Raw genomic sequence first — 72,089 nt, 5'->3', positions numbered from 1 at the left:
ACTCGTTGCATCTACTTCTCAATTCCTAACCGGTACACCTCATCTTCATCTTCATCCTCATCTCTATCTTCACTTTCTTTGTTATTGTCTTCTTCTCCGAGATCTGGTGCGTAACTCCGAGTTTTGCAAATCAGCTTGAAGGCATCAGAGACATTTCAGTACGGTTGAATGCCCCAATCTGACCGTTATTTTCTTTCTATAGTGGAACCCCCATGTTGCTCGAAAACAGTGTAGCGATGGGGAGGGAAGAAGATCAAAAAGGAAAGCATGAAGAAAGTTGTGAAATACATTGTCGCAATATCTCATTTATCTTCCTTCATGTTAAGTCATTCCTTGTCTTCGTGGGACTAGACTTGGTCTATTTTACTGGAATTCAGGACAACTATTATTGGGAATGCATTAAACTTGGATTTGGATTTTCAAGGTGCAAACGTGGAGAATAAAAGCAAGAACAACTCGATATTCATGACCATGTATATGAAAAAGATCTTGTTGAGAGCGGTAAGCCGTACTTAATAATCTCTATGCCTCAAAGGGAATTAGTCCTTAGTTATCAGCACAGGAATATCTTTGGTGTACATTTAAAAAAATGAAAATGTTATTCATTAAACCACATGTAAGTATGTAATGACGAATGGGATTCACCGATCAAATATTGTAAAATATGGTATTTAATCTCTTTTCCCGATTAGAAACTTGTAAAATACCACTTCTAGTTCCAAAAGTAAGCCATTTTTTTTAGTCTGTCTTTCTTAAATGCTAGTCACCTTTTATGATTGTTGGGGAGGGAAAAAAAACGTCAACTTTATGATGTTAATTTCTTTTTTTCTTCCAAATATTTTTGCTTATCACTAAATACTTATTTCAGAAATTAATAAGCAAAGAAAGAGAAGCGTTCATTATTAAGGGCAAAGTTGAATTAAAAAAAAAACAATTTGGAACATATTTAATAAAAAAAAGCTAATTTTAGCTAACTTTATTAATGCATACGAGGTGAATAAAATTTAAGCATGAAAGCGTAGCCAAACTCGGTCCAAATTCCCAGTGGCCACAGAAGTGAGCGTATGCTATGCAGATTTCAGAATAAATGAATGTAACATGACCATATAATTTAAAAATCTCGTACACAATTATATTCTTTTGCCAAGTCAAAGTAACATAGACAAGTGGCAATTTCTAGGGAGCTCGAAGCAGATTTTAGCCGGCAAAAGAAAACTACTCTGATGTTTGTGAGTGTTAAGGCTACTTAATTTGTCGAATACATAACTGATTCCGCCAAAAGAAATATAAAAAATCCATGCTTTCCCCCTTCATTAAACAAGAGGGCAAGTAGTATTTCCATTGCCGGACCTCCACTAGTACAAACTGCCAAATGTTTTTAAACGATGCATTGTTCTTTTCTCAAACTTTGTTTTTTTACTTCTAGTCACTAGACTCTTTCATTTCATTGATCAACACACTCTGTCTAATTCAGCATTACATTTTTACATGTCTTTTAGAATTAAAAAAATCCTCCATATGCCAATGGGATATTGGCAACCTTGATAGGGAACATACAATAGAAGATTAGGAAAATACTAAGCTGAGTGAATTGGTTTGCCTTTTCTTACGTGGAATTTATTATCTATTTCTACAAAAGCAGATCATATAAATCACGTCTGCCACCTGAAGCCAGGTCAAATGCATAGCTATTGGATTTGAGAAGGACCTATATATTCATGATAGCATAAGCTAACATCAACGAATCTTTCCCTTTTAGACACATTCATGAGAAGGACATCAAACATCAATCAATCAGGGGAAGAAAGGAATGGCCTCTTTCTCAGTGGAGGATTTCATAGGAAATGGAGTTTTGAAGGAGTTGCTTCCAAAGTTACTGGAAGAAGGCTGGGATGACGTGCCAACAATGAAGATGATGAACGCAGAGGATATGAATGAGATGCACATGACACAACAGCAAAAGGTCAGTTTCCCTTGTCAAATTTCATCATCATCCTCCACAGAAACCTAAATATAACTAACAAAGATTTTATCACAGTGAAGTTTACAATTAGCTTCTTAGAAGTACTTTCATATAAACTGAGACAAAACCTTGTTTATATACTTACGTACAGGATGCACTTGGATTGAGGTCATACCTACATGATCGTGGGCTGATGCAATATGCGGAGAAGATGGAGACATCCGGAAAATATCTTCTTGAACTCGTTAACTTAAGCTCCATGGATCTTTCAGCCCAGTTTGACATGAAACGAGGCCATATTGCCCGTTTTGTTGACAGAACTAGATGTGATGATTCTTTTAAACTGCGTGCAATTCCTACCAGGAAAAGAGCCAGCATACTTTACAGAGATGATAGTATCACCAAGAGTCAAGCATCTTACAACTCCAGTAGCATGAAAAGATATTATCTAAGGAGTAATACACCTTCTGATAAATCACTTGAGCAATCACTGGCTGAACTAAAGATTAAAGATGGACACGTCTTTAAAGGGATTGTGGCTGCAGGGCCAGCTGAGCCTAGAGTATGTGGCTGTGTGCAAGCTCCTGTTGTCACTGACCAAGTAGCTCCATATGCGGCTATTGGAAATATATCAGTGCAGAGACTAACTCCAGAGTATAAGATTGGAATGGAACCATTAGTGAAAACAAAAACACCTCCAATGAAGGCTTCAGAACTGTGGCGAGATAAACCAGCTGTCATCCTCTGTCTCCGACGACCAGGGTAAATTTGACAACTATAGCAGTAGACTAAAACATGAATGATCCACTCTTACAATTCAATTACGGTATATATAATAGTGGTCAAAATCGTATGTTTCATCATTCAAAATTTAACAATTAGTCACAAGTTACAAAGTCAATAATATGAATCGATTACTAACCAATCTTGAATTCATGAGATGGAAGATAATGAGGTAAAATCACACAATTTTATTGTTAAGAAATGCAAGAAAATAAGTAGCTCTTGAGGCACGTTTTATTGTCATTGTCTTGTATATATCTTGATTCTAATCTATTCAGTTAGATTTACTGTCTTAAGTATTTTATGCATATTAGAAAGACATACAAGCCATATCTCACATATTAAGCAATTTTTTACTTGTCATTGATTTTGATGATTTGATATGTTTTGCATTTTAGGATTTGGATATATGCTTTTTGATAGGCAATACATATATAATCATTTAAAGGCTACGACAACGATGATGACAACAACAATAAAAAAGAGGTTACCTGATTGGTTTAGTTGTCATCAATTTTCTCAAATCAAACCTCTCGGTTCTACAAATCTTCCATCCGAAATAATTCATTTAAGAGATCAATTTTGGTTGAACTAGATTAGACTGGTGCGATTCAATCAATTCGAATAGGTTTTGAACACTTCGTAGGTTTCTGTCTATTGACAAAAGTGAATTATGTTGCTAATTATGCTCCTCAAACTTGAAAACAGGTGCATCATGTGTAGAGCTGAGGCACACCAGCTCTTTTCAAGAAAACCAATATTTGATGCCCTTGGGGTTAAACTATTTGCAGTTCTCCACGAGCACATAGAGTCAGAGGTATCAGCAGACTTCAAACATTTGTTGCTGGAATAAAATCTTCTTTACTTGACTTATTAATTGTTGTGGAGCAGGTAAAGGATTTCTGGCCCCGATACTGGGGTGGTATAGTACTTTTGGATCGAGGTAGGGATTTCTTTAAAGCTCTTGGTGGGGGAAAACTGCTCAAGGACAAGTTCATATCAGGATTTTTATTGAATCCCCGAGCACTGGCCAATTACAAGCGTGCAAAGGCCATAGGAATCGACAATAACTTCAAAGGGGAAGGCGAGATAAAGGGCGGACTCTTTATAGTAGGGAGTGGAAAAACAGGCATTGCGTACCAGTTTATAGAGAGGAACTTTGGTGACTGGGCACCTCTAGCTGAAGTCATTGAGATTTGTAATCAGTTGCACTTGCAGGTAATAGTTATTGGTTTCCTCTTGTACCATGTCACTGTTGCCCCTCTTCTAAGATTCTCTTGTACTAAATCTTCTGAACCTGATGCAGAAACAACGAGGTCAAATGGAATCCATGCAACCTTGAAAGGATTACAATTACAAAATTTACAATATGTTGCACGTGCATTCACTCCTTGTACTTCCTCTTCAGCAGAAGCAAATTCAACTTTTTTTTTTTTTGCATATACGAAATAATAATAGCATATGCAGTATATATTGAACAGATATAAAAACCTCTCTGCATTTTTTGGTGGTTAGTTTTATTGCTGCTTTCATGTCACTTGTTGGTTGTATACTTTGATTCTATTTAACGATTTTGTCCCATTTTCAGTCACTAAAAAATATTTTTAAAAAAAAAAAGAGAGAGAGGGACAAAAGAAAATCTGTGTAGTATTCAGTGAAACAATTATATCCGAATGAGAATAGAAACGTAGGGTAGAATAGCCAAAGAAGAGTAAATGCAAACAACAAAGAGAAAAAAGAAATAAAAGAGTTTTCTGGCAATTGAGAGTTTAGAATCTCTACCAGGTCCAGAATAAACTTCTCCTCAGATCCCCTTTCATTTTTCTCTTTGTATTCTTTTTGCTCTTTCTGCTATACACCCTAGAAGGCAATGACCCAATGGGTATGGACCCTGGACCCATCCTATTCCCTGCCAAGGGCCCTGATATTTCAATCAGCTATATGCCCTGTACTGGAAAGTAAGTATTTACTTATGTGATGAAAATATTAACACAGATTTTGCAAGGATAATCATGAACTGCTCAAAGAATCAGCTGAAGTTTATCTAACAATTTATTAAATGCACGATTTTTCTATTAAAGACGATGCCTTTGAGAGTTGAGTTGGACAATTGCACTCACATTAAATTTTCACTTATGCTTATCAGAAGCTATACACGACACTTATAAAGGCTCTAAAATACTTCATCTTCAAGTTCTTAATTTTCAGCTCAATCCCTATGCTTGGAAAACGGATAAATGTGCATGAATGGCATAAAAAGAATCAGTTTATTGGGAAAATATTGCACAATCATAATGTTCCAGCATGATAAGATTTCAGTAACAATGACTTGTTCTGTCTCCAACTAAGCAAAGCTCTCAGAAAACAGTTTATCTTTTTTTTTTTTTTTTAGAAAAAAAAAATCATAAAGAAATCTTTCAGGGTTAAAATTAAAGAAAAAAGTCATATTTCGTCCCCCGCCCCGGGGAACGGAAAGGGTTACAACCTATAAGTTAAAAGACAATAAATTATACAGAGAAATAGGATAAATTAAAATTTTGAACTTACTAAATTTTGTTGATTGAAGAAATTGATGTCAGACTAAACTGTGAAGGATACCTCATGAGTTATAACCAGATCGCCAGAGAAACTTTGCCAGCCATATGATACCTAAACATCTTAGCCCCCCTTACTGTTAGCACACCTAAACAAGTATTATTACGCCCTACGTTATGAACCATGATAGGCACCCGAGTATTTTGTATCACTGTCCATGCCAAGTACGGTGACAACTAAATTATATTTCTATAAATAGGTGAGAACTCTACAGATTCAGGAAACATGGTATTTACTGGTTCATTTATCTTTTGTCTTACCAATGTTACCTATATTTGCGATATTGTTTCAAGTTTTCTTCTAGTTTGATCAAGAAACAGCACAATTATCAAGTCTCAGTTTAACCATGCGTGTGCTTACATGCTGAGCTCACAAACACGAGAGAAAAATGTGACTTACCACAACATAAATAAATAAATAAATATGAATTGACCAAGTTACTCTTCTCAAGTATGTGTCGCTTGGCTTTTATGGTTAGATTATCAGAAACTGAGCGGCTGCTACAATACATGCTTCCGATAACTTCTGAAAAGGTCATACATTCTGCATTTGCTGAGTCTCCTCCTTCTCAAATCAAGATGGCTAAAAGCTCTAGATCAATAGCAGGAAACCTAGCTGTAATTTGGTGCTTTAAAAGACACAGAAATGATAATTTCATTCATATCTTGAAAGTTAACCTCATAGGCCAATTCACAATGACTCCTGCAGTTTTCTTTGCTTTTCAAAATAAACTTTTTTCAACGTTGGTTAAATAGATGTAGGAATCGGGCCTGTCACCAGAAATCTCCACATGAGCAGGTTCCGTCTTTAAACAAGTGGAACCGAGCAGCATCCCTCACAAGAATTTCCCGCTGGGTGATCTTAGATATATACTTGGTGGCATTGTGGCAATCCCCACAAACCCTCAGATTTTTTACCACACGTATGGGAAGATTAGGAGGAATAAATATCAACCCAAAGGCAATTGCAAGCTTTTCACTGTGGTGATTAAGCATCTTAATTTTCTCTGAATCCTCAACATCATGAAGAACAGAGTTCATATCAGGCACATATCCCTCCTTCAGCATTTTGTAATTCAGTTTTTCAAGCTCAGAATATATCTGATTTGAAAATGGATTTGACCAGTCATCAGCAGAGAAAATGTGCACTCTGTTCTTATATTTGATCCAGCTACATCCTTGTTCCTTTCTCAGTCCCTTGTCCCTCATTCCTTTTCTCAGTTTGGCAACTTCTGCCCATTTTCCTTTTGCAGCGTAGATGCTTGAAAGCAAGATGTAGCTAGCAGTATTATGTGGCTCCAACTCCAGAAGTGATTCAGCCGCCCATTTTCCAATTTCCATGTTCCCATAGAATCTGCAAGAGCTCAATAAGGTTGCCCAACCAATTGCATCAGGACTGAAAGGCATCTGGTTTACAAAAGTTTGAGCTTCCTCTAACTTCCCAGCTCGACTGTAAAGGTCAATCATGCAACTATAATGATCATGAATTGGGACAATCCTGTATTCTTTAATCATTGATTGGAATATTTGTTTACCTTTCTCTACTAATCCTGCTCTACTGCAAGCCGAAAGAACCCCAATAAAAGTAACTCCATCAGGTTTCAAACCATGGGCTAACATGCTTTCAAATAACCTGATTGTTTCATTGGCTTTACCAAATTTGGCATATCCAGAAACCAGGGCAGTCCATGAGACTGCATCCCTGACACTCATTTCATTAAAAAGCCTATGGGAGTCTTCAACGCTTCCACACTTTCCATATAATGTAACAAGAGCGTTGGAAACAGTAATAAAGGAAAGTAGACCAGTAACCAGAGCTCTGCCATGAAATTGGGCACCCTCTTCTATGCTTGCAAGGTTGGCACACGAACTAATTACACTTCCAAGAGTGAAATCGTCTGGCTTGACTCCATCTTTTTGCATATCACAGAAGACTTTAACGGCTTCTTCACTGTAACCATTTTGTCCATAACCCACCAACATTGCAGTCCAGGACACAACATTCTTAAAGGCCATCTTCTTGAAAACTGTTTCTGCTGATCTTATGCTATTACACTTGCAATACATATCAACAAGAGCACTACCTACAAATATATTATCCTTATAGTCAGTTCTAATTATATATGCATGAACTTGCTTGCCTTCTTGCAAGGCGAGAAGACCTCCACAAGCGGTCAATACACTTCCAAATGTGTATTGATCCATACCTAAATTTTCCAATCTCATCTCTCTGAATAAATCAATTGCTTCTTTATTCAAACCATTTTGGGCGAAGCCTGTGATCATTGTCGTCCAAGAAATAGAATCTTTTTCCCGCATATCATAAAATAAATGCCATGAATCTCCAATCATACCATATCGTAGCAGCCCTGTTAGCATAGTATTAAACATAACCACATTCTTCTCAGGCATCTCCTCAAAAGCCTGCCTTGCATCAGAAATGAAGCCTGTTTTTGAATACATATCCACCAAAGGGCTTCCAACAAAAACATAGGACTGAAAACCAAACTTCACAATATGCCCATGAATCTGACGTCCCAAATTAACACACCCATGGCTCGATGCAAGTATAAGCATTGTAGAGAAGGTAATGCGAGTTAAATTATTGGATCCTTCCTTTAACATTAAATTATAAGCCTTCACTGAATTAACAATGGAAATGCCAGCATAACCAGAAATAAGCGAATTCCATGACACAACATCTCGGATTGGCATTCTATTGAAAACAGCTACCATCTCAGCAATTTTACCTGATTTGGAAAAAGTCGAAAGGATAGAATTCCATGAGAAGAGATTTGGCTCAGGCATTTGATCAAACACTCGCTGCGCGTAGACGTTGTTGCCGAGCTTACCATAGGTACTAATGAGATTGTTTAACAGAAAGGTTTCCGGGGTTCTCAATGTTCTGATTATGTAGCAATGGAGCTTCTTTGCCTGGATGTGGTTCCGGACTTCGCAACAATGTTTCAGCAATGCGCAGTAGTAGTTAGAAGAAGACGATGACATATTTCTTTTGAACAATCCTGTTGCGAAATGAAGTCTGATATAAACTATCCAAGCGCGATAAACCAAACCACCTCTAATCCCAAAACATCATTTTTATTTTAACTTCAAAGTGACCGTGGACGCGTCTGATATTCTACTTAGCTGCACCGCCATGAAGAAGACCAGTCAGTTCATGTGTAGACACGGACACTTCGTCAGTCCAGTTCTTGAGCGCCAGAATAGACTTTAAAATTTTCTCCTAACAGTATCTTTACGCCGCCAGAGTCCACATATAAAAGCAAGTGAGCAGCTTCCGTCAAGGATAATCAGAATAAGCTCGCCGAGCACCTTACGCCGACCTCCATCGCCGACCGGAACCCGTCGAACTGCATCGCAGCACCGAACTCGCCTACATAAGACGGGGAAGATGATCACCATGAAATGAACGGCCACGATCGCGCCAGTTATACTAAAACAATGCCGTTTTGTCAAATCCATCCCTCGCTCGTTAAAACGACGCCGTTTCCTCTCTGGGCAATCTATTTCAGTGTATCCCTCCGCTTAGCGCATTGACGCCGTTTTGCAGAAAAACAGAGCTCTGCTATTGTGTGCACTGGGTATAAATTACTCCAAAAAGCGCGGGAGAGCATTTTCGATCAAGAAGTCTGCTATTGTAAGAAGAATGTTAAATTGCTTCTGGGGACATTTTTTGTAAGAGGTCTGCAATTCCTTTTTCCCTTCTTTTTTTATATATGTCTCATCCTGAAATGCTTCCGGGAATAATTATCCATTTTGGAAATTGAATCAATTACAATTTATACCAAACCACATTCGGCTATAAGATATTCCCTCGTTGATTACTAACTAATGGTAATTATACAGGCAGTAGTATGGTTGCAGGTATCTCTTAAAAAAAAAAAAAAAAAGTGTGGTTGCAAGTGACATCCAGGACCGTTCAAGCATTTTTAAAGAATGAGAAATCAGTGGGTATGGAAGAATGGAAGCTTACCTCTGTTCTTCAGATGACGATGCCGACCCGGCCGACGGTGGGCAACGGCAAAGAGGACCACGATTGGCGACGGTGATGAAGACTTGGAACAGCAATGGAGGAACAGAGATTCCGCGTCCCCTTCGTTCTTGGCGCGCAGTCGCGCACTAGATCATAGAAGGTGGGCCCAAAGCATTTTTTCATGCAAGCTTATATTTTAGTTTAATTTTTAATGAAATTGTATCTTCATTGAATGGGCCTCCAAAAGAATGTTTTCGGCCCAAATAAATGATCGCGTGTGTTAAATGGATCCTCTGATTCGGATCCCTGGAGCAATGAGTCACCTACACCCTGATAAGTGATAAGTAGCGGCGGCGATTCTGTGTTAAGAGGTGAAGAGAAAGTTCCCTTCTATAAATTCTATCGAGGAAGCTTTCGTATCTTCAAGCTCAAAAGATGCTGAAGTAACCTCAAAATTTTGTCTTCCCATAAATACTTATTAATATTATGTGCAATGATTTTCTTGCTGAAGGCTGTTAAACAAGTATTGCTGTTACTGTTACTGTTACTGTTACTGTTAGTGTTTTAGAATCGTTTGATGCTGTGTGCAGAAATTGTTTCTTCTTTCTTTCTTTCTTTTCTTCAGAGTTCTGCGAACACTTCGATGTAGAATCTGACTGGGCGACTTAATACGCTTGATTCCTTCTTTGTTCCGAGTTCTAACTAACTTAAATTGCGTGTTTGAAATGCTGTTCTTCTGCTTGGAGATTGCTTAACATGATAAAATTAGTTGAATACGCACTGGCATGGAGGTTTGGGGTCCCATTTGAAAGGTTGTTCTGTGATTTTTCGTTTTTATTGTTTCTTTTGTAGCTGAGAACTCTATATTCTGTAAGAAAGAGAATAATCTCATAGAGAAAGATGGTTTTTTCTTCTTCTCGGGATTCACTTGTGAGTTTATCTTATGATTTGGTTTCAGCACAAAGCCAAGCAAAATGATGAGGATTTTTATGTCTGAATGTGATGTGGAATACTTGATCCATTAGCCTTCAAAGTTCTCTGATTGCTTTGCTGCTGTTGCTGCTACCATTTGCTGATCTAACGACTAATTGCTGTGTTTTCACACGGCTTTTATGTGTGCGTGTGCGTGTGTGTGTGTGTGTGTGTGACAAGCAATCTGCTGGGAAATTAGGGCTAGGTTTCTCTCTATACAAGAGATGATCACTAATGAAAAGGGACAAAACCTTGCATACGCCAGATAGTCAACTTGTTCTCACTATTTGATCACTGATGAAAAGGTAATGGAAGGGACAAAAGGAGCTCTTAAGTTTTCAATATTTCCTTAAGATGATATGGTTGTTATAAATTTTGGATTTCCCCAAAAAAATTTTCAAATTTTTGTATTATGTATGCTTTTGATTTATTATACGCTTGTGCATATCAGCTCGTTTGGCATTTTTTTCCTCATTGATAAATGGATGAGGTCATGTAGGATCTCATATGTTAGTCTATCAAGTGAGGGCTATTGGGCATGGGTTCTGTTCTTGGATTCCTTCTATATCTCACATGGAAGAAGCTAATTATGTGCAAGCACCAAATTTTCATAATCTGATAAGCTTTAATCTGTTAGATTATACGAGCATGGTGCAACAAAAATATATAATGGCTGCCATGGTTCCTTTATGCTTTATGTGTCTGGTTGAAATGACTGATAAAGTAGAACCAGGGCTGGACATGCAGAATTATGGTTTGGTTTTGTGTTGTGTCTTTCTGTATTTTGCATTAAAGGGTCAGACACTAATAATCTGTAATTACAAGTGAGATTGAACTTGCGATGAGCTCCTACTCACAAAAAAGTTTCATGCGATTAGGCTGTGAGGCAATTAGCTATTTTATGTCTTTCAATCTGCATTTAACTGCATTGGATTAGGATCTTAAAATTTTTGAATTGCGGCCAATAATCTTGTGGCCTGGGCAGGAAAGCTTTTTTATAAATGAAAAGTTGCAAGTTTGATAGTATGTTAGTGCCTGTTCTTTAATAAATCAAAAAATATTCATCAATTGTGATCATATTGTTATCTATTTGTCTATATATGTATACATGTCATATGATATGAAAACTTCTAACAAGCTATGTAGTTAGGAGCTTTGAATAAAGCAGCATATTTTTCTACATGCAATGTTTTGAATGATTTTTGGCTACAATATTGGAACTCATTAGTTCCCCACAAATTGGTTTCCTGGTAAATTGGAGGATGCTGAAGAGTTCCAGCGATGGGGGTTCTGAAGAAAATTTTCATGCCTTTTGGCCCCCGCGGGGGGGGGATCCAAGAAAGACAATTCATGTCTTCTAGGAATAAATAATCAAGCAGAGCTAGATCTTTGATATCAATGTGCTAGAACTTGCAAATCGTGGCTGTAGGGAAGCAAGCTACTTTAATTCGAGTTCCTGAGTTAGCTTATGATGCTATTAGCCCAGTTTAGTGAAAATTGATTTTAGAATAATCTAGATGTATTTTTTTATGAAAAATTTAATTGAACTTTTCTCAAGAAATCATCTTTGCTGTGTCTGAAATGACCAGAACATCTGCAAAATTTGCAAAATGTTTATTTTGGTCACATGAGACCAAATTGGCATTATTATATCAAATGAAAAAAGCTAAATTATCCTTTTTAAATATTATTTTTAAAGTATCACAGTCCTATTGGTTGGCCGGTTGATGGAGCTCTGGCAATTACCGGAGCTCCGACGACCGGCAGACAATTGGTCACTGGAACTCTGTCGGTGGGAAAAAAAATTTTTTGAAAATTTTTACAATTTTAGTATAATGGTTAACAACTTTTGTGACGTTATTAATAATTTCAGTATAATAGTTAATAGATTTCCTGAAAAATTCAACAAGTTCTAATGGCCGAAAATAAATTTTTCGAAAAGTCTTACAACTTCAGTATAACAGTTAACAACTTTTGTAATACTATTAACAATTTTAGTATAACGGTTAACAATAGATTTTTGGAAAAATTCAATAATTGAATGTCGGAGTTTTGACGGTCGGAAACAATTTTGTTGAAAATTTTTACAATTTCAGTATAATGGTTAACAACTTTTGTAACACTATTAACAACTTTAGTATAGTAGTTAATAACAGGTTTTTTGAGAAATTCAACAAGTTTTGGTGTCCGGAAATAATTTTTTAAAAATTTTTACAATTTCAATATAACAATTAAAAACTTTTGTAACGTTATTAACAATTTCAGTATAGTGGTTGACAATAGGTTTTTGGAGAAATTTAACAATTGGTCGCCGTAGCTGTGACGGTCGGAAATAATGTTTTTGAAAATTTTTACAACTTCAATATAATGATTAATAACTTTTGTAATGCTATTAAGAACTTCAGTATAGCGATGAACAAAAGATTTTTACGAAAATTCAACAATTGGTCGCCAGAGCTATGGCAACTGGAAACAATTTTTATTTGAAAATTTTTATAATTTCAGTATAACGGTTAACAATTTTTATAATGTTATAAACAATTTCAGTATAGTAGTTAATAATAAATTTTTCAAAAAATCTCAAAAAGTAACATTTTTACAACTTCAATAATGTCGTTAACAAGTCCTGTAACTCTATTAACAATTTTAGTATAGCATTTAACAATAAATTTTCTTAAAAATTCGAAAAAATGGCATTTTTATAAGGGGAAATTGCAAAAAAAGACCTTGGAATTGTAAAAACGCAGATAGGGACCCTTGACAACTTCACTTTGGGTTTTGACAAGAATAATATGCCCTGAAGTTGTCAAAACCCAAAGTGAAGTTGTCAAGGGTCCCTATCTGCGTTTTTGCAATTCCAAGGTCTTTTTTTGCAATTTTCCCTTTTTATAACTTTAACAACTACTTTTTTTGAAAATTGATACAATTTCAGTATAATGATTAACAACTTTTATATATCTATTAACAACTTTGATATAACAGTTAACAACAAGTTTTTGAGTTTGTTAATGATATTACTGAAGTTGTAAAAATGTTATTTTTTGAATATTCCGAAAGACCTGTTGTTAACCGCTATACTGAAGTTGTTAATAACGTTACAAAAGTTATTAACCGTTATACTGAAGTTGTAAAAATTTTCAAAAAAATTATTTCCGGACACCGGAGCTTGTTGAATTTCCCAAAAAACCTGTTGTTAACTGTTATATTAAAGTTGTTAATAGTGTTACAAAAATTGTTAACCGTTATAGTGAAGCTGTAAAATTTTTTAAGAAAATTGTTTCTGATTGCCTGAGTTCCAGCATCCAATTATTGAATTTTCCCAAAAACCTGTTGTTAACCGCTATACTGAAGTTGTTAATAGCGTTACAAAAGTTGTTAATTGTTATACTGAAGTTGTAAAAATTTTCAAAAAATTTATTTCCAACCGCCGGAACTTGTTGAATTTTTCAGAAAACCTGTTGTTAACTGTTATACTGAAATTGTTAATAGCGTCACAAAAGTTGTTAACCGTTATACTGAAGTTACAAAAATTTTCAAAAAAAAAATTTTCGACCGACGGAGCTTCGGTGACCAATTGTCGACCGGTTGCCAGAGCTCCGATGACTGGCCGACCAGTGGGGTTGTGATACTTTAAAAACAATATTTAAAAGGAAGGGCAATTTGGTCTTTTCATTTGATATAATAATGTCAATTTGGTTTCATGTGACCAAAATGACATTTTTCAAATTTAGCGGATGTTCTGGTCATTATGAAGTTAAGATATCATTTTTCTCTCTTTTCCCTTTTATAAAATTAGCCTAGTCTAACAATGATAATTTTAGTTTAGTCTACGTAATGAAAACCCTAAAACTACTTTTTTTTCCCCAACTTTGAAAACTACTTATGGTAACAATAAAAATAAAACGAGAATGAGAACAACAATTAACTCTGATAATAAAAAATGCCAAAGTACTGATAAAGGCAAATATCCTAGAATTATAATTAACTCATACTTATTTCTTATTCCATATCGCATCAAGTATAGTTTTAGTTATTTATCTTTGAAACTCTTAAAACTGTTGACAAAAAAGAAAATAATAATAAGTTATTGAATTCTAATAAAATATTTTTAAATGTTAATATATTAAGTTCAGTTTTTTAAAATAATTATGTTACTAAAAAGAATGCAAGACAATTATAATTAGTATAAAAAGTTATCATTTAAGATTAATAATTTTAGAAATAAAAAATTATAAATAATTTTTTTAAATATTAAGAGACCAAACTGAATTTGACAAAAGATATAATGTAAAGGTGTACCAAGCATCCTAAACTATTTTTTCAAGTGTTTTTAGTGTGCTAAACTAATTTTAGTGCATTTAGTATCATAAACTAATTAAAATAATGTACCCATATTTTAGGCTGATAGAAATATTATATTTGATCATTAACTCCATGACTTGACTCAAAGTTGATATCAAATGTCCTACATGACAGACACAGAGGTAGCTGATGAATATCTTCTCTGCTGAGTGCCGTCGACACGGCGACTTTCGCTGAGCTTGAAGCCACCAATATGCTCTCCACACACCTCCGTGAGTTCTGCTCCTCTGCCCACATTCTCTGTTCGATAGAGTCGGCATGAACCTCTGGAAAGCACAATCAAAATGGCAACTTCGCTATGTATCAAGATCCCAAAACTTCACAAATTGTGGATCAGGCCAAATTGGCAAAGGTAACTTGTTCAAAAACTACTCTCGGAATCAGTTCCTCAATGTTGAGTCAAAACAATTTCTGGTGTTACAACCAAGGCTACACTGATCGCAAAGACAACTTCCGTAGCTACGCCTCACAAAGTGAGCAGTGGAACAAGACTTCCACACCTACAGAATTGAAGTCATCGACGGAGCCAATGAGTTCAAGCAGTACACTGATTCAGTCAATGAGTTACACCTCCGATTCACCTTACACTTCGATACCACTAATGTGAGGACCCAATCGTCCTCCAGTTATTCGGAGGAGTCAAACTTTGGGAACTAAACCTTCACCAACTATGCCAAGAATGGAAACAGAGCTTTCAACGAGTTCAACAACTACTAGGCACATTCTAACATCATCGAGTCTAACTTCACAAATTATGACAAGACTGAGAATGGCAGGACTGATAAATTCAACAACTACAGAAATAATATGAACACCCCAAATAATAACTTAAAAAACTACGGAGATGGTGGTGAAGGACCCACCGAAAGCTTTATTAACTATAGAAATGGCTCCAATGTTGGCACAGATGGCTTCATATCCTATGCTAAGAACTCTAACGGCGAAATAGTTGATTTCATGCCATTTGCCACCTGGACACGTCAGCTTGGAGTGCCGCTCATGGCGCTTTCCTGGCTATGGATTCGGGTCTCGTCGGATTGAATTGAATTTTGGGTAACACTAATGCACGTCAGCTGGTCTGTCATGTGGGATATTTGATGTTAACTTTGAGCTAAGTCATGGAATCAACAATTAAGCATAACATTTCTGTTGGTCTAAGATACGGGTACACCATTTTAATGAGTTCAGGACATTAGATGCATCAAAAATTATTTTAGGACATTAAATGCATCTAAAAAAATAATTCAGGATGTTGGGCGTACTTTAACCCAAATAAATATTTATTTCTTGTATTTAAACTACTGTTACTTTCTTTAATCTTTTTTTCTTTTTACATATGAAAATGTTTATCTAAAAGTAATAAATATAAGGAAAAATCACAAAATAAGACCATTGAAATAAAAAAATTGTATATAGAGACCCGTCCACAAAAATTATTATTAAAACCTATATTATTACTGTCAAAACCTATACTAATATTGTTATGGGTCCTTTTTTTTTTTTTGGGACCAGTATGGGTCCTTATTTATAATTGTTTTTATTTCAGTGTTCTTTTTTTATGATTTTTCATAAATATAAATATATTAAATTATTTACCAGTGTTAATGTTCACATCTCCGCGAGAGTGAAGACTTCAAACGCAAACTCCGTGAATTAAAACATTAGTGAGATTTTTTTTTATGTGCTTATTTTGTATTTTATAAAATTATTTTAAAATTATCATTTACCTTTTCGCGTTCCCCCTTTACGCGTAGCTGGGACCCACTTAGGTTTTTCTTTTCCATCTCCCTTTCGGCCCGGGTTTCCCAGAAGTTCTTGTGTAAAAAGCATTTCTTTCTCTAAACTTCCAAGAAGGATCGTTGATGTTGCCATGAAGTACTCACTGCCCCGTCAAGCGCTTCGACTACCATGCCTGTATATATAAGACAGAGTTCCGTTGCGAAGATCCCCAACCACACAAGTTACAAACACTACCATCGTCTGCATCAATCTCTTGATCCTCCAAAACCCCATCCATCCTCTGTTTCTCTTTCTCTGTTCAATGATTCACCAAGAACGCGTCTTCTACGTCACCCCTTTCGGCAAAATCGCCCGTATCACGGTGTTGGAGTGCGTCATCGGACTCTGCCTCACGGTGATGCTCGGCCTGATTCAACTTCCTTACGAGTACATCGGAGAATACCCTGTTCCGACCATCGTCTTCAGGGGCCGTACCACACCTTTCATGCCTTTGTCCTTCTCGTCTGCGCCGCCTTTATGACTGCCACTAGGGCCATTAACGCCCCACCCAACACTGATGGCAAAATCGAGAGCTTCTGTCTCGTCTTCTCCGTCGCCTCCATCTCCTCTGCTATTCTCGTTGTCTTGTGGGCTCTGCTCTGCTCTGCTCTCTCGTTTCTTACTTACTAAAAAATATTTGATTTCATGCGTAAACTATTTTAATTATTTATATATCCTGAGTTATTTACATTACATTAACTCATTTCTAAATGTTGCTTGGGACCTTATAATCCTTCCTTCTGTATTCCTAGGTTAAAATAAAAATAAGAGTTAGTGTAAATTTTCCAAAATTTTTTTTTTAAAGTTCAGTGTTATCTCAAAAGTAATAAAATGAAGTAATATTGTCTTTGATCATTAAAAATGTTAACGACATGTTAATATTTTAATAATTAACATTAATTAGTTTTTTAACAAGGCGGAGTAACATTGTTAAGTTTGAAATTTCAATATGACATTTAACTTGAAAAAATTTGGGGGTAACATTGGTATTGAACAAAAATTTTAAGAAAAATGGCACCTTTACCCGTAAAATTAAGGAAAATCGCAAAAAAAAAAAAGAAGCCAAATTTGAAAAATTAGACATACGGTTTCCTAAAAATAAACAGAGTTTATCTTTGGCAAGTTGTGCAAAAAATTTAGAAAAGACTGACCCACGCAAACTTATATATATTTATACGTGTTGGCAAATATATATGTATATTTGGGTAAAGTATACATTTTGTTTTTAAATTTATGTAAAATTTCAGTTTGTTCTTTTAATTTTAAAAGTATAGTTTTAGTCTTTTAACTCTAAAATTATTAGTCTTAAATAAAAGTTTTTGTAACAATCATGTTGTTTTGAAAATTAAACTTAATATGTTAGCATTTAGTAATACTGCCTCTGGTCCTATTTTTATGAACTCGTTTATATACTAAAAGCGAGATCTTATAATTACAATCAGATGAATAATTTATCAGCATTTAAGAGATTAATATCATTTTTTTTGTTAAATTTTAAGACTAGACAACTATAAATTTACTTTTTAAGATTAGAAGACTAAAATGAAACTTTTGTGTAAAATTAAAAGACTAAAAGTATATTTTGACTTATATAAAAATATATGCGTATGTATTATTAACAAAACGTATTCAAGTTTAACTCTTTATAACTCAGCTCTTATTTATAACTTCCTCCTGCATCTACGCCCAGAGATCATTCTCTTCTTCCCCATGGAGAAATTCCTTCGTCAACAACCAGTCAGAAAAAATATCTCAGTGGAATTTTGCAGAGTGAAAAGAGTGATCGGTGGTGTGTCGCATATTTGGACTCTGAGAAGTAGAGGCATGCAAAAACCTGATAGTTTAGTCCAGTCCAGTCCAATTCAAGATAGTTTGGTCCAATCCAATCCAATCCAATCCAAATAAGTTATATAATAAAATCAGACCAGACAGTTGAGCTAGGCTCCAAACCAAGTGATCAAACCAGTCTCCAAGTGAATTTTTTTATTATTAATAATTTGTAATTTAAATGTTACTTCTAATTGTTTTTAATGTTCTTAGAGATCACTATGTATTTATGATTAAGTTTTAATATTTTAAGATGAGTTTTAAATGATTATAGATATTTTTTTATTGTTTTAGTTGAATTTATCACATTGGAAACATACTTCCCATAAAGAAAATTTTCTTAAAAAAAAATGAAAAATTGGGGTTCTAGACTGCTTGGACAGTCCACCAAGCTGATGAACCAAGTCCATTCAACCGATTTCGAGTTACGATTAACCTAGATTAATACTAATTTAGTACTAATATAAACTTAAACTTAACCTGCCAAAAATCATACCAAACTTAGGTGAGGTTCTAGTCCAATCCAATCTGTTCATCGCACGGTCCTATGAGAAAGTGGGTTGGATGCGCATGTGCCCACCCTTGAAGCGCAAACATTCACAAGCAGCCATTGGGGATTAGAAAGAGTGAGTTGTGGGAATTGAGGGGAGTGGAGAGAATATTGGATGAGGACCTGGAAGGGGCGTGTTTAAGAGCAGCGTTCTTATATACGTGTGCGGGAGAGCAAGGTGTGCTGCGCGAGGGAGAAACAGATTCATTGTTCCTTTGATTTGACTTCAACATTGAAATTAGGAGTTTATTGCTTCTATAGAGTGCTCAGAATGAAATTCATGCTTCCTGCTCTGTTTCTTTGTATTGTGATGCCAAAGACGCCAGCAAGCTCGTGGGTGGGGTGCTTTGCAACTTTTTTTCTCCTTTTTTTTTAATCACTGCTGTTTTTAATATAAGAACCAATTTCACTTTTAAATATTCACTTTTTTTAGAATAATCTTGTAGTGGTTATACATTTAAAGATTCCATAAATAGTAGTTATAACTAATACACATGATTAGCAAAAGTATTTTAGGAAGACAACACCTATTTATTACAAAAAACTAGTTAATAAACTTTTTTAATTTATTCAAATTAGTCAGCTAGCTCTTAATAATTAACGACAAGTGGTAATACTTAAATTTTAGAAGGAAAAAAATCTAGGTGAAGTCAAGTTGGACAGGTGTTTTGCCCAAATAGAATTAAATTATAAATAATCAAGATAATAATATAAAAAATGAAAATGATAAAGAACTAACTTATAAGCGGAGTTACAAGTTCAGGGACTGAATCTCGTTGAGTCATAAATGATGAATGAAGTGAATTATAAGTAAGTAAAAGATTAATTTTTTCTGTTAATAGTATGATATGGGTGACAACTAATAATGTGAAACCATGGGTTATTACACATTATTTAATTAACAGTGACAAGTACACTTTCCATTGAGGCATTCCTTGGAACAAAATGGGGAAGAACACAGGAATTTACCGCAGTCATCAATAATAACACAATCTTGTTATTGAAGAATCTGCTGATTGGGAAGAAGATGACAATAACAAACTCCCTCTTTGCAACTTCCATGTCCTTTCCCACACTTAAATTCACAGTCTGCTTCGCTTTGGCACGTTATTCCATTGGCACTTTTCAATGACGCAACTGCGTGATATAATAGACGTTACACAAATTTAATTTTCATGTAAAACTACCATATAATGATAACAGTCTCTCTTGTACAACATTATACGAGAAGCATTCAAAAATATTTCAAAAAGAAAATATTATGAGTTCTGCATCAGAAAGTTTTACAAGTGAAACGTGATTTATAAGTTTAAGGGCTCTTCTACACTCAAGGCGTAATCTTTTGGGATCTCTCTTTGAATCTGTGCTCACTGCAAAAGTGCTTTAGAGTCACTTGTGTATGAGCATCATATTAGGCTACGGACATATTTTATTTATAGAATTAATAGTGATTAGTTCTAGTGAAAAATATTGGAAAATTTTCCAAAAGAAATCTCTTTAAAAAAAATTCTAAATCAGTTTATTTGCTATATTTTAATAACAATTGATTACACTTAAAAAGAAAATAATAACATGTTTTTGTAATAATTTCTAATTAGGATTTAAAAATTTAAAAGATATTTTTTTGGGGATTTTCCTGAAAAATATTTGATGTCTCTTAAAATAAGTTTAACGATATCTGAATTGAAAAAAGAAGTATAGTGTTATGCTAGGAAACTTTAAGTTGCTTTTGAGGCTATTGTAAAATACAGACTAGTTGATGGCATTGAATAATATCATACCTCTTCCGTTCTTAATGTAAAAGCTTTCTTGATTTTTGGTTCTAAATATAAGATCTCAGTTCACTATGTCTCTCATATTAATCTTTTTTTTAAAAAAAGTAATTCTTGTAATAATAATACTTCTAACCAATACACTTGATTAGCAAGAATATTTTAAGAAAGACAATACCAATTTATTACAAATAACTAACTTAATTAATTTCTTAATCTACTCAAATTAACAAATTAGTTTTTATATTAAAGACTAAAAATAGTATAGTTTTAAAAATAAATAAACAAAGGAGAGTACTGAAAAGTAGATTTCTTACATCCAACTGTGACAACGAAGATGAGTACCACTGAGGAGCCTTTCGCCATTGCGATTACAGTTCATCAAAGAATTGATTTTTTTGTTCTAAATATAAGATCTCAGTTCACTATGTCTCTCATATTAATCTTTTTTTTTTAAAAGTAATTCTTGTAATAATAATACTTCTAACCAATACACTTGATTAGCAAGAATATTTTAAGAAAGACAATACCAATTTATTACAAATAACTAACTTAATTAATTTTCTTAATCTACTCAAATTAACAAATTAGTTTTTATATTAAAGACTAAAAATAGTATAGTTTTAAAAATAAATAAACAAAGGAGAGTACTGAAAAGTAGATTTCTTACATCCAACTGTGACAACGAAGATGAGTACCACTGAGGAGCCTTTCGCCATTGCGATTACAGTTCATCAAAGAAATCTCTTGTGTCTGTGTACTTTTTTATTTTGGGAGATGTCTGAGCCAAAATATCCAGCTTACAATTGCTGAGGGAAGCCTTTGGATGGAACAAAATCTCGTGCAATTAATATATATCCAAATTTACCCACATAATCTGAAATTAGGATATCAATTTTCACAAATAATGATACTACATTCAGTCTTTAATATAAGACTCAGTAAATTAATTTGGAAATATTAAGGGATTACTAAATTACTTAATTATAACATATATTATATAATTTTTCTAAAACATCATGCATGTCATTAGATTTTATTTCAATTTATAAGTGAAGCAAATTATTTTTAAAAAATCAATAAATGTAAATATTTTAAAGTAATTTAGTAATATTCTTAATCTTTCCAAATTAATTAACTAGATTTCATATAAAGAACCAGAGGCACCCTATAACAAGCTAATTCCAAAGTTTCCAAGGGAAAAAAAGGCACATTTTTCCTTATCTGGTTTTATATAAGAGTTTATTTTTAAGTCTTCTAATTTAATTTTATCCTAATTTGTCCCTAGGCTGATAACTTTGATTATTTTCAATTGTAAATTTTATTTTATATCTAAAATTTGATTGGCTTCAGATCTTTAAAAATAAAACTTATGACAACGGTTATGGCTTATTTATATATTTCCATAAAGAAGCCTTTTAACAAAAGTTTACGTAAATTAATTGGATTTGCCAAAAAAAAATTTGTATATTTCCACTTTTATTGCTTACGTTTTTCATTATTAAACTCTCAATAAATAGTATTTCTCCCGTTATAAATGTGAGACCTATTTTGTATTATAATTATACTCACTGTTGTCAAATTCATGAATTGACTCTTCGAGTTTAATGTTTTTATGTTTTCAGCTAACAAAACCGTATCGACTCGCTCTTAAACTCGTGATAAGTGTAAACTCAATTAAACTTACGAGTTCATTTATTGAGTTTACTGTTTTTACGTTTTTAGCTTGCAAAATCGTATCAACTCGCTTTCAAACTCGTACTAAAATTTTGAATTTTATTATGTCTAATGGCTTTATATATGAGTTTTATAGAGAAATTTTTTTGTTAAATGTGATAAATTATGACCATTGATAGATATAATTTCAATTATTTAAATTTAAAATATATTTAAATAAAATTGTTTTTATTTTTTATATATTAATTATTTGATTATATATTTTTAATACTAGTTTATTAATAAAAACAAGGGTTAATTAATCTGCAAGTCCTTATAGTTTCAATCAATTTTGAATCAGGTCCCTATAATTTTTTTTCTTTTTATCAAGTCCTTATACTTTCACTAGTTTTTAATTAGGTCCTTGTATTTATTTTTCTTTTTATCAAGTCCTTATAATTTCACTAAATTTTTAATCAGGTCCATATAGTTTTAATTTTTATTTATTAATTAAATAGATTAATACTGAAATATAAAATATTGATAATGAAGTTAAATTAACAAGTATATAATAAAAAGGGATAATTAATCTGTAAATCTTTATAGTTTCAACCAATTTTGAATTAGGTCTTTATAGTTTTTTTTTATCAGATCATTATACTTTCACATGTTTTTAATTAGGTCCTTGTATTTATTTTTCTTTTTATCAAGTTCCTATAAGTTCATCTTATTTTTAATTAAATCCTTGAACTTTTTATTTTATAAATTCTAATAATACTATTCTATTAACATAAAATAGTATATATTATTTAATATTAGTTTATAAACTATAATATTCTAAAAATAATGAATTATTATAATAATTTTATTTTTTGCCAGCAACAAAATATTAATTGTTCTAAAAAAATTTCCTGAATTAATTAATTATATTAATTATTTTTTATTATATAATTTTAATTTAATTTCATTATCAATATTTTATATTTCAGTATTAATCTATTTAATTAAGTTTATATTTAATTAATAAATAAAAATTAAAACTATATAGACCTGATTAAAAATTTAGTAAAATTATAAGGACTTGATAAAAAGAAAAATAAATGCAATGACCTAATTAAAAACTGGTAAAAGTATAAGGACTTGGTAAAAAGAAAAAAAATTATAGGAACCTGATTCAAAATTGGTTGAAACTATAAGGACTTACAGATTAATTAACCCTAAAAACAAACTCTTACAAGTTTACGATCTGAGTTTATATCATTATCACAAGTTTGTTTAAACTCGTGAGTTTGACAATCTTGACTATACTATAGAATAGGTCTTACATTTAAAACTAAAAGAGTAATATGATATGATATATCATATATATTTGTGTTATTAAGAAACAAATTTCGTTTTACACCTATGTTTTGAATTTGGAAAATCTTTCAACTGTTACTAAATATTGAAGGAACAACACATGACCAATAATAGGGAGAGTTATAATAAAGTCTCACAAAAGGAAAAGTATTACAAAACAATTTTTAAAAATTATTAATTTTTTATTTTGAAACTTATAATTATAAATTGCTTATATTATTATTGGAACTTTTTAATAACTATATTTTTTTTACTTGATTGTAATTCTTTCGTAATAATATTGAAATTTTTTAATTTATTGTTTTTAATTGATTGTACTAATATATGCAGCAACATCCACTTTCGCAACACACTCACCCGTATACAAATGAACCAATTCAAAGGCTTGTCAGATTGTGATGACATATTTACTTTCTAAGCACCATTTCAATCGTTTAAATCTAAAATTTTCAAATGACGATTTTCAAGTAGAAAAATATCTTTTAAAAAATTATTTTTATTTTAGATTCTGCACTCGTTATTAAAAAAAAAGCCTTTTTAAATTTCACTAAAACATTTTTTTGAAAAACAGAAGCATAAAAGATTTAAATTTGGACCGTCTATGATGGCCCAAAGTTGGAGGTTGATGGAGGCGTAAATAGAGGACCTGAGAACGTCCTAGGTATTGGGCAGGGTCCTTCAGAATATTTGGTGCTCATCATGCTCATCACCTAATGAGTAATATGAACGGTCTAGATCTAATCTAGACGGTCTAGATTTAATATTATTAAATAATTATTTTAAAATAGAAAAAAATTATATTTTTAAAGAATAATAGTTAAGAGATTATCTTTATTTTTTATGCTATACATATTAAAATAATTATTTTTGAAAAATAAAAAATAAAAATAAATCTGGACTATCTAGATTTGATGAGCATTGGGTGCTAATCAAAACTGATAAGCACCCAATGTAAATCCCTTAAGGAAAAGATTTTGCAATCCCCTTTGTAGATGTTGAAGAACTTCATTGCAAATATATTGATAATTCCAAATCAAGATAAACATGTTGTTTATATATATATATATATATATATCATCCTTAATATAGGAGCTAATTTAATATTTAAATTTAATTTTAAATATAAAATCCTAATTTATTTTGTCTTTCATATTTATATTAAACTCTCCTTGCTGGGTTTGCATACAACATGCAAATGATTAAAAAGCCTATTTTAGAAAAATCAATACTTTTTTTTTTTTTGAAAAATCCATAAAAACAGTTTGAAAGTACGAAATTCCAATTCAGACCGCCAACATAAAAAATATTAAAACTAATCATATGCCATTATGATAAATTTACGAGAATTTTGAAGCAGATATATAGTCAAGAGCATTATTCTTTATTTTTCATAAATTTATGAGAATTTTCTGATATTTTGAGCATAATTTTCATAATTACTCTCTTGACCCGATACTTTTTAAATTTATGCTTTTACCCCAATTGGAACCATGTATACATACACATGTGTGTGTATTATGTATGGTTTACTCACGTGACAACTGGTAACTAATAACACAATAAACATATTCCAATGAAACCAATTTTCATGTTTAAGAGTATAATTCATATAGATGTAATTTTACCCACCATCCTAAAAGTTAAGATTAACGTTAATTCATTTAGAAGATATCTCAAATTTTCTTAGTTACTTTTTCATTTTAGGACCATCTAATTACTCGTTTCAATATTAATACATTTATTATTACACGACTCTCCAATCATTCTCTCTATCATCCATCTTTTATCTTCCACAGTCCTACCAATTTTAATAAACTTTAATTTTCATCAACTACGATTCGGTTAATTCTTTTACACAAAGAAATGGAGAGAGTATATGGGAAGCGTATGCGTATATACAGAGATAGGGAGGGGATTAGTGAGCATGTGGTATAAGACATTAATATAATTATGATAACCATATTTATTAATACCATAATAATGGGTTAACAAGTGAATATTAACAGTGACAAGTGCACTTTCCATGAAGGCAATTTTTGGAGCAAGATGGGGAAGAACACAGCATCTGGGCGCAGTGAAGTTGATGAAGACAGCTCTGTTGTTGAGAACGAAGCTTATGGATGATACAGCGACATTGACCGTCAACGCAAGCTGATCTTCCCCAATCACACTCAACCACAATGCAGTCATCGTCATTCCTGCACTTACCATCTGCACTTGACATTGATACCACTGCACACGCACACAAATATAGATGAAAAGATCATATTAATTGAAACAAATTAAACTAAAGAAGTGCATGCAAGAGCAGCCAACATATGGTAGTCTAATTGATAAAAGTTTGACTCATAACTCACAAAATTGTGAGTTTAGATCTTGCTACTGATATGAGAATTTAAAGCATGGTGAAAGTCTATCCAGCACTTTAAGATATTTTTTTATGAGTGTCTAGTGTCCTAAAGTACTTTGTAGTGCGTCCAATAGTTTGAAGTATTTTTTTAAGGTGTATCCAACATTCTAAAATATTTGTTAGTGCAATTTTAATTACACTTAGTAATTTAAGATGTTAGATATACCAAAAAATAACTCAGAGTGTTAGACGCACTTAAAAAAAAAAAAATTTTGGAGTGCTGGATATACTAAAGAATATTTCTACCTATTTTTTGAACTAGGAAGCATGTTCTAGTCTTGATAAGTTCCCGAAACTGAATACATCTAAAATTTTGTTTACCCAAAAAAAAAGGAAAGAAAAAAAATGAATGAACTAATGAATGAAAGATGTAATGATAAGTGCAGAATCCATACACGCAACTGCTACAGTGAACATGAGAACCATTGAAAGCAGTTTAAAGAAGCCCTTCTCCATTGTGACTTTGTGAGAGAGATTGTGGGTTTTTCTTTTGTTTTCTTTTTATTTTTTTGAGATGTCATCACATGGGAAGATAGTTCTTATATATAGGAAATGTTTTTTCTTTTTTGGTTGTTTATATACATAGGAAATGTTAAGTGTTAGGTCGTGAGCATATTTTAGAAAGAAAGAAATCCCACATTCCTCAAAAGTTTCCTTAAATCCAATAAATTCAAAGTCCAATTACACAAATGACTCATAATGTGTAAAATTTTTTTTTTGACATTTATGTCACTTCCTTAACATTGCGTTCATGCATCTAGAGTTTTGTGCTTTACTAATCAGTATAGAGGGCCAAATTAAACAACCAAGACTGGAAATTAATTATTGGATCTTTGTGGACATTTAATGGCAGTTCTTCTAAATATATGCTTTAATTTATATAAATTACAAATAACCAAATTGTGTCGATAAAAAAATTAGTTAAAAACAATAAATATATAGAAAATGTATTTCTTTTAAGTTTTAAATACTCCTTTGTTTATAGGGAGGATGAGTAAGAGAAAATGAGGGGACAAAAATATGAAAGATAATGAGTGATAAAAAAAATATGAAAAAAAGTAGTTAATTGGCGTCAAAAAATAGAAAATAAAAATGAATTAATTTTTGTGGACATTTAATGTGAGTTATATATAGGATGGAAGCCGGGAGGGAGTAGATAAGAATTTGATTTTTTCTTTGAAACATGGTAATTGCTACTTTTCCAATCATAAAAAGTATAAGGAAATTTTTTTATTTTCTATTTTTCAAGAGTTTGTTTTCTTTTTTCATTTAATTTTATTCTACTTTTATCTCATAACACTGATTTCTTTCCAATTGCGTAATTTCATTTTATCAAATTTGGATTGAATTTTTTTATTGGTCAATGCTGATATTGGAGGATATTTTGTCAAAATTAAAAATTTCAAAAAGATTATAAAATGGAAAATCATTCGTAGAAGCATATCTTTACTTGGTCAAAACTGATCGGATTTCAGTGTGAACGTTGGTTTACATTAATGCATCTTAATCCATAAAAGAATTACATTACAAGAACGTTATCTCATTTAAGTCCAAATGTCCAATAATCAATCATTAAAGTATTTATTAAATAAATTTATCATTATAATAATATCTATACAATATTTTATATGAAAAAAAAATTTATGTTAAAAGTGATATCATTTTGGTGCCAACAATAGCAAGTTTTAACATAACAATTTGTCGAGTGGTCGAACAGCAATCCAATTGGTTTCCCACTTCATTTTTAGTTTTTGACTTAATTAGAGCAGTTAAAACGGGCCAATCTATTGGATTGACCTATTTAAGTCATTTTAAGTAAAGGGCCAGCCTTATATCTTTTAGAAAATTCAAAAAGAAATTGGACCTAAAGAACTTAGAAATAAAAAAGCTAGTCCCTTAGAGCGGAGAACTAGACCTTTTAAGTTCACCTTTTTTTTTTTGTAATTATTATCAAGATATTTATACAGTCATAGATAGCCTTATATGAACAAGTTTGAACTAAAAAATTATTTAGAAGAACTAATAATTAAGCCAGATAATTGAAAAGAATTATGCATCTTGAACTTATGAAGAACAATTAAAATCAATTTTCAATTCTTTCAAGGAAAGCAATGATATTGTTAGCATTTCAATCATTACTGCAGCTAGAGAATCTTTCTTTACCATCAGTTCAAATGCCTTAACAAAGTCGATTAATTCTCTTATTTTAACAAATGTTTGGCTCTCATTTGTACTCATAACAGTTGCATAGTTTTACTTTAGAGATTACTGAAGAAGAACATGCTTGTGGTGAAGGACAATCAAACATTGTTGATTTTGATGATAGTGTTGAAGATGAAAATGAAGATAATAATCATGTTTTTCTTTTGGGAATCAAAACTGTACATAAATTAACCAGAAATAAAAAAAATACACAAGAAAACTTAGAAAGATACCATCTGATATCATTAACCAAAACTCTAAATTTCGAAGACGGAGGAAGATTGCCCCTTAGTAGAAATGCCACACCCTTTGCAACAAAAAAGTCAATGGATATGCATAAGGGTCGACAATCCAAGTTTGCACATTCATAAACTAAAGCCTTTTACAGATTTCTTGTAGCACGACCTGTGTGCTATTCTTCTTCTTAGGCACCACAACCAATCTACGGAGATCAAAGTCTATTGAAAATGCAGTTCAATCAATATGTGCTTAAATTTCCTATCAAATTCCATTCTTGACTCAATCGCACCTTCAATATCCAAGCAAACAAATCATATGAAGTTGACCAAACCTGAGGACCTCCTGCCTTAAAGTTTCTCTTTGTCATATTGTCTTGAATCATGTCACATTGACAGACTAACCCACGGACATAATCTAAAACTTCTTGAGGCATAGCTGATTTATGTTTATGTAATTTTAGATTCTGAAAAAACCAAATACTATAAAGAAGAAGATAGGTCAATACTTGTACTTGTACAGGGGGCATCAGTGGTAACTTGAATGAACCATGTGGGTAGATCCGTCAGTTCTTGTTGAGAGGAACGCAAACTGAGTGGAGAGCCAAACCAAACAGCACGAGCCCAGGAACAGTTGAAAAACAAATGTACCATCATCTCATCTTCTTCACAAAAAGTACATCCCTTATCCACATGCATATTTCTTGCCATTAACAAGGATTTCACTGGTCAGGCCTGCAAGAAAAACTTCCAGCAGAATAATTTTACCCGAGGTATAAGAGGTAGCTTATTCAAAATAGAATTTATGGTTCCTCTCAAGGGAACATCTAAATGGCAGTTCTAAAGACATAACTTGTATCCATCAGCAACACTATAGACACCCTCAACATTACCATTCCAACAGATAGTATCTTTACTATGGCAAGTGGATATAGGAAGGGAAGCAATTTCATCTCTCACATTTTGATTGTACAACAAATTCAAAAGAGTCAGGTTCCAAGAACCATTTTGCAAAGTGAGATCCCTCATAGTCGATAGCGTAACAGGAGAAATCATCTGCACTGGCCACTAAAGGCGACTAAACAAATTAATTGACTTCCCATCCCCAACATTCCAATATAATTGATCTGTGATAATGTGAGCATTTTTCTCAATTCCTTTCCAAAATCGTGATTCAATGGAACAATTAAGAATCAACCCATCATCCAAAGAGGAAAACATATTTAGGCTTAATTACCATAGCAAGTAAAGAGGTGTCCACTGAAAAAAATATCCATGCCACTGATTTAGCTAAAAGAACATTATTAAATGCCTCAATCTTTCAAAACCCCATTCTACCTTCTATTATAGGAACACAAAGTTTGTCCCAGGATAACAAATGCATTTTCTTCCCATTAGAATTAACACCCCAAAAGAAGTTAGCCTTTTTCATGTTAATTTGATGACAAAAGGAAGCCGACAACTTATAATTGGATAGCATATAAACAAGTGAAGATGCAAGAATAGATTTAATCAAAGTAGCTCTTGCAACTTGAGAAAGTAAAGTTGCTTTCTGTGCTTGTAGTTTGAAATCTATCTTATTAATTATTTCCTGGCAAACCTTCTTTTTGTCTCTTCTTGAATCCACATAGATGCCCAAATATTTACCAAGGGAGGAGTAGAATTTTATGCCAATTAGACAAACCAAACTCTCCTTAACTCAATATGGAATGTTTGGACTAAACACCAAGCATGACTTCTTTTTGTTCACTCTTTGTCCTGCCATACTTTCATATTGATTCAAAACCCGAAACACTGTATTTAGAGTGGATTCATCAGCCTGAGCAAATAAAATAGTATCATCAGCATACATCACATGAGTTAGAGGCAGGGAACCCGGAAAAATTGATAGCCCCTTCCATGACCGTCTTCTTTCCTCAAGTAATATCATAGCAGAAAGTACATTAGCACCGAGAATGAACAAATATAGAGAAAGAGGGTCCCCTTAGCATAATCCACAGGAGGGAGAAAAGCATTGAGATAGAGAACCATTAATTAAAATCTGATAAGATACCATTGAAATGCAAGACATCAACATGCATACCCAAATCATAGGAAAGCCCATATAGATCAATAAGGCATGTAAGAAGGACCAAGACATACTATCATAGGCTTTTTTTGTATCTAGCTTAATAGCACACTAGCCTTTCTTATTTCTTCTTATTGATTTCAACTTCGTTATTACTTCCGAAACCACCAAAATGCTATCATTAATAAGACGTCCCTTGATAAAAGCATTTTGGAAGGGCGAGATAAGATCATTCAGAATCAGCTGCAACCTATTATAGAGAGTTTTAGCCAAAATCTTATACAGCACACTACATAAACTAATTGGCGGAAACTCATCTAGACATTGAGGGGAGTTTGTTTTGAGAATTAAAGCAACATAAGTGGTTCCCAACTCTCTTGGGAGATCACCAGACTGAAAGAATGTTCCCATTAACAATTTGACATCCCTTCCAATATCTAACCAAAATTTTTGAAAAAATCTAGCATTGAAACCTTCATAACATGGGTTTCCATCAGGATTCATTTGTTTAATAGCCAAGTCAATTTCCTCATCTTTCAACGGTTGCATCAAGGTTAATTTATGCGATAAAGACAATTGAGGAAGAGGGAGAGTTTTCAAAAAGGATAGAATTTCTTCTTGGGGTATATCTTCTCTCCTTTCGAAATTTTTTTTGAAGAAATCAACTGCTAAATCTTTAAGTTCATGAAGTCCTGAAACCCAAATCCCATCATTATTTTTAAGCTTGGTTATAAAAGAGGATGATCTTCTCCTCTTGACCAAATTATGAAAAAAAAGTAGTATTTCTATCCTCGTAAAGTTTCCAGTTAACTCATGCTCTTGGTGCCCATAAGATCTCTTCACATTCATACCAAAAGTTGAGGTCATTACACTGCTTAACAATCCAAGAACTGTAATCTTTCTCTGTCAAACCTGATTGTAAATTATTAATCATTTGTTCCAAACAAAAAAATTTGTGTGAAATTTTACCCACTTTCAATTTATTCCATCCAGTAAGTTCCTCTTTTAGACATTCCAACCTGAAAATTGTAATGGTCAAGACTGAAAATACAAATATGAATGATGAAAATGATAAAATATACAGTTCAATGGATTAAGTTCAGTCACATATATAGAAATTATATACTTAATAAAATGGAATATGCAAATATCAATGAATTAAAGAGTTGCAGAAAGGAGTAGAAAGAAGGAAGCAGAAAGTTAGCAGGGAAAGAATCTTTAGGGGGAAGAGAGAGAGACCATAATCATTTCCACCCCCTCCATAACAAACTTTGTCCTTATCATACCCGACCTGACCCTCCAAATCCCATAGTAACCACGTTTTCTCCTCCTTTGGATGTGCTTGCATATGAGATTTGGGCCACCTTTTGGGTTATTTCCTGGGCTCACTTCTTTTGGGATCATGACATTAACTCCCCCATTAAAATGGACCTTGTCCTCAAGGTCCAAGAATGTATATTTCGGCACTGACCAACAAAATGGCCCCAAGAAACCTTCATAAGCTGAAAATATTGCCACCTTGACATGAATAATAGATGGAGAAATTGGGTAGTTACGTCAATGCAAATAAGCATTGAAAACCCATTAATAACCCTGAAGCTTGGACAAGTGCATAACCCGCTGCAAAACACACACATGGTTCTAAGATGTCCTGTTTTCATTATGCCCCAAGCAAGAATAAGCCATGTAGAAGGGTCTAAACCATTCCAGGAAAAATTATAAGAGACCCAAGAAACACGGTTGGAAATGCATGATTTAGCCCCATCATTCAAAGTTCCAAAAGTTCCAAAAGTTCCAATAGTGCCTATAGTAAAAACTACATGAATAAGTTTGCATGAAAAATCCTTTTCAATGCCCCACAATACGTTAATAAAACGTGATCCACCGTTTAAAGGGAAGCAAGACATTTTATATGTGGGATAGCTTATCACTGTAACGTCTCCACAGCATAAAAATTCATTAGGCCTACATGGAAAATTCTCGTGCAGCACAAATTCCAATACTCCTTGTGCTTTATGGAAAACCAAATAAAGATACCAACTAATCAAAATGCGGGGGTGAGCAGCACCATGGACAAAGCTAAAAGGCACAGTAGCAGTCATTAATAAACTGAACTAAATCCCATTGGATACTGTGGCTTGAATTGCAATAATGCCACATGTATTTTGGTGAGATAGAGTCTTATCAAGATTTGTTGCCAATTTATAACCTTCAATTAAGTCAGAAGCATGGTCACCACTATGGTCTTCAAAGTATCCTGGTGGTAACAAAAGCACATACCAAAAGACAAATGCCAATGTCAAAGCATATCCCAATGAGGAAATGTATAAGATAAGGTAAGCTAGTTGGTTTGAAGTAGTAAATTTTATCTGCAAATGATCCCTCAGAAACCTTTTTAAGCTTTCCTCTAAGTTGTTGCAATAGGGCCCCACCTCCAATTTTAAACAGAGAAGAAAAACTTGATTTAATAGCTTGAGGATCCCTGCATCCCTATCACGATCCTTCTTTGTCACTAAAATTGGCTTGATCAACATAAATAATTGATTTAATAGCTTGAGGTATTCTATTAGAATTGGCTTCAAACCCAATTTGATATCTAGTTCTCCAAGTCTGGTTCTGATCCTCTCAATATCTTCTGCATCAAATACATGGTGATCACTAAAATCGACTTGATCAACATAAATAGCTCCCATCTTTTCAACTTGCTTCTCACAAGAATCTGCATAACCAATAGCAGAAACACCTAATATAGGAGCTTTATGTAGAACCCCCCAAGGTATTTTAGATTAAAGGTTCTCACGTTAATTATGTAAAATGGGTCTATTATTGTGCATAACATAGAAGCAGGCTGTTTAACCTTTTGAACAATTGACTTGAAATTCTCAAGACTACCTTCCCCCACTAAGTTAGTATGATGTGCAACAGCAACATCTACTTGCTGCAGTACAGGCTGAGGTTCCCTAAATGATCCAAGTGGCACTAGTTGAAGGTTACCCAAAAGTACTTTTGAAACAAGTGGCAGAATAATCAATCGAAAAGCCTCATCAAGATAAGCCAAATAGCTCATTTGTCTAGCATCTCTCGAATGAAGATTCAATGTAATAGGCAAAACATCAATAACTCTCTGCACAACGCACTCAACAAAAATCAAAGATGAATATAAATCAACGATGACTAGAACCTCAAAAAGAATGGAAGGGAAGATCATTAGCAAATTAGGCAAAAGCATGTCATATAATCCATTTGCTATTCTACTTGCTAGCCGTGTCTTCGCTAAAGAGGTTTGAGGTGCGGAGCAATAAAGCAAATGGATGAGAGAATCATCTGTAACTGAAAAATATGTGCCAAAACTGAAACAAAAAGGGAGCCACGAAGTAACCAGTTGATAACCCCCCATTGACGCATAATAACATATACCAGGATCGTAAACCCACATGAGTTCCAAGCCATTGATCAAAGCGGCATGTGAAAAGTCGTTAGTGAAAATGGCAACTGAAAGAGCGACCTCCATAAATGGATTGTTCTCTTGTCTACCAACTGTTTCCAGGTTGAGGAAGCTATCACACTACTAGGGTAGCTGAAGAAGACGGATTCAAGAGACCGGGACTTGGCTAAAGTTACTTGGCCCTAGTCATTAAAGTGGTTCACCGTTTAGACCTGATAGACTCTGTTCATGGAGGCTCCTCTCTCTAGCTTATCAATCAGGATCTTTTCGGATGGTGTCGCATTAATATTGGATTGAGTACAGACCAGTTCCTTCTCTGCAGATGTCGATGATAGACGAGGCCGTGATGATGTCAGTGAAGCTTCTTCAATGATGGGTTCGTCTATCTTATCATCACTCTGTTCGTGCAGAAACTTGATGTCTAACTATGAAAAGGAGTCATGTGTTAGTTGTAGGGGAACTATAGAGCTTGGACATTGAGAAAGGTGAGGCATATAAACTAATCCCATACGTTGCATCATTGGAGCAATGGTAGATTCAATCCGATCAAGACGAGAAGATTCATATTGATTCCTTGCTGCAATTAGAGCCTCAATTCGGTCCAGACGGGATGTATCACGATGATGTTCAGGTTGCTCCATAGAGTCAATAATGGTAGGATCATTGGTATCCACCTCGTGATCATCTATCCCATCACTCTGTCCCCGAATAGTTTGACAGTCTATTGACCATAGAACTTCAACCTTATCATGACATAAGGAAGATCGATGAATATCAAATTCTTGGGAGGGATGACTCTGTGACGACTTCATTTCTGGTAGCGAAAAAGATTCATAAGTTGACAGCGAGTGCACTATAGGGCTTGAACTCTGAGAGGGTGGGGGATCACTGATTAATCCCTTACGTTTCAACATCACTTCAATTCGGTCCAAGCGAGATAAATCCTTCATCGCAACATTGGTAGCCTCATTCTAAACAATAGAATTATCCTCATCAGATTCGATGTTACTGTTGAATTTAGAATTCAGCAATTCTAGTTTCAAAATAATACGATCCATTCTTGTAATCATATTAGAAGCAGAGTGTTCTATCTTAGTAGCAAACTGCATGATCCCTGCTTCACACTCATCCAGTTCGGCTTTATCGTCAACCATCATGAAAGGGGTTACTCTCAACGAGAGCACCATTTGTAATGGTCAAGACTGAAAATACAAATATGAATGACGAAAATGATAAAATATATGGTTCAATGGATTAAGTTCAGTCACATATATAGAAATTATGCACTCAATACAATGGAATATGCAAATATCAATGAATTAAAGAGTTGCAAAAAGGAGCAGAAAGAAGGAAGCAAAAAGTTAGTAGGGAAAGAATCTTCAAGGGGAAGAGAGAGAGACCATAATCATTTCCACCCCCTCCATAATAGACTTTGTCCTTATTGTACTCGGCCTGACCCTCCAAATCCCATAGTAACCACGTTTTCTCCTCCTTTGGTTGTGCTTGCATATGAGATTTGGGCCACCTTTTGGGTCATTTCCTGGGCTCACTTCTTTTGGGAGCATGACAAAAATCAATTGCAAAGGTTCATGTGGGGAAACAATAGAATTCCAAACCTTTTTTACAATGTTTCCACACTCAGAAAATTGAAGCCAAAAATTTTCAAATCGCAAAGGTCGTTTTCCACATTGACCATCCAAAAGCGTGTCAAAAACCAGAGGTGAATGATCTGAAGCAATAATTGGTAAAACTTGGATATTGGAATAAGGATAATGTTGGAACCACAAGTGATTACAAAAACCTCTATCCAGCTTTTCCCAGACTACCTCATGTCCTGAACGGTTATTAAACCAAGTAAACGGTTATTAAACCAAGTAAAAGAAGGACCTCTCATTGGAATTTCAATTAATTGAGTTTCAAAGAGTAGGTCTTGGAAATTATTAGCACCTTTGAGGTCCCTATTTCTACTCTTTTTATCAGTCATATAAAATTTGATTAAAATCTCCTATTAATAACCAAGGATCCCTAATGAGAAGATGTTTAGATCGTACCCAATCCCAAAGATAATAATCATGTTGATTTTGTTATTCTTTAGCCACTTGGTTTTTATATTTTTGTTTTTCTTGTTTTATTTGATTTTATTTTTGAGTCTGGACAATAGTTTATTGGTGCTTGATATTTTTTTATACACCATTAGTTTATTTTACCAATATCTATAATTTGAATAAAAAATTTTAGAAGATTTATTGTCTTATTTTTCATTTGAAATAATTGCAAAAAATTTAAATTTTAAAAAATAACATAAAAAGACCAGCCCTTTTAAGCACTAAGCCCGCATGTCTGAAGGCCAATTTTTAATAATATAATAATTTTAAGGTTTGCAGGTTTTAAAGGGCTGGTTTTTTTAGGCCTTGGCCCTTTAAGGACTAACCCTTTAGGCCGAACCAACCTTTATTGATAGCTCTAGATTTAATTTCTAACTCTAATTCATGGATTTTCATTCCAGACAATGAATAGGCTTAATTATGTTAATTTTTTTTTTCAATTCCTTTCATTTTCAATATAAAAACTATTTAATTAACTGACTAAATTAAATATTAGTAATCTAAATTTACATCAAGTTTAAAAAATTATAGTTTTAATACTTTATTCTTAATGCTGTTAATTAATTTTAATTTTATTAGATATGAGTTTAGAATTCGAATTCATATAAGAGAGAAGAAAATTAGGTCATTTTGATTTTTGATACCATTATCACCAATGTTTTAAAAGTTGGACTGGATATTAGATTGGAGAGAGCAACACGTTATGATTCAACCGTTCTGACTGGTAACATAATAATTAAATAAAATTAATATTACATATGTGTATATATATATGATAATACAGGTATAAAAAATATACTGTCAAATTCTTAACAAAGTTAAGAAAAAACTTACCTTATATAAACATTTTACATAAAAATAAAATATCAAAATATGCAGATAAATTTTAAATAAAAATAAAAATTAGAAACATAAAAAAAAAATAAGAAAAAAATGCATAATTGAAAATCTCCCACCCAAAAGAAAATATCATATTTGAAAAAAAAAAAGTTCACCCCTTGATAGACGCGGGGGATGGTGGCAGACATAAATGAATGTTATTTACTTTTACTGCTTTCCAGTACTCAAAGCGATTTTTCGCTCTCAACAGTTTCAACCCATCAAACATTCAGGCGACCATCTCCCCGTCAGATCTCAACATGCTGTTGCAGCTTTCATTTTTCTCGTTCATGGCCATTGCTGCTTGCAACATTAGAGGATTTTAGTGTTTTGAGATTGTTTTTTCCTCCCAATCATGCTGTATCTTCTTTTATTTCCTCTCATCTCCTTTCTTATTCCTCTTCTTCGGATTGTTTGGTCTCAAGTCGGATGTAGGCCGTCCATTTTTATGAAAACCATTCCAGTTCCAGCTTAACACCGGTTTCCAATTCAAATCCTAGCTTAAAGCGGCTCAAAACGGCTCAACTGCTGGAGCACGGGGGAACGATGCGAATCAAATCAGAGAGGGCTCTGGTCACTGGCCGGACTGGTATTACCATCCGGTCTGATCTGGTTTTTAATTCATTGATTATTACCAAACCTGTCTGGTCTAATTCAGTTTTTAATTCATTGATTATCACCACTAGAATAGACAATTATTGACAAAACCAACGGGCTACACAAAAAAATAAGCTTTTTTTTTTGCCAACTGCAAAAAATATAAGCTAATTAAATAGTTTTGGCTAATTAATACTCCTTTTGTCCCTTTATGATAAGATTCAAATGACAGAATTAGGCAGTCTAAACAAAATATTAAAATTAGTTAAAAGTAATACTCCATTTATAAGTACGTATAGGTAAGGGGGAGAAAAAAAGATTAGAGAGAAAGTAATACTCCGTTTATAAGTACGTATAGGTAAGAGGGAGAAAAAAAGATTAGAGAGAATGTATGGGAGAAAGCAAATAAGAGAAAATACATTAAGGGTCAAAAGGATAAAAATGCGTTTAATGTTCAAACAAACCTAAAATAAATCTTATGAAAAAAGATGCACCAATTTAAAAAATTTAAATTTTATAATGAAAAACAAAGAGAGTATCAACTAACAGAAATAAGTGCACTTTCCATTAAGGCAATTTTTAGAGCAAGATGGTTCATTTAAGGTGCTGGTTGGGATGAGCAGGGATGTGTATAACTATCAAAATTCATCCACACTTGATATGGATTTCACTGCACACACATATATATTACATATATTTGATTTTTATGAAAATTAACCCTGGTTAATAAATATTCTCTCAAGTTCTATATGTAAGACTCATTTTTATTTTATAAATTACATTATAAAATGAGCCTTACATTTAGGATAGAATGAATATATAAATTATACAAATAATTTGTAAATATTAAAAATAATTAAGTTAGTTATTTATTTAAAAAAATGTGTTGATTTCTTAAACCACCATTTTTATTATTTACCACATTAAAAACTTTTCTGTTATTACTGAAACAAGAAACTTTTCTGTTATTAAAAATCCTTTTAATACATACAATCATTTGAAAGAGGTAATTAGACAAAATTTATATGCGGAATAAAATGAATTCAAATTTTATATTTAAGACTAAACAATTTTTTTAAATATATCTAATATTTAGGATGGGAAAAAGTAATTATGAGAACATACCATGTATTATGCGAGGGGTGTGTTTAGATTAATTACCTTCAAAAGATCATCGTAATTAATTCCATCAAAAGAAGATCATAATAATTGAAAGAGACAAAGGAAAGCAGGAATATGGGTGCTTGGATTAAAAACAAACCATAATGTTAAAAGTATTTTTATGATATACAAAAATAGAGAATTTTGTCTCGTTTTGCAGAGGACAAACACCCCAAAGAAAAAGATAGAGGTGAAGTCAAAAAAAGAGTAGTATTAGCGAACATGATGATTGCTAAACACCCCAAAGAAAAAGATAGAGGTGAAGTCAAAAAAAGAGTAGTATTAGCGAACATGATGATTGCTGATACCAATTTTGAGGAAGGCCTTCTCTGTTGCTGAAATAGATACTACTCCAGTCCTATTATAAATCACTTGTGGAAAAAAAAAATTTGTGCTAAATATAAGTCACTTATAGAATATTATTAATAAATATTACTTCCGGTCCTTATTATAAGACCCGGTTGACTAGTTTGGAGAGATTAAAAAAATTGGTTAAGTTAGTTATATGTTATAAATATGTTTTATTTTTTCTAAAACATCCTTGCTGATCATGTATATTAACTAGAGTTACTATTTTATGAAACATTTCATATGTATAACTACTTCAACTTCCAGGATTACTTTGAAAAAAATAAATAAATATGAAAGACAAAGTAGATTGGATCTTATATTTAAGACCAACTGAAAAATCAAACAAGCTCCTATAATAAGGAACGGAGGTAGTATTTTCTAATTTTAATTTTATTTAATTATTATTGGAAAGAGAAAACAAGAAGAGAGAGATGGTAATGATTTGTAAATATTGAGGGAGGCAACATTTAATAAGGATAAATCTAAAAAATTTTATGTTTTTCTTTTTTTGCCAACTGAAAAATTTTATCAATTCAATAAATTCCTTAATATGTAAAAATAAGTTACAAATGACTTGTAATAAGGATTCGAGTGATAATTGCTAGCATTATATGCACATTTTCCAAAGTCAATGAATCTTTATGTATTTGATTTTGATAATGTGAATAATGTGAATATTTCTGTATTTAATGACTTGATTCATGAATAAGAGAGAACTTCGGATTGAAATATACATGAAAGTAATGATTAGGTTCTTTGAATATTAGGAGATCATGAAAATATCCACAAAACATACGATAACAAAATTACCGTACCATGCAACAAATCACTGTTTTATTAGTCTATATACTACCTCCGATTCTAATTATAAGAGTCAATTGACTAATTTTAGGAGATTAAGGAAGTAAGTTGAGTTAGTTATTTGTCCTCAATAGATGTTATCTTTCCTAAAATATTCTTGCTAATCAAGTGTAGTGACTATAACTCTTATTATTAGAAGAGCTACTTTGAAAAGAAATGTATAAATATAAGAGACAAAGTGGATTGGGATATTATATTTAGAACCAAAATAAAAGTCAAACAGGGTTTTATATTAAGGACCGGAGGTAGTATTAAACTACTACCATATTGTTTTATATACATGCTATTAAAAAATTATAAAATGCTGGAAAAAAAATTATAAAATCATTAATTCAATTTAACATGAATAAGGGCTCTCATCATCTAAGTAAATGTGTTCAAAGTTCAATTCTCAACCCATATTAATTTATGCAACAAATCTGCACTATCCTCTCTCATTGTATTTCAAGATAGAAGTTAATATCTAGGGTTAATTAATCTGCAAGTTCTTATAGTTTCAATCAATTTTGAATTAGGTCCCTATAATTTTTTTTCTTTTTATCAAGTCCTTATACTTTCACCAGTTTTTAATTAGGTCCTTGTATTTATTTTTTTATCAAGTCTTTATAATTTCACTAAATTCTTAACAGGTCCATATAGTTTTAATTTTTATTTATTAATTGAATATAAATTTAATTAAATAGATTAATACTGAAATATAAAATATTGATAATGAAGCTAAATTAACAAGTATATAATAAAAAGGGATAATTAATTTGTAAATCCTTATAGTTTCAACCAATTTTGAATTAGGTCCTTATATTTTTTTTTATCAGATCATTATACTTTCACCTGTTTTTAATTAGGTCCTTGTATTTATTTTTCTTTTTATCAAGTCCCTATAAGTTCATCTTATTTTTAATTAAATCCTTGAACTTTTTATTCTTTATTTTATAAATTATAATAATACTATTCTATTAACATAAAATATTATATATTATCTAATATTAGTTTATAAACTATAATATTCTAAAAATAATGAATTATTATAATAATTTTATTTTTTGCCAGCAACAAAATATTAATTGTGCTAAAAAAATTTCCTGAATTAATTAATTATATTACTTATTTTTTATTATATACTTTTAATTTAATTTCATTATCAATATTTAATATTTCAGTATTAATCTATTTAATTAAGTTTATATTTAATTAATAAATAAAAATTAAAACTCTATGGATCTGATTAAAAATTTAGTAAAATTATAAGGACTTGATAAAAAGAAAAATAAATACAAGAACCTAATTAAAAACTTGTAAAAATATAAGGACTTGATAAAAAAAAAAAAATTATAAGGACCTGATTCAAAATTGGTTGAAACTATAAGAATTTGCAGATTAATTAACCCTAATATCTATTATCGTAGGAAATACTCTTATCTTGAAAAATAAATAGCATGACCAATGGGGATTAGATCTGGTGAAGGGGTTTCCCTTATACTTTCAGAATCATCCCACTATAAATCTGTAGAAGACGAACAGATTCATCGTTATATTCAAACACAATCAACACAATTTCTTAAACTTGCGACTTCTAACCTAACAAATAAGAAACATCACTGGAGAAGATTTCTTTCAAATTGGCTTTCATCGTCGCCCTTGTGATCCTATCAGCCTATGAAGGTAGTTTTATTATATTCTTTTTATTTTGTTATTGAAGGTAAAAGCCTTATACAGGTTAGTTAAGTTTCTAACGATTTTTCACCTAAAAGGAAGTTTATAATATGGTCTTTTTTAAATAGGGTCAAGATGCATCTATCACCTTAAGTATTTTCTAAAATGTATCTAACACGTTAAAGTATTTTGTGGTGCATCCAATGCCTTAAAGCATTTTTTTCAAATGCATTCAATATCTTAAAATATTTTTTTTCCACAAAATTGGAGACTGTATGACGCAGAACGTATTGCAAAATATTTGTCAATTCGAGTTAAGATTATAAATTTGACAATAAATTTATCATCAATTACTTACAACAATATCTGTGTAAATAAATGTCATATATTGACCTAAATTTTCCGTTGTTAGTCTTATAAAATCAGATTTTGATAGTTTAGATTCCATAACTTCATTTGTTCCCCTAATTTGCCTCTTTTTTTTTTTTTATAGAAACAGAATTAAATTTAAATATGCTGTGGGCGCAGGGCGTAGTAGTATAATAGTTCATATTTTAGAACCTATAAAAATAATTGTTTCTATTGTATTTCTTATAATATAAAAAAATTCAAAATTATACATAATCTTTTTCAGAAAAAAATTATAGGTATTTGGCATAGTCTAAATTTTGTGATATGTAATTTCTTTTTGGTAACAAAATGATTTTAATTTATTCTTACAACAACCCAACAGGCAACGTTTTCCTGCTACACACAATCCCTTCTATATTACGCTTCATATATTCACCTGAACTGGATTTTGTGTCCATGCTCCATATTTTTTAATAAACTATAGATCTTTTAGGATATTACTAAAAAATTAAAGATCTCATAAAAAGCTTATAAAGGGGAAAAATTAAAATACATTATATTACTGGTGATTCATAATATCTTTACAATTGAATTTGAAAAATCATAGGTTCATGTAATTTCACGTACTTAAATAAAAAGCAGAAAATACAATGATATCAAGCATGATGACAAACATAGGAGTAGGATAAGCAGCAATAGTTAGATGAAGTTTCTAATATTCATTAGAAATAATACGATCAGCTTGTTCATGACGAGTTTGTTATGAAATTGGCATAGGAGTAGGATAAGCAGCAAGAGAAGTTGGAATACGAGGAATCAAAGCAAGTTCCCCTCAAGAATGTCAAAGTAGTTCAGATTGCCAGCCCAAGTGTTTCCCGCCATGCGAGACCCCTTTTTGCAGTAAGGGACAATGTCAATGTCAATGTATTGGTTAAGATGTAACTCTTTATAACGTGGTATGAATGAGGAAACAATATAATGATAATAAATAATAAATAATGTCTTATTGATAATAATAAAGTTTACGTTTTAATGAACCAGTTATAGATATATTTTGGCAACTGCTGATCACTGCATTCCGCATCACGTCATCATATTTATCCCTCTTCAGTTTTTCTTTAATATTTGTGTCCTTGGTGAATAGATATTGGGTTCACAAACATTAAACATTAATTAAAAGCCAATGTCCTCTTGATTCCATGGAAAAATTGGGAATAAATCTTGCATTAAGAAATTAATTGGTAAATACTTCTTCTATCCTTAATACATGACGTAATTGTTAAGTTGATTTTGATTATAAATGTAAGACTTATTTCTTCTACTTATTAATTTTTTTTTAATTATCCCTATCAATACTACCTCAACCATAATCAAATAAGAGAGGGAGAGGATATTAAGAAAGATAATTGTGGTGTTTTAGGAAAAACATGTCATATATTTCTTATAATTAACTAACTTACTTAACTTTCTTAATCTAATCAAATTAGTTGTATAGATCTCATGTTAAGGACTAGAGAAGCAGTTTCTAAAGACTTTGTACAACTTAACTTTCTCTACATGACTTTTTTTTTTTTGGCAACTAAACTTGTGTGCAATCCATCTCTCATGTGTGCAAATTAAGCCTAATGTTTTGTGCGGATCTTATTTACTTGTGCAATTCATGAGCCCAATAACCATTTGCAAATTAATTTTGTAGCGAGTTATCCCCAATCTTCCATAATTCTGTACAATGTAATTTTCTTTTTAGAAAATATTAAGACTATATATGGTTATTTTAAGGAACCTACAAGAAACAACATAGGAACAACACCGTATAGATGATATTAATTAATGAAATAAGGAAGTATATCTACAATAAATTATTGATTTTTCAGGTATAGTTACATCTACAATAAGAAGTTTTACGGAATCAAGTTAGGTAATTTAGATGCTATGTAGACTCACGAGCACCAGGCGATAATCACCTTTGCTCTGGGTCAATTTACATTAAAATTTTGTTTACTGTTATTTTTAATAAAAAATTCTTTTAATGTGTGCAAATTCTAAAATAAACCAAAGATAATCTTTTAATGGTTATTTTTTTAAAGTTCATTTTTATTTAAAAATTATTAATTAAAAATGTTAAATTTGCAGTGTTGAATGAAACTGTACTTGAATGGAATGGTAGAGTACTCATCACAGTGATTAGCAATGCTCATCAAAAACTGGTTTAGACGCTTCACGACATAGGGACAATTTCCTAAAGCTATAAGAAGATTATTCAGAACTGACGGCTGAGCCAATTTTACATCAAAATCTGCGAATATGGAAGAAGAGATACCATAGTTGAGTTGGATGAATCCAAATGTTGCTTCTGCAATCTCAGCAAGAACAGCCTCTTTTCGTCCTCCGTCTATGGAACCCTTGTTCAATCAGTCATAATCCATCTATTGCAATTAAATAAATACATAATTGTTAATAAATAACGTAAAAATTTAATTTATACAATAATAGAATATAAATATACATACATATATATCTCTTAATATTGAACTATTCAGACAGTAATTAATCCAGTTGGTTGGGTTTCATACTTTTTCTTTCTTGTTTCACACCAATATGTATTTTGTTTTTTTAATCAGACCCGCACCCAATCTCGTCAAAGCCGAGAAAGCAGTGGTGCCATTCAGCCCAAGAGGCTGTGGCACCCATTCTGACATCAATTGTACATTGGCTTCTAGTTGAAATAAAACCAACACCATCACAGAAAAGACTAAGTCCATGTGAAAATATTGGAGTATATGTTTTTAGTCTTCCAACTCTATACAAGCCTTGATCATTATATCGGAGTATTTACATACTTACACACTCATACATGTTTTTAGATCTTCTAATCCTATACAATGTAAGGGTTCAGTTCCTTAATTTTAAAAAATATTTATAACACGAGGGTGGAGGCAAATCTTTTGAAGGTTAAAATGGGAGATCAAATCATTACTTAAGTGTCAAAGTTTAAGTATATGGAATCCATTATACATGAGGATGGTGTAATTGGTAGAGATGTTTCTCATAGAATACAAGTGGGGTAGTTAAAGTGAAGAAAGGCTACCAAAGTTATTTGTGATAAGAAGGTAACTGACATACTTAAAAGAAAATTATATTGGATTGTTATGTGAACAGTCATAATATATGGTAGTGAATGTTGGGGTCTAAAGGAAAAATAAGGGTATAAATTTGAGGTACCAAAAATGAGTATGTTGAGATAAATATGTGGTCATACAAGAAAAGATAAGATTTGAAATGATAATATCAGAACAAGAAGTGTAGTGCCTATCAAAGAGAAAATGGTTAAATATTTTTTTTATACGACAGAAAACAAAATGGTTAAACATTACTTGAGGTGATTTGAGCATGTGCAGAAAAGCCATTAGAGGCGTACCGTGAACAAAGTAGATTAGACAGTTTGGAATCTTTTTAAAAGAGGCAATAGAAAATTGAGGAGAATGCTCAATGATATCATTAAATTGGACTTTTTTTGTGTGTGAATATAACAGGACTTTTTAGTTAACCTCTTTAAAGATTTGGTTGTTAATAGTGTGTAGTGACGTTATGTGATCTATGTAGCCGACCTTATTAAGCGTGGTAAGACTTCTTGTTACTTTGTTTGTTTGTTATTTATGACACTATTGGTCTCAAATGATATATATAACCAAAACTTTATAAAACTTTACTTTTACTGCGCAGAGAAAGAATTGAAGGGAGAGAAGAGAATGAGCATGTCGTTTATGACATTATTATTATTATCATCATCAGTATTATTACTACAGTAATATTATATCAGGCGGACAATTGACAAATGTCGTGAAATAGATTAACAGTAACAAGTGCACTTTCCGTGGAGGCAATTTTTGGAGCAAGATGGGGAAGAACACAGCATCTCAGCGCAGTGATGTTGATGAAGACAATGTTGTTGAATATGGAGGTTTTGGCCGTTGATGCAGCGACATTTACCGCTAACACAAGCTGATCTTCCAATATCACACATAACCCCAAAACAGTCTTCATCCTTGCTGCACTTCCCTTCCGCACCTGACATTGATACCGCTGGCGCACAAACACGCATAAAAATCCATTAGTCTAATTGATAATGATTTGTTTGACCCACAACTCACAAGGTTATGAGATTAAATATCATTATTGATATGAGAATTTTATCGGTAGCCAATTTATAAATATGTCTATAAACCTTTTTTTTTGTTGGAGTTAGCTTATGCATGTTTTAGTCTAGCCGAACTTCTCAAAACTCACTCACCTTTCATTTACTTGATTTTGATACCACTGCACACACATATATATGGCTATTATATATTTTGACTTTCTATAAAAATCCATTACAATGAAAGAGGAGTAGTTAGATTATTTTGAAAACATCATAATAATTGAAACAAACAAACGAAGGAATAGCTGACAAATTACTATTAGTCTAATTGATAATGATTTGTTTGACACACAATTCACAAAGTCATGAGTTCAAATCTCACTATTGACATGAGAAATTTATTGGCAGGCAATTCATAAATATTTTTGACAATATTTTCTTAAATCAGCCTAGGCGTGTTCTAGTTTTAGCAATCTCCTCGAAGCTCAACTCACCTTTCATTTACCAGCAAAAAAAGAAAAAAGGTGATAAGGTGCAGAATCCATACCTGCTATTGTTATAATGAACATGAGAACCACTGAAAGCAGTTTGAAGAAGCCCTTCTCCATCGTGACTTTGGGAGAGAGATTGTTTCTTTTCTTTTTTTTTTGGCGATGTCTGATCAAAGGGCGAGGGTTCTTATATATAGGAAAGTTTGAGCGTTACGTGTGAGGATATCTTAGAAAGATATAAAACTCATCTCTATCCTGAAAGATTTCCATGAGTCCAATAATAAATTCAAAATCCAATCACACATGCACTACTCATAATGTATAGACATTTTTTGAGATTTGCGTGACATCCTTAACAATGTGTGTTTCACGCATCTAGAGTTATGTGCTTTCCTCAATTACTACTGCACCAAATAAACAACCAAATCTGAACTTAATTATCGGATATCTTTGTGGGCAAGTAATGGTATTTCCTATGGTTCCTTTGTAAGTTACAAATAACTAAACTGTATAGATTAAAAAGTTAGTTAAAACAAATTAAACGCAATAAAAATGTGAGAAATGTACACTACAAAAAAAAGAGCTGCCACTGAAAATGAATAAGAATCACTCAAAGTTTTAAGCCGCGACTTGTCATTATTGAGAAGTCATTGCCCCAGTAATTATCGCCAAGTAAATAATATCATTCTATAAGTATCTAATACTTCTCCAGTCCTTAATATAAAGCCTATTTAGCTAATTTGATTAGATTAAAGAAGTTTGGTAAGTTAGTTAATTATAAAAAATATAACATGTTTTTTTTTCTAAAACACTATAATCATCTTTCTTAATATCTTCCCTCCCACTTCTACTTGATTATGGTTGAGGGAGTATCTATTGGGGTAATTTAGAAAAAATTGATAAATATGATAAATAGGTCTTATATTTAGGACCAAAATCAACTTAATAATTAGGTTCCAAATTAAAGACCGGAGGAGTATCACCTCTTTCCAAATCAAGTGCAGACGGAGAGGGTTTCTCTCTAGAGAGCCGTGCTCTACGACCACCGTTCTCACATGACTTTTGTATTATTGTTCTTCTTTCTTTTAGTTGTGTTTCAGATAAATATCTAAAAAATCCGGTTTTTTTCTCCCTTTGCTCTTCATTCTCTCTACATATGTCCCCCCCCCCAGCTAGATACATGTGACTGTTCTTTGAGTTCAGGATGATGTTTCCGGACTGTGGGGGAAAACAAAGAATCTTTTGTCAACAACACTATCTTTTCATTAAGGTAAGTCGATAATAATTAACATTTTCCCCAATTTAATGAATGTTTATGCATTTGAATTTGATATATGTGAATATTCCTGTATTTAATGACTTTACTAGGTTCATGAATAGGATAAGATTAACATTGAATGGTTGATGAATGAGAAGATTAAATTGAATGATTCGTGAATAGGAGAAGATTAAAATTCAATGATTCGTGGTAAACCAAAAAAAAAATTGAATGATTCGTGAATAGCAGAAGATTAAAATTGAATGATTCATGAAAGTAATGATTAAATTCTTTGAATATTAAGAGGTCAGGAACATCCGCAAAATATGATAAAAATATCAAGCAACGTATCGCCATTTTATGAGGCTCTAATGCTCTATTATCCGTAGAAAATACTCTTATCTTTTCTTTTTCTTTTGTTTTTTTTGGCCATCGAAAACACTCTTATCTGACCTTAAAACATAAATAAGTAGTATGAAATCTGATCAACATCAATTATTAATTAACTATTTGGATTTCCCTTTTATATTGAAGTTCTCTTTGCTTTTAGAATCATCCCACTCTAAATCTGTAGAAGATGAACAAATTCGTCCTTATATTCAAACACAAGCAACACTGAAATTTCTTATTCCAAACTTGCGACTCCCAACCTAAGAAACCAGAAACATCAATGAGAAGATTTCCTTCAAGTGGGCTTTCATTGTCGTCCTCGTTAGCTTATCAGCCTATGAAGATAGTTTCACCATATTCTTTTTATTTTGTAATTAAATGTCTATTTATTTGAATATATATATGTGTATATATATCGCGTGAAGAAAAATTGACTGTAAAAAAGAAAAGTACGTACATTAGCGGCAATGCATAATACGCACATACAATTGGATTTGAAAAACCATAGGGCTTCAGATAATTTCATGAAGTCAATGCATGCGAATTAGAGATATCGAGTATTTTATTTGTTAGAAGAACAAGTTATATTTGTTATAATTCATGAATAAATTTAATAATAATGCATATTATGATTTGGATGAAAAATTGACATATAGCAGTGGCAGTGGCCGGGGAGGAAATGGAAGGATGATGAAAGAAGTTGGAATAGGAGGAATCAAATCAGGTTCACGCCAAGAATGTCAAGACAATTCAATAATGACTTTTACTGACAGTAATTTTGATGCTTTAAAAGAAATAATTAATCTTAACTAACTTTATTAATTTATGTAAAATTAATTATTAGGTACTTATAATAAGAATCAGAGTAATATATAAAGTTTACGTTTTAATTTTAACCAGCTCTGCCAACTTCTCACTACTACTCACCTCATCATATCTATCCGTTTTCATTTTTGTTTAGTATTTTTGCCATTTGATGAATATATATGTCATTTTACCTTGAAGGAGACTATATTAGGAGTCAAAAATATTAAAGATTAGTTTCACTTAATTAAAAGCTAGCTAGCATATGAGGCAGGGAATTTCACATGGTTAAATGAGTTCTAAGTTTGGGATTATTACTGGGGGCGAGTGCATTGTGATAAATAATTGTAGAAACCGCAGGAAGACTGCTTGAAGAAGCTTGAAAATTTTCGAAGCCTTTTCTAATTAATTGAAGACTATTCGAGAATACGGAAGACCAATTACGGGGGAAAAAGAAAGAAAGATTAAGGTGGCAAAAAAAAAAAAGACCACTTATAGGTTTTGTTATGAAAGTTAATTAGTCGAAGATGTACACTTATTTTTGCATTTATTAAATACCATTCTGCTGGCAAAACCAAAAAAAAAAAAAAGGCAAAGAGGCAATTTTGTCTCCAAAGTTTTTATTTGTATACATTGAAAGTAAGTTAATAAGGTTTTGTTGTCAAGACACAGTTTACTGTCATAAAGTTTGTCAACTCATGAATAAAAAGATGAATTTCATACAAATTTGAAATTTAAGCTTGAAGATCCACCATAAAGATCCCAACTTTTTAGAATCAAACTATTATTCACTCATTCACTCCTGAACGTTTGCCTCATTTTAGGGAGAGATTGGCTGAAAATAGGAGGTTATCTTCTTCCTTTGACGCTTTGATGAATAATAGTAGAGGCGGACACTGGTGGCTGCCGGCCGAATTCAAGGTTTCGCGGGGTAACACATCAATGTCGGATTTTGGCAACCCATTACTCTCTTCTGCACTCCCACTTCCACAAATTGGAACCATGAATATCAATGTGTGATGAGTATAAGCCTAAATGGAAAACTCAATCCCAAAAAATTAGCTTATTAGAAGAGAGGGTCTTTTAAACTTATAAACCCTACAACACTTGTCAAGCTCCTTAATGTGGGACTCATAAACAATGGCAATTTTGTTTACCGGAATGAGAGTGGGGAATACTATAGCAGGGGAAGATGACGGCACAAGCTGGACAAGGGGGAGTCGATTGCAGAATTATCACACAAAAAAAAAGATAAAATTGTACCCTAAAATATTTTAGGATGCTAAATGGACTTTAAAAAATGTTTTAGAATGTTGCATGCCCCTAACCAAAATATATACCTTTTATTCTTCTTTTTTTTTTTTGCTTAAGCATATGTATCCTCTTATTGGAGGCAATCCTATTCAAGACACTATCGGGCACTAAATGTGAGCACCTCTCCCAACAAGGATTCGAACATTAGTTTGTCATATTGTGAGGGACTAACCCCTTTCGTTAGACTCAATCCGTTGGTCCTTTTTATTCATTATGACTCTTAGCTTGAAAGTACTGGTAACTTTTTATTAAACTCGACAAATATTTGATTGAGCCCAAAATATATATATTTTGGAGAGCAACAGATGTAAAGAACAGAACTTCAATCGTCTGAGAAATAATACGAACAAATTAGACGAGGAATAATAAATGAATGGAAAGAAGAATGGTGAAACAAACATACAACTATAATTAAAAGTGTTATCACCCTCTTTATTGGGATGAACAAGAGAAAATAGGAAAAAATGAGCAAACTACAAATATTTCAATGACTGAAATACCTTTCAATCTAAAAAAATATTATGTTTAAAATCAAATTATATGCCATAATAAAAAAATCATATTAATATTAATATCATCCAATAGTTTAAAATCAAATTATTTAAAAAGGATATGTTACTTATTCCAAAAGAAAATTTTTATTTTTCAAGGTAAAAAAATTAAAACATAATAATTTTTTGAAAGGAGATATAATAAAAAGAAATAAATGAATTAATGCAAAATTTCATTATATTATCATGTAAGCAACTTAATTTCCATTCCTTCCAGTTTTTCAAATTCATTTCTCCCCTCGTTTTTCTCCTTAATTTTCTTTCTTTCCTTATTTTGTCTTCATCCAAACAAAAGGCTAGATGCTAATGTCTTTTCAAAGCTACAGGTGCGGAAATTAAGAGGGGTAATAGAAACCTAGCAAAATGAAATGTATGGATCCATAACTTCACCCATTTTAAGCATTAACGGGTATTATGAGATTTCAAAAATGCTAAATTGATAGAACCTTCGTTTACTTCCCAAGACCTATCGCCATAGTTTGACCTGTGAACGTTTTGAATCAAGTTAACTAGCACATATGAGCTTGTTTTACGTAAACTGAAACAGTATTCAACAGAATATTTCCTCTAACATGCTTATTACTTATATGTAAGGCGATCTTCCAACAATTATCTGAATTTGCCACCGATCGGCACATGCATATGTGTGTTTGAAAGTTAATTATTTGACTCCTTCAATTCAAATAACAGTTGCACTCCCTTGTGAGAGATTTTTGGGCGCATATCACTGAAAAAATAATCCACCGAAATCGAAGCCGTAAGACTCGCCAGCTTGTTGAGATCTTTCTATTGCACTTTATTATATATTTGGTAATTCATTTATTGTTAATATTACTTATTATTTTTCTGATATAAAAATCAGCTAATGAACGTGAAACAGAACAATCTAAAAAGAGATGTTAGCTCCCTTTGGGGCTCTCGCGAATCACTTGGCAGATACTGTTATAGCCATGGCTGGTTCAACGACAATTCCCACTCACCGACGGAGGCACCGCCGCCACCTCCATCTTAACCTTACATCCGAGCATAATTCAAACTCACATCCTGACTCGCCTCGACGTCTCTGCGCTTGCATCGGTTGCCACCACATGCTCCCAACTCCACGCCATCGTCTCCCAGGAAGATTTCTGGGCCAACCTCTGTCACTCTACGTGGCCTTCCACCAGTTCTCCAAGCATCCGCCACGTCATCCGCCGCTTCCCTCACGGTTCCCGCTCTTTCTTCCACGATTCTGCCACTATTCCCCGCCCGAACACCACCATTCCTCGAAACTCGCACATAAATCTCGACCGCACACCGCAGCTGATCTCCGCCGTTGACCTTTATCACCGCCGTCAACTTTTACTTTCCAGAGTGGTACAGACCGAAACAGTCTCTGATTCGTTCAGGTGCTCGCCCTTCCGGGTGGACATACTTGAACCAGAAGAGGTGGTTCAAACACATATAAGATATCCGGAGAGTGACGAAGCTTATCGAGAGCTAATGAGGGGCCTGAGGATGAGCTGGATATTAATAGACGCCAGTGGAGGGCGGGCGATGACCGTTTCGAGCCGGACGCCAATAGGTCTACTACAGTCCTGGCAGAGCGGGACGGCAGAGTTCTGGTTCATGTCGGTGATGACCAGCAATGAAGAACCTTTGTCGAAGCTCAAGGTGTGCAGGTTGACGGTGAGGTGCGTGGAGGCGGTGGGTGGGGAAACGGAGGTGAGGGAGGTGAGTTTGGAGATGGAAGGGATAGATGGGAGGACAAAATTGATGGGAGGGAGAGTTTGGTAATTTTACAGAGACTGTTGGAGGGTAAAAGGGAAAGTAAGAAACAAGCGAGGGAGAGATGCGAGAGGAAAGATCTAGAGACGAGGAGGAGAAGGGAAAGGCTAGATATGATCCGCAAGAGCCTCGCCATGCTGTCGTTTGTGGGACTTCTATATGTGTTTGTAGTGAGAAGACCTGGAGCTCTGGTGGGGATGATGCGAAAGGTTCAGAATCAAAAATAGTGGTATTTGCTAGTAACACTCAATCAATACAGATTGATCCAAAATCTAACTCAAATCCAATATTTTACCTTTACTTTTTAATATAAAAATTTGTTTAATATTTAATTTAGTTTTAAATATAAAATCTTAATTTATTTTATCTCTGATATTTATTTATTTTTTTAAAAATAATCCTGGTCGTACATGTTAAATATTCTATCAAGTAAGAGTAAAATACACTAACATCCCTTGCATTTTGTCTTAATTACACAGACATCCCCTCTATTTTGAAAATATACACTTAAATCCAAACTGTTAACTCCATTAGGAATATTTCAAAAAATATTTTTTTAATTCAAATTTATATTGAAATACTTTCTATTTGCTAAATTACCCTCCATAATACTAAATCCCAAAATCTTGATTAAAACTATATCGAAAAATTTAACATTTTTCCTTTTTCTTAATTTTATTTCTTTATTTTTGAAAATTGTTGTTTGTTTAATGTTTTTATCATATTGGGCCAAAAAATTAAGTAATTCAGTTAATGGAAACATAAATTTAAATGATTTATATAAGTTTCCAAACTCACATAATTTATATTACTACCTTCGGTCCTTAATATAAGACCTTATTTGACTTTTATTTTGATCCTAAATATAAGGCCCCAATCTACTTTGTTTCTCATATTTATACATTTTTTTTCTAAGATAGTCCTTTTAACAATGGTAGTTATAACTAATATACTTAATTAACAAGGATATTTTAGGAAAGATAATATATATTTATTACAAATAACTAACTTAACTTCTTTCCGTAATCTCCTTAAATTAGTCAACTAGCTATAATTAAGACCGGAGGTAGTATATGACAAGAAAATAAGCATTCAAAATATTTTCTAGCCGTTTAAAAAAAAATCTTAAGTTTTATTATTTCATGAGGAACTAAATTTATATAATTCTACAATATAATTGAAATTAAAAATTTTATAACATATTAAAAATTTTGAAAATACATGTATTATAATTATTTTTTGTTGTATCAAAAAAATTTTTTATTTAAATGTTTAAATAACATTTATGTTAAAGACGGATATTGGTCAACATAAAAATTTAAAAGTCAAACATAACGGTTAACTAACAGTTGGATGGATGGAAATTAAATCTTAAAAGTATAAGAGAGGTTTGTGTAATATACATTTTAATCTGAAGAGAAGTTTATATACGTTTTCAAAATAGAAGGAAGGTTTCTGTAATTTAAATAAAATAGAAAGGTGGTTAATGTATTTTACATTTTTACTCATCAAATAATAGTTCTAACTAATACACATAATTAGTAATATTAATAAGTTTATTTTAGAAAAAATAATATATATTTATTACAGATAAGTAATTTAATAAACATTCTTAATTTACTCAAATTACTCAACTAGTTTTTAGATTAGGCATCATACTGAAGGTAGTAGCACCTAAAGATACTGAAAATCAAACTGCTAATCCATTGGGTTAGAGAAAGAAGACCGAAAAAGGAGAAGCCAGCGTTCCGATCAATAATTTCTGATATTGGGATAATCCGTTGTGTCTTTACGAATTTCAATATTTGCTGTGAGGTTATGTGGCGAAGATAATTTGTTGAATGGAAATTTGGAGATACCCAATCCAAATGACTAGCGCATTAGGAGGGAAAGAATCCTTAAATTTGTAAACCCCATAACACTTATAAGATTCTTTAATGTGGGACTCATAATAGTGCACCCCTCTTTAGAGCTGATGTTTCCAGCCAATCCACTCTACGGCACTTCACTCCCTGGTTAGAACCCTCTGTAGGTAGTCCTTTCCAGTTGACTAACTCTCAATAAAAACACCAATGTGATAAATATAAGTATAACAGGAGAGTCCAATCTCAAAAAATTAGCCTATTATAAACCCCACAACACTTTACAGACGACACATGGGAGTTTGGCTTAGCAAGAATGGTGGAAGAGACTATTATAACAAGGAAATGACGAATGTAAAACGCACAATGAAGCTTGCGCAAGAGGGCGAAAACGATGAAAGTGCAAAGGGAATACATGGACCATGAGCTGCAGCGCAAATCTTGGTCAACTTCAGCGGCATCTTCAAAGTTTTTGTACAGAAGGACTAACCTAATAATAAGAAAATAATAAGAATTGAATAAAAAGAAAAAAAAAATAGGGACCTAATTCAAAACTTGATGAAACTATAAAGACTTCCAGATTAATTTTTCTGTTAAAATAATATAATTTAAATAAAATATTTATATTTAATTATGAATATATTAAACTTTCTTTAATTATCTAGTAATTAGTATTCGGCAAAAAATTATTAGTAATAAATCATGTTTTATATTTTTTATTCTCTTCTATTAGTCTTTTTGCGATAAATTGTTGTTAATTAGACCTATTTAGATTTTATTTTTTTATCAGACCATTTATGTTTTATGCGTATCAACTAGGGTTCAGGTCATACGTTAAAATTTGATCATACTTGTCGAGAGCAAGCAATTGAAGTAAAAGAGAGTGTAGGAAAAAGAGATGATACTAAATCAAAATATAAAACATAGGTGAACATAACTACTTAATTAGTATCTATATCTATAATTAGTATATAAAATATCAATCAAATAATTATTGTCGAAACAGCTTGGCATGTAAAATCTAATTCCAACTACAATTTGTTCTTCAAAATAATAATAATATTCAAATGACATATTTTTCAAAAGCAAGCTGGTGCCATACTTAAATCATTACTACTCAACCAACCCTAAAAACAACAAGAATAGTCATATGAGTGGGGAAAAAATTTGGAAATGAGTACACAAATTGTAATTGAAAAATGAATTCACATTAATAATTAAAAGAACCACGTATGGTTCACCAAAAAAAAAAAAAGGAACCACATATGAGAGTCTCAAAACCTAAAATTAGGACATCATAAAAACATTAAAAACCCTACTCCCACCTCTTCTAGCTCAGATTATGGGATTCAAACCACAACAGCTTTCTTCCAAAACAAAGGAGACTAGCCATTCATGTGGTCAGAATACATGAGAGAAATTGACGACTAGTGAGAAAGTGGATGCTTTTGATGTGTGCTGCGCGGTGAGTGAGTGAAGAAATGAGTGACCATAGAAAGAGATTTTACATTGAAGATTATGATATGATGGTATCCGTCCAAGAGAAGAAAGTTTCATATAAAGTCTCTAATGTGATCTAAAGCCCTCTCTAAGTTAGAAAATTTTACTGATGAGGCAATACTCTTACAAATCTATCTCTCCTCCCATGCACGCATTGACCACCTCTGGCTTTCTTCTTCCTGTTCAAAGCTCCCAGTAGAAGTAAAGACAATTTTGAAGGCGAACATCATCAATGAGGGAAAGAATAATGACAACGTTAGAGATCTAAGTTGAAGCCATTCTTTATCTTTTAGTATTCTCTCTGCTGGTCTTGTTTCTTCCTTATGAGAGTTCTCTCTCATAAATAAAAATGGCCACATGTATTACCAGTTGGAATAAATTTTATTATCACACTCTCCACCTCATCAGCTAATCTTTTCTCTTTCTCTCATTCAATCTTTTCTCATGGAAGATCCTAAACATAGAGCATCCAAATCAAAGTAGACCAAGATTGAATCTTATACTGGACTTGCTCACGAATCCCTTCATCTTAGCTTCGATTCGTGCTTCCTAATCCATTCAATTCAACTGTAGAGGAAATCCATTTCTCTTGTCTGCAAACACCATTGTGAAAATACTAAATAAAAAAGAAGGGAAAATAATCCATCACTAAAGCTTATCTTCTTTCATAGAACATAAAGAAAACCCATCTCATTTGGGCATCCTTACAATGAGATGTCACAAACACCAAGTCCTGCTTCTGCCTACAAAAATTAAGAATTTCGGGCTTCAAAACGTAAATTACAAATTTTCATTGACTTCTTCTTGCGAGGGTTTGGCTATAACATCATCTGTTAGCTAGGAATGAGGAGAAATCACCAGACACATCTTAACTCAAAACCTTAAGATTTATGAGTAATTCCACTTCATTATATATACCTTGTTCTACAAGAATGTTTCAAAAAGAGAGTCAGTCGTCTGACGAGAAATCAAAGAAAAACCACTTTGATTGAGGAGGTATTTGGGTAGAAACTAAATTATAGTTTTAAAAGTAATTTTATGGTATATGAACTAAATATGTAAGAGATTTATCTAGATTTATGAAAAAATACTTTTTAAAAATACTTTTGGAGTGTTCCAAATGCTCCCTGAGATTACATTTTACACCACTCAGTTTCAGAACCTTGATTCTCTTCCTTCTTTTAATTTGTGACCAATTAATTATTAAACCCAACTTTTTTCCAATGTCAAGCATTTCATGTCAACTCAATCCTATCCACAGTTAATTAACTTCCTAACACAAATATATGGAGGAATGATAACCAAGAACCTTGTAAGAAACTTAATTTAAATAATGAGGATTTATAACTAAAATTTTTAAATTTACAACTCAAATTAAACTTTTATATTTACAACATAAAAATTTTTATTTTACATTAATCTAATTGTCATTATGCATCAATTCTATATGCACATACATGCATGATGTTTGTTGATAATTGATATTTTTAATGTTACACCTCGTGCTTTTATTGGTAGTTTTCCTATAAATGTAAAGATAGTTCCCACAAAAATTTTCAAAGAATATTTTTTTGCTAAGTACAAGTATATTCCCATTAGAGGTAACATATTGTCGGATACTAAGAGTGTGTTTGGTTGGAAGAAAAGGTGAAGGAAGAGATGAAAAATGAGACCTCTATCTTCACAGACTATATTAAGCTTTTGGTTTGGTCTCTTAAATTCACCAAGTATATTTTTGGTCTGTAAATATTAACGCCGTTAATCATACTAATGGAAAATGCTAACCCGGCAAATTTAAATGGTGATTTTATAATTAAATGCTAACGAATTAAAACTTGCTTAAATTTTAATCCTTTAATATGATACGTTTACATTTTAAAATTATAATAATTCTATTAAAATGTTTTTATACTTTATATCTTTTATATTTTATATTTTAATCTAACCCTTTAATATAACATTTTTATATTTTAAAACTAAAATAGGGCTTACAGGACTGATATTCGTAGGGGTGAGTGTTTTTCCCCCCTCAAACACATAAAAATCCTTTAGTCTAATTGATAATGATTTGTTTGACAAACATCCATTAGTCTACTCTTCTAGCCTATTTATAAAGCAGAGAGAGAAATTTTTTTTGATCCTATTTATAAGTCACTTTATTAAATTTTTAGCGTAAATGTATTATTATGTCATTCATTTATTATAACGTAATTAGTTATTTTTTTTGAAAGAGGTATATGTTAAATAGGGGTAAATTTGAAAAGTTGTTATATTTTAATAAAGAGTTAATATATTTTAAGGTTTTAATCTATATGAAATATGTTGAAAGTGTTTTCTAAATAGAACCAACGGAATAATTAATAATGATTTGTTTGACCCACAACTTACATGGTTATGAGTTTAAATTTTGTTATTGATATGAGAATTTTATCGTTGGCTAATTTGTAAAGATATCTATAAAACTTTTTTTTTTTTTAAGTTAGCTTATGCATGTTTTAGTCTAGGTGAGCCTCGCGAAACTCGACTCATCTTTCATTTACTTGACTTTGATACCACTTCAAGCACACAAATACACATACATATATATAAGACTATTATATATTTTGACTTTCTATAAAAATCCATTATAATGAAAGAGGAGTATTTAGATTATTTTGAAAACATCATAATAATTGAAACAAACAAATGAAGGAATAATGATTTGTTTGACCCATGTAACAGGCTCTGTAATTAATGGCAAATAAACATTTCCAAAATGATAATTTATTCTTTAAAGAACAATATATAGAAAAGAATTAGCCAAAAATATTTAGGTAATAGCTATGGTAGGAAGAATAAAACCAATCAAATAGAAATCTACCATGTCCATTAACAATTAATATCCTTAACAGAGTAGTAGCTACTATACTAGAATAATAAAGATAGTTAACCAAATAAGAAATGATCAGCATTTGATTTTTCATGTATGTATCAAATCCATCAGCAATACTCTGGAGTTTCAAATACAATTAAAACCAAATGTAAATGGGTTAGGGCATTTGAAGTCCACCAAAATAACTACCACTACTGCCTATTATCAATCGCAATCAAAATAACAGTCACATATATCCAAAAAGGACTCCGCCCAATAGTACAAGTCTAGAATACAGCAGAAAAGCTAAGATTATATTAAGTATAACAAAAAAGCCCTAAAGTTTAGCAATATACATCAATCAAGGCATGTATAACGAAACAGAGGATGTACAGAGTAGAAAGGGAAACTCAAGCCTCAAACAACTTCCCCTTAGGACTAACACCTGAACTCTCATTTGAAAAATATTAAATAACCACGGGGTGAGTCAAATTGACCCAGTAACCACAATTCCAAATCAACAAGTACATGGAGCGATTACAAGATAGTTAAGTGGGTAAAGTACAATTTCAAATAACATATAAGATAAACATCTTTAGAGCAAACAATATATAATAATTCAAAAAGTAACTTGCACGCACAAAACTTCATCAACCATCCTTATAACCCCCTTGTAACCTCTGATAGAACCCATGGGCTATTCACACATAACAGGATTCGTCTCTTTTACAAGACTGCACCAAGCTCTCCAATAATGAGGTATAACTTGGCTAAAAGTTACAGAACTCATATTGGACTATGTCTTTCCTTTCCTTGGAATACAGAAAGGTGTCATGTCCCTTGGGCTGACGCTTGACTCGGCTAAAGGAAGGGTGATACTGAGGGCCCTAAGAATGTTAAAGCCAGCCACTGGGTGCCAAGTGGCAGCTATACCACGTGATATAAATAATCAAACCTCCCATAATTACATTTTAGCACAACCCAACCATCCAATTCCACACAATTCAATATTCATAAAGTATTCTCAGATTCAATAATCAAATTTATTCAACATCAACAAGATATTCATAAGATGAAATAATCCATGCCCACTTAACTAATAAATTTATCAAAACATAAATTTTCATATATATATATATTTCACTTTTCATACATAAATCACCATAACATATAATGATAATATTTATAATATCAATGCATGCTTATAATCACATCAACAAGCATACAAGGTAAATTAGAAAGTGGTTACCTCAAGTTCTTGACACGAACTGAAATAAGAGGATTCAAGACTCAAGAGCCCAAGCCAAACTCACTCTACAATAATAAATTTATAGACAAGTATTAAAAACTAATTAATATGACATTAAAATAGTTTATTAACTAAACCCCCATAATTGGCTTGCTTCAAAAATTTATCTTTAGGAAAAATAATAATTCATCTATGCCTCCAAGTAACAATTTCTAGTACTTCCCAACTCTATTTCTCTTATTCACATTATTAATAAGAATAATTCCTTCAAATCATTCTAAAATCTCCAAAAAGTGCTTACTTTAACTCTTAGAAAAATAACCATATATCAACTATGCCTCAAATCATTATTACAATCCTATTCCCTTCTTCCATTGATCATCTCTCACTCACTAGGATCATTAAATTTTAACATTTTCTCCAATTTACTCCAAACACCCAACTTCCACTAGTTAAAGTCTCTCCAAGAATCATCAACATTACTATTTCAACAAAAATCCTCAAAGTTCAAGCATTAAATCCTCAATATAACCTCCAATGAACTAACTAAGAGATTAAATTCGAAATTAATATCACCATTAACACTAATCACAATTTTCTAACCAAACCCTAACTTACATTGCTTCAAATCAACCATCCAAATAGAAAATCTAAGTCATAAGACTCTTATTCTAACCGCATAAGTTTTGTTAATATCCTAGTAATAAATTAGAAACCTTAAAAATTAAAAATCTAACAAGTCCTAAAAAAATATTCATTCTTCTGCCATAACTTAGAAAATAAAAAGAATCAGCTAAATCAAAAAATAGGATGAAGAGGACTTACCTAGATATCTTATATGTACCCAAGTAAAGCCCTTTCTTTCTCACACCCTCAATCTCCCACTCACTCTCACTCACTATTTCGGCGATGATAGAGAGGCACGGACCGGGGAAAGCGAACGAAGCAAAAAGGGGAGGGGGAGTGTTTGAAAGTGGGGGTTACACGTGACCCCCCACTTGAAATGCTTTTGCTTTTTTTTTTTTTTTAAGAGCCACGGCTCAAACAGGGGGAATTAACCCCCCTCCCTCCAATAGGCTGTGGGTTGGCTCATGAGCCACCCACTTGCCTTTTGATTTTTTTAATATACATATTTTTTATATGTATATATATAATAAAAAAATTTCTTTCGTAATTTATATGTATATCACAAAAATCATGATTTACAATGTATACAATAAAATTAAATTTTAAATATTATTAATTAATCTCATACCCGTATAACTTAAATCTTATAATAAGATAAAGAAAAAATAGAATGTTACAACCCACAATTTGTAAAGTCACGAGTTGAATTCTTACTACTTATTATATGAGGATTTTATTGATAGGTAATTTGTAAATATATCTGTAAACTTTTTTTTTTTTTTTTTTTTGAGTTAGCTTAGGCATCTTCTTGTCTAAGTGAGCTTCTCGAAACTTGACTCACTTTTTATTTACTTGACGTTGATACCGTTGTACGCGCACACATACATATATATATGGCTATTATTTGACTTTCTATAAAAATCCATTATAATGAAAGAGGAGTAGTTACATTATTTTGAAAATATCATAATAATTGAAACAAACAAACGGAGGAATAGCCGATAAATGTTAGTCTAATTGATAATGATTTGTTTGACACATAATTCACAAAGTCATAAGTTTAAATCTTACTAATGATATGAGAAATTTATTAATAGATAAGTTGTAAATATCTTGGGCAACATTTTTTTGAATCAGCCTAGGCATGTAGTTTTAGCGAGCTTCTCGAAGCTCAACTCACCTTTCATTTACCAGCAAAGAAAGAAAAAAAGCGATGAGGTGCAGAATCCATACCCGCTACTGTTGTAATGAACATGAGAACCACTGAAAGCAGTTTGAAGGCCATCGTGACTTTGTGAGAGAGAGATTGTGTCCCTTTTTTTATTGTTTTTATCTTCCTTTGCGATGTCTGATCATAGGGCGAGAGTTCTCATATATAGGAAATTTGAAGCGCTAGTTGTGAGGATATTTTGGAATGATATAAAACTCATCTCTATCCTAAAAGATTTCCATGAACCCAATAATAAATTCAAAATCCAATCACACATGCACTACTTATAATGTCTAGACATGTTTTGAGCTTCGCGTGACATCCTTAACAATTTGTGTTTCACGCATCTAGAGTTATCTGCTTTCCTCAATTTCTATTGCACCAAATAGACAACCAAATCTGAACTTAATTTTCCGATATCTTTGTGGACATGTAATGGTATTTCCTATGGTTCCTTGTATGAGTTACAAATAACTAAACTGTATAGATTAAAAAATTAGTTAAAATAAATTAAACGTAATAAATATGTGAGAAATGTACACTACAAAAAAAAAAGAAAAGAAAGAGTTGCCACTGAAAATTTATAAGAGTCACCTAACGTTTTAAGCCGCGACTTGTCATCATTGAGAAGTCATTGCCCCAATCACTGTGGCTAAGTAAATAATATCACCTCTTTCCAAATCAAGTGCAGATGGAGAGGGTTTCTCTCTAGGACGCGGTGCTCTACGACCACCCTTCTTCTTTCCTTTAGTTGTGTTTCGCATAAATATCTCAAAAATCTGGTTTTTCTCTCTTTTCTCTTCATTCTCTCTATATATGTTTTTTTTTCCCAGCTAGATACATGTGGCTGTTCTTTGAGTTCAGGGTGATGTTGCCGGACTGTGGGGGAAAGCAAAGAATCTTTTGTCAACAACACTATCTTTTCATTAAGGTAAGTCGATAATAATTTACATTTTCCCCAAGTTAATGAATGTTTATGCATTTGAATTTGATACATGTGATTATTCCTGTATTTAATGACTTTACTAGGTTCATGAATAGGATAAGATTAAAATTGAATGATTCATGAATGAGAAGATTAAAATTGAATGGTTAGTGAATAGGAGAAGATTAAAATTGAAGGAGTTGAGTGATTCATGAATAGGAGAAGACTAGAATTGAGTGATTGATTAGGAGAAGATTGAAATTGAATAATTCATGAATAGCAGAAGATTAAAATTGAATGATTCATGAAAGTAATGATTAAATTCTTTGAATATTAAGAGATCAGGAACATCAGCAAAATATGATAAAATATCACCATTTTATTAGGCTCTAATGCTCTATTATCCGCAGTAAATACTCTTATCTTATCTTATCTTTTTTTTTTGGCCATCAAAAACACTTTTATCTGATCTTAAAACATAAAGAGTATGAAATCCGATCAACAATCAATCATTAATTAACTATTTGGATAATCTTAAAATAATAGTACAAAATGTTTGCACCGAATAAAATCTCCCGGCCCAGTAAACACATTTCCCTTTTATATTGAAGTTTTCTTTACTTTCAGAATCATCCCACTATAAATCTGTAGAAGATGAACAAATTCATCCTTTTATTCAAACGCAAGCAACACATAAATTTCCTATTCCAGACTTGCGACTCCCAACCTAAGAAACAAGAAACATCAATGGAGAAGATTTCTTTCAAGTTGGCTTTGATTGTCGTCCTCGTTATCTTATCTGCCTATGAAGGTAGTTTCGTCATATTCTTTTTATTTTGTAATTAAATGTCTGTTTATTTGAATATATATACATATGGCGTGAAGGAAAATTGAATGTGAAAAAAAAAGTACATATATTACCGGCAATGCATAATACACACACACAATTGGATTTGAAAAACCATAGGGTTTCAGATAATTTCATGAAGTCAATGCATGCGAATTAGAGATATCAAGTACTAGCTCTGATCCTTAATATAAGACTTTGTTTGACTTTTATTTTGGTCCTAAATATAAGACCCTAATCCACTTGATCTCTTATATTTATATATATATTTTTGAAGGTAGTTCTTCTAATAATAGTAATTCTAGCTAATACACTTGATTAGTAAGGATATTTTAGGAAAGACATTAATTATTTATTACGAATAACTGACTTAACTTATTTTATTAATCTTTTCAAATTAGTCAATTAGTTCTTATAGTTAGAATCGGAGGTAGTATTTTATTTGTTTGAAGAACAAGTTATATTTCTTATAATTCATGAATAAATTTAATAATAATGCATATTATGATTTGGATGAAAAATCGATATATAGGAGTGGCAGTGGGGGGAGGAAATGGAAGGATGATGAAGGAAGTTGGAATAGGAGGAATCAAAGCAGGTTCACGCCAAGAATGTCAAGACAATTCAGATTGTGAGTCAAAGTGTTTTCCACCATGCGATATCCCTTTTTGCAATATCCAGAAGGGACAATGTGAATGTCAATGTTAAATAACATGTAACTCTGGGAAAAACAGAAATGTGAGTAACATACATGCATGTTTATATTACTCTTATAATAATGATAATAGATGAATAATAAATAATGTCTTATTGTTGATACTCCCTCTTGGTCTTATCGCAAAGGATCGGATAATCTCTAGCATGCATGTCTCATAATATAACATGTTTTGTCTAATTATAACAATAACTTTTCCCATATAGCATGTTTTGTCTCATAATAATTATCCAAATTCTTCTGAATAATGACTTTTATCGAGAGTAATTTTGATACTTTATAAGAAATAATTAATCTTAACTAACTTTATTAATTTATGTACAATTATTTATTAGATACCTATAATAAGAATCAGAGTAATGTATAAAGTTTATGTTTTAACCAGCTATGCCCAGTTCTCACTACTCCTCACCTCATCATATCTATCCGTTTTCAATTTTTGTTGGGCATTTTTGTCATCTGGTGAACATATGTTATTTTACCTTGAAGGAGACTACATTAGGATTCAAAAATATTAAAGATTAATTTCACTCAATTAAAAGCCAGCTAGCATATGAAGCAGGGAATTTTATATGGTTAAATGATTTCTCTATATGTTTGGGATTATTATTGGGATTGAGTGGATTGTGATAAATAATTGTAGAAGCTGCAGGAAGACTGCTTGAAGAAGCTTGAAAATTTTCGAAGACTTCTCTAATTAATTGAAGACTATTCGAAAATACGGAAGACCGATTACAGGGGGAAAGGAAAGAAAGATTAATGTAGAAAAAGAAAGACCACTTAAAAGGTGGCCAACAAAAAAAAAAATTAAAAGACTACTTAAAGGTTTTGTTATGAAGGTAAGTTGAAAGATGTACAATTATTTTCGAATTTATTAAATACCATTCTGCTGGCAAAACGGGAAAAAAAAAAGGGCTAAGTCTCGAAAGTATTTACTTGTATAAATTGAAGGATTAAGGTGCACCCAACACCCCCAAGTATTTTGCTAGGTGCATCTAGTGGCCTAAAGTAATTTATGATGCAATTTTGCCCTCAAAGTAATTAAAATGGTGCACCGGTATCCCATGTTAACAGATATGTTACTTTGACCGTTAAATTTATGAGTCAGCACAAGTTTGACCAAAATAATCTGACATGGCAGGTCTAATAAGCAGGTGATATGGAATTTTTTCGGGGTTAAGGTGCATCCAACACCCCCCAAGTATTTTTTTCAGGTGCACCCAGTGACCTAAAGTAATTTATAGTGCAATTTTGCCCTCAAAGTAATTAAAATGGTGCACCGATATCCTATGCTAACAAATCTGTTACTTTGACTGTGAAATTGATGAGTCAGCACAAGTTTAACCAAAATAATCTGACCTAGCATGTCTAATAAGCAGGTGACATGGCTTTTCTTATTAATTCCATTGTTTTGTCTGAATATTACTCCTCTGGTCCTATTTATAAGGCACTTCCAGCATTTTTCACACAGACCAAGGAAAACCTTAAATTTCATTAACTCATTTAAATTTTAATAACTTTTCAACTTTATCCCTATTTAATATACATTATACCTCATATAAACAAAGTCAATACAATAATAAATGAGGGGTAAATTTGTACATTCATACAAAAAATTTCTCTCAGTGTCTTATAAATAGGACCAAAAAATATCTTCTCTCTCTACCCTATAAATAGGACCAGAGGAGTATCTCTGAAAAAATTTCTTACTCTGAAAAAAATTCCAAGAGCCGAAGAAAGCATTTGTTGAACAGAGAAAACAAAGCAGTGGCAGACGAAAAAAATTCCACATCACCTGCTTATTAGACATGCCAGGTCAGATTATTTTGGTCAAACTTGTGCTGACTCATCAATTTCACAGTCAAAGTAACAGATCTGTTAGCATAGGATACCGGTGCACCATTTTAATCACTTTGAGGGCAAAATTGCACCATAAATTACTTTAGGCCACTGGGTGCACCTGGAAAAATACTTGGAGGTGCTGGATGCACCTTAACCTTGAAAAAATTTCACATCACCTGCTTATTAGACATGCCACATCAGATTATTTTGGTCAAACTTGTGCTGACTCATAAATTTAACGGTCAAAGTAACAGATCTGTTAGCATGGGATACTGGTGCACCATTTTAATTACTTTGAGGGCAAAATTGCACCATAAATTATTTTAGGCCACTGGGTGCACCTAACAAAATACTTGGGGGTGCTGGATGCACCTTAATCCTAAATTGAAAGCAAGTTAATAAGGTTTTGTTATCAAGCCACCGTTTGATGTCATAAAGTTCGTCAAGTCATGAATACAAAGATGAATATCGTACAAATTTGAAATTCAAGCTTGAAGATCCACCATAAAGATCCCAACTTTTTATAGAATCAAACTATTATTCACTCATTCACTCCTGAACGTTCACTGGTGGCTGCCGGCTGAAGTCAAGGTCTCGCCGGCGCAACACATCAATGTCGGGTTTTGGCTACCCATTACCGTCTTCTCCACTCTCAGTCCCACAAATTCAAGTATCAATGTGTGATGAATATAAACTCAAAGGGAGAGTTTAATTCCAAAAGACTAGCTAGCCTACGAAGAGGGAGGGCCTCTTAAACTAAAAAACCCCACAATATTTATGAAGCTTCCTAATGCAGAACTTATAACATAATAGCAGGGAATAACAGGGGAAGATGACGGCCCAAGCTGGACAATGGGGAGTGGATTGCAGAATTATCACCAAAAAAAAAAAGTAAAATTGTACCCTAAAATATTTTAGGAAAAATCCCAATTAAATCCATATGAAATAATGAAGATGAGTCTCAATGTAATTTTTGAAACAGTAAAATTAATTTTGATAGATATTCAAGAATTTCATGAATCTTTTATTTGATTTTTTCTCACAAAAAAAAATTTTTGATCCTGTTAATCTTTGACATTTGAAATCGTAAAATTTTTATTAGTTCCCATATTTTTGTAATTCTATGGATATCTAAAAATTATGTATTTTTTTTATCTTGACTCTTCAATTTTTTTTATTGGCCATAATCGTGATTTTTATTTTTTTATATGATAATATTTTTGGCCAAATTTTCATATGATAATATTTAAAGAAAAAGACATGTTAGTTAAATTCAATTAAAAGAATTAAAACTAAAATTAGGCTTTTTAATTACAGAGGGCATTTGGTCTTTTAGCAACATTTAGAAATCTCCAATTAGGCATCTTGGCCTAATTAAAAATTTGTTAAAAATATAGGCTTAAATTAGGATTTTTCTATTTCAAATGGATTTAATTAGAATTTTTCCAATATTTTAAGATGCTAAATGGACTTTAAAAAATATTTTAGGATGCTATATGCCTCTTAATCCCGTATATATGCCTAACCAAAATATATACTTTTTATTCATAATGACTGTTAGCCTGAAATAAGTACTGGTAAGTTTTTATTAAACTTGACAAATATTTGACTGAACCCATTGAAGAACAGAACTCGAATCGTTGGAGAAATAATACGAACAAATTAGACAAAGAATAATAAATAGATGGAAAGAAGAATGATAAAACAAAAATACAAATATAATTAAAAAAAATGTTATCACCCTCTTTTATTGGGACGAACATGAGAAAATAAGAAAAAATGAGCAAATTACAAGTATTTCAATGGCTGAAATACCTTTCAATCTAAAAATATATTATGTTTAAAATCAAATTAAATGCCATAATAAAAAAATCATATAAATATTAATATCATCCAATAATTTAAAATCAAATTATTTGATAAATATATGTTAGTTATTTTAAGAGAAATTCTTTTTCAAGGTAAAAATAAAAAATAATAATTATTTGAAGTGAGATATAATAAAAAGAAATAAATGAATTAGGTGAAAATTTTATTATAGTATCATGTAAGCAATTTGATTTCCATTCCTTCCAGTTTTTCAAATTCATTTCTCCTCTCATTTTTCTCCTTAATTTTCTTTCTTCCCTTATTTTGTCTTCATCCAAACAAAAGACTAGAGGCTAGTGTCTTTGCGTCCTCTTCTCTCAGCGTCCCTCAGCGTCCAAATCACAGCCGTTAAAATGAATCTAACGCGGATCATATTATGCCACATCATGGTGCTATTAAAAATTAGAAATAAATCTTAAATATAGTGTAGAATTTTTTACTAGATTTCAACTAGGATATTTTTAACATGAAATATCCAATTTTTTTCACCAGACTTATTTTAGTTAAAAAAATTTATAAAATGTTTAGACTCCAGACTTATTCAGATAATCATAAAGAATAAAAAAAACTTAACCATCATATATTTATATATAATTTTTTGGATTTATTGATCTTAAACTGGAAGATTTATCTAAATTCAATATGATATAGATCGAGACAGAACTATAAAGAGTGGCAAAACTATATCAAGTATTTTATTTTTTAAAATTTTTAATTAAAATACTTGATAGCAGAACTCTACCTCTTTTTATGATCCTATCTTACTCAATTTATATTAATTTGAACTCTTATTAAACTCTACAGTTAAAACAAATAGATCTAAGAAATTAGGTGGTGCACTCAAATTTCTTTTTTCAAAAAACTAGTTCTTTTTTTTTTAAAAAAAAAAAGCAATTTTATAGCATTAATTAGATTTTTTTAATTTTTAATAGCTTGATGATGTGGCATATTGTGAGCTTTTAGATTAATCTGATGGTAGATATTGGGACACTGAGGGACGCGCCGCTGAGACAATCCGGACCCGTCTTTGCAATGCCATAGGAGCGGGAATTAAGAGGGCGCCAGAAACCAATGTTTTAAAAGCCGGACCAGAAGTCAAACCGGAAAGATCAACGGGTCATGGTTCAATCAGTTGGATCGGTTGGACCGTTCGGTTAGACCGGTGACGCAATAATTAATTTAAAACAATATTATATACATATAATTAGTATATATGAAAAATATCAAATTATTAAATAATTTAGAAATGCATTTAAATAATCTAAAATTATAATGAAATCATTGAAAATGGACTAAAACCTTATATATTTAAATTTATGTATGTTTAAAATATTTAATGATATTACAAATTATCAATTCATTCAAATCAAAATATTTTTTTAAAAGATAGACCAAATATTGAAATAAAAAGACTAGCGACTCACGATTTTAACACCACAATATATGAAATTTTCAATGAAATAATACTATATGGTTATAAATAGTCTAAAAATATATTAGGATATTTAAGGGGATCAATTTTTTATTTTTCTTCTATTTTTTAAAATTTTTTTAGTATTTTTCAGTCAGGCTAAAAAACCGTCCGGTTTTCTGAAAACCGTTCCGGTTTCCGGTCTAACTCCGGTTTCCGGCTTAATAACGGCTCAACTCCGATCCAATCCGGCTCAACTATGTGAACGGTTTTTTGGTCCAAACCGAGCCGTTAACGAGTCCGGATGACGGTTCAACCGGTCCGACCGTCCGGTTCGGTCCGGTTCTTTAATCATTGCCAGAAACCCAGCAAAATGAAATGTATGGATCCGCAACCCCTCCCATTTTAAGCATTGACGTGTATTACAGGATTTCAAAATTCTGAAATTGGCCGAACCTTCATTTACTTCCCAAAATTAATTAATCTATCACCATAGCCTGACTGTGCTTGGGACGCTTGGAATCGCGTTTATTAGTATTTGTAAGTACTCTTCTTATACTTATATAGGACCTAATTATTAAGTTAGACCTATTTTTATATTTGTCAATTTTCTCTATTATATATGAATGCTCCCTCAACATAATCATATATTAAAAAGATGATTATGGTATTTTAGGAAAAATATGTCACATTTTTTATAATTAACTAACTTACCTAACTTCCTTAATCTAATCAAATTAGTTAAATGGGTTTTATATTAAGGATTGGAGGAGTATTTTTTATGTAAGTGGAGATAAAATTTTCCCCACATATTTATCACTTTTATGTGAGGCGGTTTTTCAACAGTTATCCGAATTTGCCACCTGTCGGCACATACGTGTGTGTTTGAAAGCTAATTACTTGACTCGTTCAATTCAAATGGCAGTTGCACCCCATCGTGAGAGCTTTGTGGGCGCATCTCACCGAAAAAATTTAATCCACTGAAATCGAAGCCGCAAGACTCGCCCGCTTGTTGAGATCTTTCTATTGCACTTTATTATTTGGTAATTCATTTATTGTTAATGTTAATTATTATTTTTCTGATATAAAATCAGCTAATGAGGGTGAAACAGAACCATCTTGATTCGGGGGGGGGGGGAACAGAGAGATATTAGCTCCATTTGGGGCTCTCTGGAATCAGTTGGCAGACACTGTTATAGCCATGGCTGATTCAACGACAATTCCCACTCCCAAAAACGCGGCAGAAACTGCCACCGACGTAGGCTCCGCCGCCGCCACCTCCATCTTAACCTTGCATCCGAGCATAATTCAAACTCACATCCTGACTCGCCTCGACGTCTCCGCGCTTGCATCGGTTGCCACCACATGCTCCCAACTCCACGCCGTCGTCTCCCAGGAAGATTTCTGGGCCCACCTCTGTCACTCTACGTGGCCTTCTACCAGTTCTCCACGCATCCGCCACGTCATCCGTCGCTTCCCTCACGGTTCCCGCTCTTTCTTCTACGATTCTGCCACTATTCCACGCCCGAACACCACCATTCCTCGAAACTCGCACGTAAATCTCGACCGCACACCGCAGCTGATCTCCGCCGTTGACCTTTATCACCGCCGTCAACTCTTACTTTCCAGAGTGGTACAGACCGAAACAGTCTCTGATTCGTTCAGGTGCTCGCCCTTCCGGGTGGACATACTTGAACCAGAAGAGGTGGTTCAAACACATATAAGATATCCGGAGAGTGACGAAGCTTATCAAGAGCTAGCGAGGGGCCTGAGGATGAGCTGGATATTAATAGACGCGAGTGGAGGGCGGGCGATGACCGTTTCGAGCCGGATGCCAATAGGTCTCCAACAGTACTGGCAGGGCGGGACGGCAGGGTTCAGCTTCATTTCGGCGATGACCAGCAATGAAGAACCTTTGTGGAAGCTCAAGGTGTGCAGGTTGATGGTGAGGTGCGTGGAGGCGGTGGGTGGGGAAACGGAGGTGAGGGAGGTGAGTTTAAAGATGGAAGGGATAGATGGGAGGACAAAATTGAATGGGAGGGAGAGTTTGGTAATTTTACAGAGACTGTTGGAGGGTAAAAGGGAAAGTAAGAAACAAGCGAGGGAGAGATGCGAGGGGAGAGATCTAGAGACGAGGAGGAGAAGGGCAAGGCCAGATATGGTCCGCCAGAGCCTCGCTATGTTGTCGTTTGTGGCACTTCTATTTGTGTTTGTAGTAAGGAGACCTGGACCTCTTGTGGGGATGATGCGGAAGGTTCAAAATAAAAAATAGTGGTATCTGCCAGTAACAGTCAATCAATACAGATTGATCCAAAATCTAACTCAAATCCAATATTTTACCTTTAGTTTTTTATATAAAAATTCATTTAATATTTAATTTAATCTTAAATATAAAATCTTAATTTACTTTATCTCTCATATTTATCTTTTTTTAAAAGAATAATCCTGATCGTACATGTTAAAGATTCTATCAAATAATAGTTCTAACTAATACACATATTAGTAGATTAATAAGTTTATTTTAGAAAAATAACACAT

General features: G+C 32.4%; 4 protein-coding genes and 1 non-coding gene across 5 annotated transcripts; 4 read left to right on the top strand and 1 right to left on the bottom strand.

Annotated features, from left to right (window-relative positions):
• Positions 1-3,362: 3,362 nt before the first annotated feature.
• On the top strand, positions 3,363-3,952 carry LOC114758625 (peroxiredoxin-like 2A; the record flags this gene model as incomplete). Its single annotated transcript, XM_028947693.1, has 2 exons — positions 3,363-3,563; positions 3,638-3,952. Coding segments are annotated over exons 1-2 (459 nt in total), but the record flags the coding sequence as incomplete, so codon positions are not given.
• A 2,162-nt stretch (positions 3,953-6,114) lies between these two features.
• On the bottom strand, positions 6,115-8,393 carry LOC114758611 (putative pentatricopeptide repeat-containing protein At1g68930). Its single transcript, XM_028947670.1, has one exon. The coding sequence runs from the start codon at positions 8,344-8,346 to the stop codon at positions 6,115-6,117; it is 2,232 nt and encodes a 743-aa protein (XP_028803503.1). The 5' UTR covers positions 8,347-8,393.
• A 1,909-nt stretch (positions 8,394-10,302) lies between these two features.
• Positions 10,303-10,381, top strand: LOC114758665 (small nucleolar RNA R160). Its single transcript, XR_003741833.1, has one exon. It is a non-coding gene; the product is annotated as a small nucleolar RNA R160 (small nucleolar RNA).
• A 27,121-nt stretch (positions 10,382-37,502) lies between these two features.
• Positions 37,503-52,652, top strand: LOC114758624 (F-box protein At2g27310-like). The gene is made up of 2 exons (XM_028947692.1): positions 37,503-37,568; positions 51,825-52,652. Exons 1-2 carry the CDS (start codon positions 37,503-37,505, stop codon positions 52,650-52,652), a joined length of 894 nt encoding a protein of 297 aa, XP_028803525.1.
• An 18,100-nt stretch (positions 52,653-70,752) lies between these two features.
• Positions 70,753-71,823, top strand: LOC114758623 (probable F-box protein At2g36090). Its single transcript, XM_028947691.1, has one exon. The coding sequence runs from the start codon at positions 70,753-70,755 to the stop codon at positions 71,821-71,823; it is 1,071 nt and encodes a 356-aa protein (XP_028803524.1).
• The last annotated feature ends 266 nt before the right edge of the window (positions 71,824-72,089 follow it).

This window comes from Neltuma alba, unplaced genomic scaffold (genome assembly GCF_004799145.2).
Source record: "Neltuma alba isolate B1F8T4 unplaced genomic scaffold, ASM479914v2 tig00010740_pilon, whole genome shotgun sequence".
Taxonomy (NCBI): domain Eukaryota; kingdom Viridiplantae; phylum Streptophyta; class Magnoliopsida; order Fabales; family Fabaceae; genus Neltuma; species Neltuma alba.
This window is presented reverse-complemented; position numbering and strand designations above follow the sequence as displayed.

What these genes read in the sequence shown, in the direction of transcription:
- LOC114758611 (XM_028947670.1), bottom strand. Translation starts at nt 8,346, where the DNA reads ATGTCATCGTCTTCTTCTAACTACTACTGCGCATTGCTGAAACATTGT.
- LOC114758623 (XM_028947691.1), top strand. Translation starts at nt 70,753, where the DNA reads ATGGCTGATTCAACGACAATTCCCACTCCCAAAAACGCGGCAGAAACT.
- LOC114758624 (XM_028947692.1), top strand. Translation starts at nt 37,503, where the DNA reads ATGCGAATCAAATCAGAGAGGGCTCTGGTCACTGGCCGGACTGGTATT. An exon ending in TTACCATCCGGTCTGATCTG is followed by an intron (nt 37,569 to 51,824) that starts GTTTTTAATTCA and finishes ATACTGTTATAG; the next exon opens with CCATGGCTGGTTCAACGACA.